The 72,089-nt window shown below is 41.1% G+C and overlaps 1 protein-coding gene across 1 annotated transcript; it reads right to left on the reverse strand.

Moving 5' to 3' along the window:
• Window positions 1-7,035: 7,035 nt before the first annotated feature.
• Window positions 7,036-36,246, reverse strand: LOC145397254 (ionotropic receptor 93a-like). The gene is made up of 9 exons (XM_080270451.1): window positions 36,023-36,246; window positions 34,432-34,554; window positions 32,005-32,176; window positions 31,313-31,389; window positions 27,291-27,450; window positions 23,824-24,089; window positions 19,993-20,130; window positions 17,158-17,347; window positions 7,036-7,338 (listed from the first exon to the last, which is right to left on the reverse strand). The coding sequence occupies exons 1-9, from the start codon at window positions 36,244-36,246 to the stop codon at window positions 7,036-7,038; spliced, it is 1,653 nt and encodes a 550-aa protein (XP_080126577.1).
• Between the last annotated feature and the right edge of the window lie 35,843 nt (window positions 36,247-72,089).

Here is a 72,089-nt window from a genome sequence, read left to right on the forward strand (position 1 = left end):
TTTGGAACCACCAGTTGCCAATATTTGCTGAGGCCATCGGGTGTCTCCCACTGATGTTCCAGCAGTCCATGGTTCAAACGAAGAAGGTCCCACTGACTCCAGTAGCTCTTGGTCGCAGGACTGAATCTGGAAACCTCTTCCCAAGATGGTCGCACTGTACTCTGCTGCAGCCATTCTGGCACTGGTTGTAAATCTGCGTCCTCCATCTGCATCCTCCTCAGGTCTTCCTCATCTGATGCTGGCCCTGTCACTGCAGTATGGCTGCATTTCTGGCTAAGATTTTCTTTTTTATTACACTGCCGGCACTTTGGGTTACAAGGCCGACTACTCAGGCTGTCTTCATTGCCATGCACCCGCCCAGGACGATACAGCACCTCATAGTTGTGCTGGTCCAGCTTCCCGAGCCAACGTGCCAGTTGTCCTTCCAGATTCTTTCGTGTCTTCAGCCACGCAAGTGCTGCATGGTCTGTCCTGATGATAAAGTAGGACCCATACAAGTAGGGATGGAAAAAATCAAGGCTCTTCATCACTGCCAAGAGCTCCTTACGGGTCACACAGTAGTTCCGCTCTGGTGGGCTAAGCTTCTTGCTGTAATACGTCACCACATACTCTTTTCGTCTTTTTTCTCTGACAGGACTCCACCAATACCATGGTAACTAGCATCACAAATCCAGGATGAATGGCTAACTCTGATCTGGGTATGGCAATTCTGTAGAGCTTGCCAACGCATGCTTGAGTTCATCGAAGGCCTTCTGAGTCACTGCAGTCCACGCAAACTTCTGCCCCCTCCTCAACAACATGTGTAGAGGTGCAGCTATCGTTGCAAAGTCTTTGACAAAGCGCCGGTAGTAGGTACACAAACCAAGGGAACTCCGTAGCTCCTTCACACAAGTTGGAGCCTGCCAGTTTTTCACAGCTGCCACCTTCTCTGGATCAGTACGGACACTGCTTTCGCCTACAATGTGTCCCAGGTACTTCACTTCCTTCTGAAACACGTAGCACTTCCTGTGGTTCGTGTTGATGTGCGCCGCTGATCCTGCTGAACACCTCTGAAATCCCGTCCAATTTCTGGTCAAAAGTCTATCCAAATACAGTTACATAATCAAGATAGATGAGAGCTGTCCGCCAGTGCAGGCCTTCCAGTACACGATCCATGAGATCCACAAAAGTAGCTGGGGCATTACGTAGGCCAAATGGCATCACTTCAAATTGCCATAAACCCCACCCATTGCACAAAGAAGTGCTACCGAAAAGATGTAGAGCCACAGTATTGTACTTTCCGAGCAATGAACTACGAAAAAAAAAAAAAAAAAAAAAAAGAAACGAAAATTTGGGCCAAGCTTAAGTGAATCATCTAAAGTAATGTCTCTCCTGATCAATATAAAGTTGGAGATAGCTGTACTAAATATAATATAAAATAAAAGATAAGCTCATAGCATTGGAATAAATACCGGTTGTTTGACCATTCCGTTTCTGAATTTATCGTCGAGGCGCTTTAATTCCGTTTATCATCATCCACTCACTTGATGTAGTGCTGCCTACTTCTTCCTTAGCCTTTATCATTCTTTTTCTGTGCCTGATCTCCTCTCTTCCTATTTCTCCCATCTCTCCTGTCACTTCTTATTGCTTTTCTTTCCTTTACAGGTGGCTTTACATTGAGTGACAAGCCAAATGGTTTCCTGTAAGCCAAGAAACCATTTACAACGCTGGGTGGTAACCATAAAACCAAACCATACGTGCTCCCTACGTGTCAACAAGTGGGTTGGTGGAGGGTTAGTGCCCCTCTCTGTAAAACAAATAACTCAAAGTCAAATGGCCACCCCTTACAGGATTATGGTGTCTGGCAATAGATAGATAGATAGATAGGAATGGCTTCTCATAATTTAAGGAATGTTGACGAATTTATCTACTTGACGGAGTTCAAAATATCGTTGGAAGATAGCAAGAATTAATAATAGGATAAAATAATCACTGTAAAATAGAGCACGAACAAATTGCATGACAAGATGATCCCGGGGAGGGTGTTAATACCTGAGGTTCAAATCCCCCATCACCGACTGCCATCTTGTTTCTAATCCCCTGAGCATCTACAGGAGGTCGAAGGATACGATACCGTCAGTTACGGATCGTCATTCACCGAGGGAAAAAGGACTGTCATGTTTTTCGTTGGCTCACCATTGATTGAGTGTCGGTAGATGTTAACTACGTTCACTGTAACTGGATTTGTTTGATGCAGTAGGCTATGGATACGTCACCCATAAATATCCTAAGACGGTTGATTTTATTTTATTACTGTTACTTGCAGACAATTTTATTCATTTAAGGAGAGATGTGGCACCATTTTTTTACGTGACAGCGTTCAGATTGACTCTATCAGATACGTTTATGTGAAGCTACAGCATGTGATGAAAGTTTTTTGTCGTATCAGATAGAGCCAGGATTCCGTGGGCTTCAATGATGAGTGAATGGAAGCGTGGCCCATTGGACTTGGCAAACTTGGGCTGTCTGGCAGTCGCTACTCCTCACCCTGCCCTAGGTTGGGAAAGGAGGTCCGGATGATGAGGATGAAGGGGAGATTTCAAACTGGACAGGTTAGATATAACTCTCAGTAACCCATTCGGCGCAATATACAGTATATATATATATATATATATATATATATATATATATATGTGTGTGTGTGTGTGTGTGTGTGTGTGTGTGTGTGTGTGTGTCTGGTAAATTAACCGTAAACGCTGTATTATATGTAATGATAATAACTAAGTTTAGCAGTGTGAAGTTTGCTGGTATACTGTACGTGGAAAATACAGTATGTGTAAATGGAGCTAAACTGATACTGAAGGAGGTCAGTTATCTTGTCCCAATCCATACTCTACTTGGCATTACTTCTATGTTTACTCCCTTGGCTCTTGCTGAGGTTGGAGCAATTTTATCTTTCATATCCGTGCTAAATGGCCACTTATTGAGACCTCATCAATTCCTAGAGATAACGAGGGTTCCGTTGGGAATTAGGAAGAGGACACATAAACTTACGATCGCCTCCTTCTTGTAATTAATATTTTTTCACTGGAAGAAGAAGGAAGTGTTTGCAGAATGTTCCCAAGTCTCGAATTAATCCTGAAAAAAAAAAAAATAAGTTGCGAGGGAAAAAAATGCCGTAGGTTGTAATTGTTTCTTCAGGATTGACACGGAGAGAAACAGAGTCATGCGATGTCTCTAGTTCTTCCTGGATAAAAAAATGAAAAGTATGACCGCATATTGACTGTAAATATGTTCGAGTATCCCACCGCGGGCTTTTTGGATGGGTGAAAACCTGGAACAACTGATCACTTCCACATGAACCCTGCTGGAAATTACACTAAAGAAAAGGAAAATATTTTATAGCCATCTCCCATTTTTAGGTCAATGATTATGAGAAGGGTGCATAAAACCACCCTTCTTTAGGATTATCCATACCCTGACCCCACATTAAATTTGAGCAGGGCAATGAAAGCCTAACCTGATTTATTAAAGGAGACGTAATACTAATAAAAAAATGAATAACAACCAGCCGTCACAGATTTTAAACTTACCTTGATCCCACTTTAATTTTGAAGAAAGAAATTCATATTTGAAAGACAAGACAGGAAGCAGGAAGCCAATACATTGGTAACGGAGTCTGATGAAGGATGTTAACATTGCTTCTGTGTGTCATTTACGAGAACTGTTCTTCGTTATTTGTGATGTCAGACAGGAGATTTAGAGAACAAAAGGTATTTGTACAGGTAAATCTAATTACAGAATAGCCCCAGAATAGCTGAATCGTGCGTAAGCTAAAAGGAGAATACTAATATATGTGCGAGTTCCCAATATTATATTAAATATATCCAGTGAAGAATATGGGTCGCCAACGTCTAAGGAATTTCCCCATCTAAGAAATTTTTCCAGCTAGCTGTTTAGTCTGCTAGAATATCACTAAACCCAACCACAAATCCCGGAGGTTAACACCCCATCCCTCCCCAGTGGGGGAGGACAGTAAAAGAAAATGGAGAAGTAGACTGGGAGCGACACATTCTGGCCAGGGCCTCTACAGAAAGTGCCTTTGCATGAAGCTTAAGTAAAGCAATGCATGGTTTCAGTCACTGCTAGTGGACCAAATGCTGCATGATGGGGTCCATGTGCGACCTGGTGATACCCCTTACAGTATATTTACACCCGTGGCAAGGTATGGAGGCTTTTTTTTATTGTGTGTGTGTGTGTGTGTGTGTGTGTGTGTGTGTGTGTGTGTGAGAGAGAGAGAGAGAGAGAGAGAGAGAGAGAGAGAGAGAGAGAGAGAGAGAGAGAACATTCTGAATTGAGTATTTTCGATTATTTTTTTTTTAAGAATCTTCAGGCAAAGGGTAAAATCGCAGATGAATTCGATTTCACCAGGACATGGTGGAAGGATTGAGGGTCAGCAAAGACTGAGGCTTAATTTTGATAACCAAGTCAAAGGTCAATATAACAAGGCTGGGTCAGCTCAGTTTTGATCCGTTCTTTACCAGTCTTGGCGAAATTGTTGAAAGTCGGACAAAGATGAAGTAACTTAATTTCTACAACAAGCAACGGAAGGTCAAGGCCGCTGGTCAAAGTAGAATATTTGGTGTTTGAGCGAACCACTCGGCGAACAATGGCTGAGTGCTCCATTTTTATACAGCAAACTGAGGAACTTACCAACGATGCACTTGAAGTAAAATGTCAAACATTTGGTCGGTAGCAAGAGAGGCGCTGATGGTGTGGGCAGTTATGTCCATTCCCCTCCTCTCCCCCCCACCCCTCGCACATGAACGTTGAGGCTGGGTGCACAGACATTGTTCTGTGTGTGTGTGTGTGTGTGTGTGTGTGTGTGTGTGTGTGTGTGTGTGTGTGTGTGTGTGTGTGTGTGTTTGAAATAGTGATTTTTCTGTAATGTGCGAGAGATGTGTACAAAGTTAGAGGCAAATGTTAATGAGAGTCGCATGGGCTACTTTGTTTGTGCTGAAACACTGAGAAGGTTCAGCAAAGGAAGGTTAGGAACTATATCCAACTTTTTGTGAATCAGGATCTTCAACTCTTCCTGTTACCAGCAAGTCATCCATAATTGGGATAACACCCTGATGAAATGATGCTACGGTCTCGTTTCTGTTACTTTATCCATGCTATGATCATCATTTAATGGAACAGTGGTGAAATGATACTCTGTTAGTTACAGCAAACGTAGAAACGTTGTGTACACACACACACACACACACACACACACACACACATATACATATATATATATATATATATATATATATATATATATATATATATATATATAAATATATATATATATATATATATATATATATATATATATATATATATATGTATATATATATATATATATATATATATATACATATATATATATATATATATATATATATATATATATATATATATAAGCCAGATAGCATTATGTCATCTCTCTTCCTGAGGCAAAGTGCAATAATGGTGGCCGTGGAGGTCACGTCCCTAGGTGAGATTGCGTGATCACTCGTGCATGCTCTCCTTCCCCCATCCCTACGTCCAAATCTAATGTGTAGTCGTATGGTTCCCTTTCACTCCTATGGTCTTATTTCTTCCCAGCGGCCTTGCTTCTATCATGCAGCCCGGTTTCTGCCCAATGTTCCTGTTTCTGTTGTACGGGTGTCAATAAGGCCTCTTTTGTTTCTTACAGCCCAATTTATGTTCTATTTCACTCATTCTGTCTTACAACCTTGAGTTTAGTTGATGGTTTTGTTTCTCTGCAAGGTCCCTGTTTCTGTTGTACGGTCATGTTCTTGTTTTGCGGCTCTGTGTCTATCCTTGGACCCCGTTCCTATCCGCCCTTCACCCTATACTAAACTGCTGCATAGAAAGATATCTACCTTTGAAACGTCCCGAATATATCTATAATATAGAGAATGGATTTTACTACTATGTTTCTCTTCACGCTGTTGTGAATTATCAATAATTAATCTTTCAACTTCCACTCTTGCATTAAGTTTGGGCAACCAAAGCTTTTTTTTTTTTTTTTTTTTTTTTAGGTAATTACTTTTTCTGTTTACAGTGTTATTGGAGGTGTGGTATGACTGCTATGGTAAGTATTTCTTACACTAACCTTTACGAAAGCTCGTTGCCGAGAACACCTTTCCCATTGATTCATACCATAAAACCAGTTAAGTGAAAGATAAGATTGTAATGCTTCAGGCAGGAGGTTGTAAGGCAACAGGATAATCTTTATCAGTTTATTGTCATGGTGCATCCTTTGCAGGGTATCAACTAAAGGATCACCAGGAAACTCTAATGCAAATCATATAATTATATCGCATCATCGTCCCTAATATCCTTTCTAATACTGTATTATTTTCCTATCCTGTTCTCGGTCTTTAAAAGGGAATAATTATTAAATACATGTGTTGTATACTTATATTTCTAGAAGAACAGAATTTGACTAAAGATGCTCTTTGCAAGGTCACGAATGAGATAAACACAATCTAACAGTGGTGTTGACGCGTCAAACACCCATATTTATCCCCGTCACATGGACGATAAGCAGGGTATACACATATTCTTGGCAGATTAAAAAAAATATGGCATGCAAACAGCTTCATTGAGAGGAGAAATAACCTTGTAAAACAACTTAAGTTTTCGTATACATAAAAAAAAAATATATATAGAACAAACTGCATTCCATGTAATGCTGAATTCCGTGTTGCAAGTAAACTTTAAAGAAATCGAATGATTTTTTATGAAAAAAAAAAATGCATCTCAGTGTGCTGTGTTGTTTAGACACAGTTATGTTTTGCAAACCCAGCAGAAATTTGTGGAAACTCAGTACTAGTAATTTCATGGCTGCTCTTACTGGATGATATTACATGATACTGCTAATTACTGGAAGATGAAAAGAAGAGATGACTGTTAGCCCAATATGACACAGTGTTTGACTGACGCTGCTCCTTCCAGAAACTTTGGGGTAGGAGGCAGGGTATCTCGCTCATAATAGGTAAGTCACAGCTCTGCAGCGGTAAGTAATAAGAAATGTGTCTCAGTCCACGGATTAAGTTGAGTCGGTCGCAGCATCAAACATTTCTCCACAATAAAGATCATTCCTCCCAGACTGAGACCCAACAGAAGTAAGAACAACGGCCCCTCAACATGTGTAAGCGTCAGACTCCTAAACTTTGTGCTTTGACTGTCCCTTTGTAGCTTTCCCTCCTGCTGATGATTTCTGAGCTCCTTTCGCTGTTTGATGCGGTGTTCTCGTGCAGCTGTTTCTAGCACTTCCTTATTCCATTGCTCGTACAAACCTGCCTGAGAGCAAAGCCAAATTTCAGTTAAATATGTTGTACCAAATTAAGCAGAGTATTCACTTAAATTAGTTTGATTAAATGATCCACCAATTCATTATTCAGTTGTCTATTAGCCCATCAGTAGCGCAGGGATCAGGGCCTAGACTAGTCAGTAATAAACACTGAAGGCAAGAGTGAACAGCTGCTAGTGCAAAAGTAGACATCCCAACCTTCTCTTAGAAGCAAACTCTTGTAGGGCCCATCCCTACTTCAAAATAACCCACTTAACTCCTGGCATCAATATCTGTCTATCTATCTAACTATATATGTATGTGTGTGTGTGTGTGTGTGTGTGTGTGTGTGTGTGTGTGTGAAAAACCGAATAGGTATGTCTGTAATATAGCGTGCCAAACAGGAACGGCTGATATTTCCAGTCAGAATTTATTTTGTCCGAAAAGCATTCTGGTGAAAATTTCAACCTCTTAAGTGCGATGAAGTATGAAATTGTATCATTACTGTCACGGGGTTTTTAAAATATCACGGGGTTTTTATAATATCACTGGGTTTTTAAAATAAATGCTAAATATTATTTAGTTGATAATAATATTCAATAATATTAAAGAGCAGGGACAATGATTGTCTTGCTAAATCAAGCAACGATTCTCTAAGAACGAGAATTTATAAACTTTCTCGACAGTACACAGCAGAGACTAATCACTCAATTGCTGTTCAATAGTACTGTAGCCTCTGGAGAAAGTTACTTCATCCCTGACAATAAATAACTAATACTAACAATGGTATCAGGTTCTTGCTGATGCTTAACTCCTAGAAGGCACAACGGATTTTAAGTTTTTAATACAAGACTGGTCTAAGTACCAGTTATGAAAGGCAAACGTTTATGCAAGCTAGGAGCTATATGGGAAATAAGCTTAACTGGAGAATGAAACAAGAATTTACATTACATTAAGCTCAAGAAAAAGAACTGTTAAATTTATTGATTACAAAAATTAATTTAACGTTACATTTCAAATCAAATTAATGAGATCGCACTCACTCACTCACACAAGAGCTAAATTCTTATGCCTAGGAAAAAAACACCTTAATTAAACTCTTAAGACTAGGAAAATACAAAAATGAAATACTGGTCGATGAATGCTGTGTATCACCCAATTCAAGGTGGGAGGACTGGGCAACTGTACTAGTGGAGCTTGGGTGCTAGCTGACCTCTCACACTTCTGGAGCACAGGACCTTTCTCCGTCACAACAAACACGCGACTCAGTAAGTCGTGGGAAAGAAAAGGGGAGCAATAGGCCGCATTTTTAACGGTCGAGTGAGCGAAACGCGCCCAAAACAAATTGCTCAGCGGAAGCGCTAATGTCTCACACAAAGACGATCACGTATGACAATGAAAAATTGATTTGACAAAGCTTCCGTCCGAATGAGCGGTTAACTGAACGATACACAGTGAGTTTTCCACTAATAGTTCGTGGCTTCTCACAAAAGGGAAATGTCGCGAATTTGATTCGTGACATTACGCCCCTACAAAATTAAATTTTTTCCTTATGGGAAAAAATTTGTGGATATATATATATATATATATATATATATATATATATATATATATATATATATGTACACATCCTAACTCAGTCACACAAGATTCACACTGTGGTGTGTGTGCTATCCTGCTACAGGAGAAAGTCGCAGTCGCCAGTGAGCGAAAAAACCTCGTATTTACGTTAATAGAAGCAAGCTTGAGGGAAAAACTCCGTGACAACGGTGAAAATCCTGTACTCAGGTCAAACTGAGTGAAAAGTCGCTACATTTACACTGACAACTAATTGTTGTGTAGTGTGATGTATGTAATACACGGTGTAGGTGTGACAGTTGTAGTGTAACTGTACCTACGTGTAAATGACATAGTAAATAATAATATGGCGACGACGAAGGCAGAGGAGAAGAGGCGGCAGCGTGTGGCAGACGATCAGCTGGCCCGCACAGCAAAACTGCTACGCCCATTGCTGTACCTGCAAAATCAATTGAGGTGGAGCATCAAAAGTGTCAATGAGACAAAATTTTATTATGTTACAATTACTCTCTCTGCCTAGCAGTCAGTGCTACGACGTACATTCGAGGTCGCCATTAATTATAGCACACGATTATGGTCGGCAAGTTGAGAATCCTTGTGCAAACTCGGGTCTTCCATAGCCTCGAACTGCACACGGGTCCTCAACCTGTGCCTTAACATACAGTACTTATATTAATATCGGGAAGCTAAGAATCCTTGTGCAAACTCGGGTCTTCCATAGCCTCAAGTCGCCTCTGCGGAGTTCTCACTTCCCCCTTAACCTACAGTACTTATATTAGTATCGGGGAGCTGAGAATCCTTGTGCAAACTCGGGTCTTCCATAGCCTCAAGTCGCCTCTGCGGAGTTCTCACTTCCCCCTTAACCTACAGAACTTATATTAGTATCGGGGAGCTGAGAATCCTTGTGCAAACTCGGGTCTTCCATAGCCTCGAGTCGCCTCTGCGGAGTTCCCTCTCGAACTTCCCCCTTAACCTACAGTACTTATATTAGTATCGGGGAGCTGAGAATCCTTGTGCAAACTCGGGTCTTCCATAGCCTCGAGTCGCCTCTGCGGAATTCTTTCTCGAACTTCCCCCTTAACCTACAGTACTTATATTAGTGTCGGGGAGCTGAGAATCCTTGTGCAAACTCGGGTCTTCCATAGCCTCGAGTCGCCTCTGTGGAGTTCTCTCTCGAACTTCCCCCTTAACCTACGGTACATAATATGTATGTACAGGCCCTGGACATACTGTGTCCTGTGGGGCCAATGGGCGAGACGTCAGGTCTGCACCCACTTCACCACTACCCTGTTTCTCAACTGACTCAGAGATTACAGGTGTGGTTACGAACGGCACAGGAAGGACATGTTCCTGATTAGTGGTGTTACTTTGACACGCACTACAGGAACAGACAAAACTATCTATGTCCTGTCCCATCCCTGGCCAGAAAAAGTCAGCTCGGATACGGCCCTGGGTCTTCCTTTTGCCCATGTGACCTCCTGAGGCTGAACAATGACCCCATTGTAACACTGCTAGGCGGTACTTGGCGGGAACGACAAACTGCAGTCGAACCTCGCCCTCGGGTGTTCGTGACTCACGGTAGAGCCGTCCTTGTTTACGAAGGAACTTGGCTCGACCTCCCCGTGAATACTTAATCACTTGACCCTTTTGTTTGTTCCGCACGGCAGCAAGTGTCGGGTCAGAATGTTGTTCTTGTACAACAAGTTGACTACACATCAGATCTTGCGGCAATTCAATGATCACTGGGGTGACACAATCTGGAGCCTCAGCCATGGCTCGTGTAACCGCAGCAGCCGAAGTCTGAGTACCGTCATCATTGGAGCAACTATCCTTGACTCCTTGAATATTGCCAATGATGAGGTCAAATAAAGGTTCTGGCATGACAACTGCAAGTGTCGTACCAGTATAAAATGGAGATGCCACCTGGATACATGCCTCAGGGAACAATCTCACTGATCCATCAATAAGGTTTGCATGGATCTGTCGACCTGTATACTGCTCAGGCCGAACTAGACTCTGCTTGACAGAGCAACCTGAGGAACCATTGTCTCTCAGGACCTTCACAGGAATGCCTCCCACAAACCCTGGCTGAACAAGGAAGGTACTGTCACCTGTGGGAGGGCCTGTGGAGGAAGCAGCTAGCCACTCACGAGGCTGCTGAATTGATGCGGCCAACATTGTGCCTTGAGGGTTATATTGGGAAGATGGAACATTGGCCATCTGTGGAGGGGGGTTCACTGTCACTGTGGGACCAGTGAACTGTGGGGGAGCACCCACACTGGTAGGGACGTGACCACCGTGCTGCTGCTGAGGAATGAAGGCTGCGTTTGCTTCCTGCCTCTTTTGAGCTGGTGGTGAAAAAGTTTGTCCGGACGGTCGGTTGCATGGCTGATACTGCTGCTGGTTAGGGTACTTGTTGTACCTCTTCCACTCAGGTTTCTGAGTGTTTTGCCCCTGGTCCTTCCACTGCGGTTTTGGACCTTGGCCATTACTCTGAGAATGGCCTTGTTGCTGGGGTTCAGTCTGAGACGGCTTCCCAGACTTGGCAGTATCTTTTCTGCTCCAGGTGTTTTGCTTACGAGTTTGATACCCGTATGCAGTAAAGAATGCGTCAGCCTTTTCTGCCATTCGGCTGGCATCTTTCACCTGGCAGATCTTAAGCTGTGCTATGAGCTCAGCAGGCCACGACCTCTCTAGCTGTGTACGCAGCATAAGGTCAATTATCCCCTCACGCGTGGAAGGAGTTTCATCTTTCTCCATCCATTCATTTAAGTAAGCAGTGAGACGATCGAGGAACTGAACAGCTGTCTCCTTGTCTTGGAGACGAGCTCGCATGAACTGAACTTTGGCGTCGTCTACTGTGAGACCATACGCCTTAATGAGTGCAGCTTTCATCATCTCATATGTGAGATTGTCTCCACGAATTCTGTGGAGAATATCGAGGGCAGGGCCCTCAAATAGGCTAAGAAACTGAAGCCGCTTAGCTGCCTCATCCAGTTGATACATGTCTGCCATGTCCTCAAAACGAGCTATGTACGGCTCGATTCGCTCGCTTTCCTTGTATGAAGGAAGCTTGATGCGTGGGGTCGCCAGGACATGTGCAGGGGGAACGCTCGTGGAGCTTGGACCAACTGCACCAGACGTGTCTGAAGCCAAGGAATCTCGCTTGAGCTTCAGCACTTCAAGTTCATGTTTTTCGCGTGCCTCACGTTCGGCACGTTCGTGTTCTCGTTCTCTGTCTCGTTGTTCACGCTCGTATTCGCGCTGTTCACGCTCGTATTCGCGCTGAATCTTATGCTCTTCACGGGCATCGTTCTCGCGCTGCTGCTCCTGATTATGCCGTGAGAGTATGTACTCTTTAATTTCAGTTGGGTCTATAAGACCCATTTCTTTGGCTTCCTGTAAAAATACAGTGGTAGCCATGGCGCTAATTTATTAAGCAAACCGAAACTGAGTACTGACTGCTTCGCAAACGAATACTAATAAACACAAGTAAAGAGTACAGACACAAGCTAGTGGTGACCAGTCTTATCTAGTTAACTGGCAAAGATTAGAGCAAAAATGCAAATGACTGGGAAGACTCAATAATTAACACAATGGGTACGGCGGCTACCCAGGAGCGAATAAAATCGTCTGGCGTTACCAAAAATAAAGTACTAAATAGAGTTAAGTACTCTATGAATTAATAAAGCAAAAATTCACTTGCTAAATTAACGGTAAACACCAATAAACTTGTGCCTATAAACTTTAATTATAAATACCTAAATATGAACGAGTGAGCACTATCTCGTGAATAGCTTTAGAGCTAGGAGTTAATATCCTGGAAAGAGGTCGCCAATTGTCACGGGGTTTTTAAATTATCACGGTAGTTTTTATAATATCACTGGGTTTTTAATATAAATGCTAAATATTATTTAATTGATAATAATATTCAATAATATTAAAGAGCAGGGACAATGATTGTCTTGCTAAATCAAGCAACGATTCTCTAAGAACGAGAATTTATAAACTTTCTCGACAGTACACAGCAGAGACTAATCACTCAATTGCTGTTCAATAGTACTGTAGCCTCTGGAGAAAGTTACTTCACCCCTGACAATAAATAACTAATACTAACAATGGTATCAGGTTCTTGCTGATGCTTAACTCCTAGAAGGCACAACGGATTTTAAGTTTTTAATACAAGACTGGTCTAAGTACCAGTTATGAAAGGCAAACGTTTATGCAAGCTAGGAGCTATATGGGAAATAAGCTTAACTGGAGAATGAAACAAGAGTTTACATTACATTAAGCTAAAGAAAAAGAACTGTTAAATTTATTGATTACAAAAATAAATTTAACGTTACATTTCAAATCAAATTAATGAGATCGCACTCACTCACTCACACAAGAGCTAAATTCTTATGCCTAGGAAAAAAACACCTTAATTAAACTCTTAAGACTAGGAAAATACAAAAATGAAATACTGGTCGATGAATGCTGTGTATCACCCAATTCAAGGTGGGAGGACTGGGCAACTGTACTAGTGGAGCTTGGGTGCTAGCTGACCTCTCACACTTCTGGAGCACAGGACCTTTCTCCGTCACAACAAACACGCGACTCAGTAAGTCGTGGGAAAGAAAAGGGGAGCAATAGGCCGCATTTTTAACGGTCGAGTGAGCAAAATGCGCCCAAAACAAATCGCTCAGCGGAAGCGCTAATGTCTCACACAAAGACGATCATGTATGACAATGAAAAATTGATTTGACAAAGCTTCCGTCCAAATGAGCGGTTAACTGAACGATACACAGTGAGTTTTCCACTAATAGTTCGTGGCTTCTCACAAAAGGGAAATGTTGCGAATTTGATTCGTGACAATTACCATGTACAGATGATTTATACAATAACATGGAGATAGTTGCAAAACTATCTATCTATCTATCTATCTATCTATCTATTGCCAGGCGCCTCAATCCCGTTTGGGGTGGCCACAAACAAATCGCTTCCAAGTCGCCCTCTCCCCCGCCATTTCACTGCCCTGCTCCCAACTCACACACCCCTTTCTCATATACCTCTGCACCCCATCCCTCCATCTCATCCTCGGCCTCCCCCTCCCTTTTCCCCCCTCCACCTCACTCACATACACTCTCTTCGTCAGTCTTTCACCCTCCATCCTCTCCACATGGCCAAACCACCTCAGTGTGTTCCTCATAACGCTTCATATCACATCCACATCCACACCACAACGCTCCTTTATATCCTCATTCGTCAGCCTGTCTCTCCATGTGACTCCACAGGCTCCTCTTAAATAACTTATTTCCACTGCTCTCACTCTTGACTTGTGTCCTTCCAACAATGTCCAATCTTCACTTCCATACGTTAGAGTTGGTATCACAATAATGTCATGTAGTAACTTTTTCACTTCCATGCTCACTTCCCTGTTTCTTATCACTGCTTTCAAAGAACCAGCAACCTTTCTTCCCTGCTGTACCCTTTCAAGCACTTCACCCTCCAAACCTCCATCCTTACTCATCACACTACCCAAGTACTTAAACGTACTCACATTTTCCAATTCCTCACCATCCAACCTCACTGTACATTCGCTGACTTCACCTCTCTCAAAGACCATCACTTTACTCTTCCCTACATTCACCATTAGATTCCGTTTCTTACACACTCTCCCAAACTCATCCACCAAGCCTTGCAGCTCCCCTTTGTCTTCACTCAACAACACAGTATCATCTGCAAACAATAGTACAGGGAGTTTCCAAACACTATCCTCTCTCACCAGGGCCACTCCAACATCCACTACCCTACCTTGTACCTCTTTTATTTCCCCATCCATGTACAGATTGAACAACCATGGAGACATGACACATCCCTGTTTCAACCCAACTTTCAATGAGAAAAATTCACTTAGTTCACCATCCACACGCACTGCAGCCTTCGCACCATCGTACATACTGTTCACAGCATTCAACAACTTCCCATCTACTCCATATATTCTTAACACTTTCCACAATCCTTGTCTATACACCCTGTCATATGCTTTCTCCAAATCCATGAAAGCCACATACAACTTCTTTCCCTTCTCTAGAAACTTTTCCACTAAAGATCTAAGAATGAATATCTGATCTACACAACCTCTTCCCTTCATAAAGCCTCCCTGTTCTTCTCCAACTAATTTATCTGTTCTTTCTCTAACTCTGTCAATAAGTATCCTACCATACACTTTTCCTATTATACTAGGAAGACAAATGCCCTTATGATTACCAAACACTTCTTTTTCTCCTTTTCCTTTGTAGAAGGGAATAATTATACCTGACTTCCAATCCTCCGGGACTCTACCTTCCTCCCAGGCCAATCTGCACATCTTCCACATCCATTCTACTACTATCTCTCCCCCATGCTTCAGCATTTCACCACACACTCCATCAATTCCTGGGGCTTTCGCCGATTCAACTTTCTTCATTACTTCCACAACTTCTATCCTACTGATTTCCTCCTGTCTTCTCACCTCCCTCCTTCTCCCAGCCATTCCCCGGCCACTTATGCTCACATTACTTCCATTCTCTATGTTCAACAATTCCTTAAAGTGTTCTCTCCATCTGCTCACTTTTTCTCCGTTCTCCACTAGTAATCTACCATTTTTATCTTTCACTCCCCTGCTAACTTCACTTCCACCCTGTCTTACTCTTTTCACCTCTTTACAGAACATTTTCTTACAGTCCCTCCACTTTACACTCAAATTCCTTCCAAATTCCTCATCCACTCTTTTCTTACTCTCTCTTACTAATCTTTTCACCTCTCTCTTCCTTTCTACATATAACTCTCTCTTCCGCCTCTCAACTTCTTCCACGCCCCTATTTCTCATCCATTCATTGTATGCTTTCTTTTTTTGTGCCACAGCCTGTCTCACCTCTTCATTCCACCACGCTGTTCCTTGGACCCCCCTCCGTCTTCTCTTCCTTCCACACACCACATCACATGCTGCACATATTTCTTCTGTAAATATCCTACACACACCTTCCACGTCTCCCATCTGCTCCAATTCATATTTGCCCAATCGTTCCTCCACTTCTCTCTTATACTCTGCCTTTTTCTCATCCTCTTGTAACCTTTCCACTCTCCTTGCAACTACTTCCTCTCGTCTTTCCCTTCTTCTATTCCTCCATCTTACTTGAATCCTAATTCTGGCCACCACCAAGTAGTGGTAAGAAAGTCCACTCCCCCAACCTCAATAAGCTCTTGTATCCATTTCACATCTTCACATCCTTTCATCCACACACACATAATCAATCATTGCCTTCCTTTCATTCAGTTCACCATCCACCCTTCTCATCACGCGCCATGTATACCTGTGGATCATTTTATGCCTGAAGCGGGTATTGGCTATCACCAATCCCCTCCCAGCACAAATGTCCACTAACGCACTCCCATTCTCATCTATCTCAGCAGGCACACCCCACTCACCAACTATTCCATCCACCTTCACATTCCCAACTTTACCATTCATATCACCGATCAAAAACACTCTCTCATTCCTTCCAAACTTTTCCATGCACACTTCTACATTTGTCCAGAACTCTTCTCTCACTCTTCTAGCACGATCTTACATTGGCGCATACACACACACAATCGCCCACATTTGTATTCCAACTTTCAACTTTACCCACACAATCCTTGACCTAACTGATCCATACTGTCTTATGCTCTTCTTCCATCTGTTACTCACAACTATACATATTCCTTCCTTTGTCCTCTCATTCTCACCTACTCCTGCACATATACCCCATCCATACTCCCATTCTCTCACACTTTCTCCTCTCCATTTTGTTTCAGTTATTCCACATACATCCACTTTCGCACCCTCAAGCACCTGGACAATCTCTTTCTCTTTCACCTCATCATTCGCTCCCCTTACATTCCAAGTTCCAATTACCATGTCCTTTGTCCGGTCCTTGGTCGTCATCGTTTGGTCAGTCCTTGTCCGAGGCTTCTTGTTTGTTTTTTTAGTTAGTTGTTTTCCGGGGAGGGGCACTAACCCTCCGCCAACCCTTTTAGTCGCGTTTTACGACAAGCAGGGATACTGGGGGAGTATTCTTGAAAACACCCCCTACCCCTCTTAACCTCTTGGCTCCAAAAAAAAAGAAAATAATCCATAAGAACTAATGTTTGATTGAACAAAAAACATAAAGATACCGTCATGTTTAGTGTTGATCTGATTGCAGCCCCTCAGGGTAATTGAATGTAGCGGGTAGTAAAGCACTTACTTGTAAAATATACCTCAAAGCGCCATCCAGTGCAGGCTTGTACGGTGCGTCGTGTGGAACAGGCCAGCCACCCAGGGTCTTATACATACTCTCCTTCCCGACGTACAGCGGGGACGTGCCATCTAAGCGAGCGAATTGGCTGGACATGATCAGATGCAGATTCTGCTTTGTCCCTAAGTGAGCGTGCTTTCTGTCATGATAATAAGGTAATCGTCAAGGCAATGGACACACACTGGGTTGCAGATCTGACATTTACTTATTGCACGTTGTGTGTGTGTGTGTGTGTGTGTGTGTGTGTGTGTGTGTGTGTGTGTGTGTGTGTGTGTATCTGATCCCATTATAGCCTATCTCTTGAACGGCTTGAGCTATCAACGTGAAACCTTCAGGGTATCAAGATATGGCCAAAATCTTGGCCGAGTTCGAAAACGGGCATTCGGGGTCAAGGTCAAGGTCACCAAAATGGCTGCCAAATGTCAACTAGTTTTTATCGCCCGCCTTTAGCACCATTATATCTCATGAACGGCTTGAGCTATCAACATGAAACCTTCAGGGTATCAGGATATGGCCAAAATCTTGGACTTGGCCAACAGCATATTCTGGCTGGCGATTAGCATTCGGCTCCCGAATGCTTTTCTTTCAGTCTTTTTGTTTTCAAGTTTTCCACACAAGAAGGAGGCCTACAAAAGATACCAACGCCTACGTACCATTGAATCTTCATTTTTTTTTTTTTTTTTAGTTTTCACCGCGTTAAGGTTTTCTTCGCCAAATTGAGAATAATTACATTCGTAGTTGACTCAGGTTCTTCCCGCTCCTTCTGGGACGTTGAAAGAAAAAAATATATATTTCCTTCTTCTTCCCCCCCCCTTTTTTTTTTTTCTCTGATAAGTTTTGTAGCTGTTTCTTCTACTGTAAAGCAGGAATTCGCCCAGACTTTCTCCTCCAAATCCATCTTAGATGATCCCTGTGCTATTCTCCCTCCCTGACTTCCTCATGCCTGACATTAAAATTTCTTCACGTGACGTACTTCTGACATCAAAGTCGTATGGGCCTGATGGGGTCCTTTCTATTGATCCCATGATATGTGCGGAGTCTCCAAGCAGTTTCATCTTTGTCTGTCGACTTGTACCATTCCTCCTTGTTGGAAGTTTGCTCTCATTCAGTCCATCCCAAAGGAGGGTTACAGTTCCCAGCTCTTTAACAAACGCCAATTTCCTGGAATACTCTCTCTTTCTAAACACACTTCTATCGATTTCAGCCGCCCACACCTTTGTCCGAGGTGCATGTGGTACGCTTCCAGAGAGTGTATGGGGTGTGTCTGTGTTGTAAGTGTGTGGGGAGTGTGTCTAAAGGCAAAGAAAACCTTTTGAGATGTGATGGGGTGATGGATATGGTCGAGGGTGTGACTTTCAAAATTCTTCTTTTACTTGTTTTATTTGACTAAGCATGTGATCTGGGGATAATTAAAGAAATTAGGATGTTAAACTATTGAATTATTTACTCTCTCTCTCTCTCTCTCTCTGGTAAACGAGTTACTAGATATGAACAGAATTCAAACGCTGTTCTTAATTCCGAGGATGGGAAGTGGGTTAAATGAGACAAGCAGAGCGCCTACACTTACTGCTGTTTATTTCTCTAAGGATGGAAACGGCAGAAAATCTAGCGCTTTAATAATTCAGCCTCAGGACATCTTTCCTATATAACATGTTTGCTATTATCACATGATTTTATTTAGCTTACGAGTACCTTATGGAAGTTTATGAAAGCTGTAGCTACTTCTACCATTGTAAAATCCTATCATCTTCTGAATAAAATGGTTGAAAATAGCAAGAAGAAAGTGCATACGTGATCTTGCTGATGTAAAACTCTTTGCATATAATCTCTCCTTAATTGGTACTAATGAATATTATCTGTCTTCTGTCTGCATATCTAGTATTTTTAGATGTGAAGGCATCTGTAGGGGCAGCCCGGTCAGCCAAGCTCTCCTTAAAGATTTTCATGCATAAGGTGGCCTCTAATGATCTCCATGTGGTGATTCGCTTTAGCTCCCTAAATATTTTCGTACGCAAGATAATTGACTATAGCAAACACCCATAGGCTACGGTGCTTCACTTCAGCAAAGCCCCATTCAGGCCTACATCCCAGGCATTTCTTTACTTACACTTTTGCCACGACATCAAATGGGTTATTATAGGAACACCATTTCTCGCTTGCCACAGTATTCTCAAGCTGTTCATTACAAATATGCATACTAACTCACCGAAGGTTTTACCTCCCTCATAACATTTAATGTACTTTTTATGTCCTTCTTGATCTCCATCTTTTCCTCCTTCGAATTACCTCACCCTCATACACACTCCTAGTCAGTCTCAGTAGCTAAACCCCCTCAGAGTATGTTTTTATATATCTTGACAATGTTAACCAATTTACTTTTTTGATGCAGCAGCATTTTTATGAGCAATCAGGCCAGTCAGTCAGACTTTAACGATTTTAACTCGCAAGGTGCTTCACTTAAGCAAAACCCTATTTAGTGGATCATTTTGTGCTCCCATAGGATTTTCACGTGCGGTCTTTCACTATCGCGAAGTGAAAGAGATGGAGATTCACTGTAGTTATCTAAAGATTTCCACACTCAGGCTGCTCCACTCTTGTGAAGCCTTATACATTACTTTACGTAACGAATCTGTGTGTGGTCACTCATGTATCTAGTACTACATCCTACTGCACTTAATTAAATTCAACTGATTCCATTCATAATTTCGCATGGTATTAACTCAGATACTATCCATTATTTTCTGGTGTAATAAGTGATGCACGTAATACTGAAATATAACTTACCGTGTCCTAACAGCAGCATTGAGTCCCTCCGTAATATCTCCACCCAAGTGCAACAGTCCTCCCACAGTCCGGTAGGCAGCTGACTCAGATGCAGAGAATAAGGCTTTCCAAGACATGCCCCGTTCTTCCATCGTAATGCTGTAGGGGAAATTATTGGCCCCTGTAACATGGAAGGCTCAAGTAAATGTGGGACAGACTCTATGTGCCGTTTAGCTGTAATGCTCATCTCCGCAAAGCAGGCCTTTGTGTGTATCCGGTTATTTACTCACAATCCAGAGATACAAGGCCACTGATCCATCCAGATTACTACTGATACCTCCTCCAAGTCTTGCCATTGGTAGTCATTTGTCCCACTACTCATACTGGGTGGCTGAACACTTCCACAAAGCATATTGCACATATACAGAAATTTCCACTACGATGTCATTTCCTTTGAATAACTACCAGCAAAGACAGTTAACGGAATCCACTACATGTCCTTTAGGCCAAAAGTTTGACGTCCTGAAGTGTGTCGAATGGCTGAAGACTACCACTGTGATATGTAATACAGATAATACAAGCATTGCTGGGCCTATTGGGCCGCTAAACCATTGATCCCAAGACACGCACTAACACCAAACTTGACATGGACCTGCCCAGAAATACCACGCATGCCCATGCGAAATTTCAGTTTATTCCACCCAGTGTTATGACATGTAGGGCATTCCCAGTGCCTGGCAAATTGGGCACACATGTGCCCCTGACTCGCACGCAACTGACTGTACGTAAGTATTATTTACGCCGTCATTGTCAGCTCGTCGTTCTGCGTCTTTTAAAATGTTTGGCACTTTGAAATCCAAGGGGATCAAAATGGGACAGACAAAATCACGCAAACGTTTATTCGCATATTAGTAAGAACTCAGATTCTGTGGAGTTCTTATTGATTATATATATATATATATATATATCATCATCATCATCATCATCATCATCATCATCATCAGCCATTACAAGTCCACTGCTGAACAAAGGCCTTCCCCAACCTTCTCCATGAATTCCTTGACTGAGCCAATATTTGCCACGTTTTCCCTGCAAATTTCTCTGTCTCATCCCTCCATCTCCTGTCTGGCCTTTTTCTACTACGTTTACAATCTCCTGGTGTCCAGCCAGTCAACCTCTTGCTCCATCGATTATCCCTTATTCTTGCTACATGGCCTGCCCACCTCCATTTCTAGACGGCTGGCATTACAAGATCGTTTGAGATAGATACTCGAAATTTTCAGCAGTGATGTATCATGGTTGCAGGCTTGTTTTGGCACAAATTAAAGATAATCCTAGGACTAACGCCGTCTACCTTATTTTTTTCAATTTTTGCTCTCCTGCGCAGCAGAAAACACCCAATCAATTCCTTTGCAAATATTCCAGTATGTAGTCCTTAGCATATACAAGTGCACCTGGGCATTGATACTGAGATCCAATAAATACTTTTTGAGATACTTAGGAAAATCAAAATGGCCGCACCATGCCTGAAAGTGCTAAAGAAGAAAATATTTAGCCAATCTTGACCAAACTCGGGAGAAATGCAGAGGGTCATGAGTGAAAATGATTTGTTTAGTATGAATGACCCTGACCTTGATTTCAAGGTCACAGGTCAGAATCCATAAAAAATTTGAGTCATACCAAAAGTCCATCAAAATTAGGCCTGCAATGATAACAATAATACTTTCAGAATACTAAGAGTGTCTGCTTTTTAAGATTTCATAACAGCTGTTACGACAAATCTATAGTTTTTGACGATTTTTGACGATTTTTGGATGCTAATTTTCTGCACTCAATATTGAAAATGAAAGATCAAAATGTATTGCCAACCACCCGTAATATCACCCTATTCTGTAAAGTGGAAATGTCCAATTTGACCTCCAAGGTAATTTTCAAGGTCATTTTGGCATTTTGTCTAGGTTTCATTGGAAAAAATTCCAGTGTATTATATCTCATGTTTTTTTTTTTATATTACAGATAAAACAGCACAATAAAATGTGCTGTCATATGTTCAGATTATTTATTCAAGTCGTATTTCAAAGACTGTACACCATACCTGATTTACAAGTGTGGATTATTTTGTAATCATTCTATTGTGCAATGTGGCATTATCATCTGGAATGTGGAATCCTTTGAATAATGCTTCAGCAATTTCAGAATTCTAGTTATTATTGTTTTTTTGGAGGGATTTTTAACAATCTTAATTATCCAATATTTTTAGTTCCACCTTCCTTACATCCCTAAAACCTGGCTGACGACACTGGTCATCAGATACGATGTGTCTGGGAACGCCCAGCTGACAGACGTAGCCGTTTTTCTTTTCATGCCATAGTTTGAAGTGACCCTAAAATTCCTTTGTCACCACGGCATCACGCGGCCATAGTGGAGGTGGGTGGATGGAATGGGCAGTCAACTGCGTGCCATGGAAGGGTGTTGAATGATTAGTTCTGGTTCCACTTCATTTGATTCGCACACTGCCGCCTCCCATTCATGCAAGGAAAGGGCTGAGTGAGTGTCAATGGGAGGGAAGTAGAGGTACCAGTGCTCTCCTGCCCAGGCCACCCTGTCCTGTGTGGGCAGCCCTACCTAGCCACGACCTCGAGCACTAATGGAAATGCAGCCTCGCCACTACTAAAGTGATCTCCTTTCTTCCCTTCGCTCTCCACAACGCTTTCACCTTGACACCTAAGGACACTAAGCTTGTAGTGGACCGATGAAGTAGTGGTAGTCTGGTCTTTTATAATGTTCTAGGTGGTGTAGTTGCTGAAATATGATGCTCTGAAAACTAGCAATTTCTGTAAATATCCTCAAATACAGTAAGCGCTACAGTAGATTCAAAGCTGGCAATTAGGGTTAAGATTTGAGAAGACTACACTGCCTTGAGCTTTGCCAAACCATTGTCTGTGTACACCTATCGACAAGTGTTGCAGTTCGTTTTCATTAGAATGTTAAAGAAAATTGTTTTGTTATATTGCACAAAAAGATATTTTCACCTTGGTTAGATTAATTCTGCTTTCTGATATTCTTGCATTCAATGGGTCGGCAACCACGTGTATGTTTTGGTAAGCATCTAAAATTGTCAATAATGTGCATGACTCAAAGTATTTTCATTGTGTATTCTCAATTTTTTTTTTAAATGATTTCTCAGAGGCAGTTATGGAAGACTGCGATTACTGTCTAAGTCTTGGATTGGAATGAGACGCGAATGGGAGAAATGATGAAATTATATGGACGGTGTGTGCTCAGTGTGGGATTAGCCTACACGTAGAGTTTAGAGAAATAAACAACAGTAAGTGTAGGTGTTGTGCTTATCTAATTTAACCCGATTCCATCCTCAGAATTACGAACAGCGTTTGAATTCTCTTTATTTCTTGTAACCCATTTAACATTCAGAGAGAGAGAGAGAGAGAGAGAGAACACTGTATAATGAAGACTAACTTTTGTTTTGCGTAATGTAATGTAGAAGATTTTAAAGTGTTAAAGAATAAAGGAGGAATTGACAGCCTGAGGTTAAAAAAATACAAGATTTCTTTTTTGTGCAGAAATTGGAAGAAAGATTTAGCACTTTGATTAGTCATCACCTTCAGATGAAACACGGAAATGAACCTCATCTTAGTGTATAATATGATAATCGACAATTTTCGCTGTTAAATTGTTACTTGTTTATATAGGAATATTCAGTGCAACTACAACAAGAAAGACATATTTTAGTAAGTACATAATTAGTTAATATCCATAAGTATGACAGAATTCTGTTCCAATAACATGTTTTTTACAAATACGCTTGCCTATGTACAGTGGATCAATCCTTACTTGTCGACGGCTTTCACGAGCTCCTCAATTGTCTCTGGTCTGGGTGGCAGTCTGGGAAGGGTGAGGGAGGCAATAAGGCTGCTGCGATATGCTGTTCCGATCACCACGCCAAAGAGCAGCCAGGTGCCGACTAGTGTGTGGTTTGAGTGGCTGGATGCGAGGCGGCCATAGAGTCCCTGGCCCAGCAGGCTGCCCACCGCCTCCAGCACCACCGACCCAGTGCTTAGCCGACCGTGACGTGACCTCCACATCTTGCTGCCTGTAATCTGTATACCAAGAGATCTCTCAGTGTGTGTATTATTCATATGGTAGATCAAGTTGCGTGAACAAAGCTCTGACTTTAAGATTAGAATTACGGCCACATTTAAATAGTTATTCACTTATTATGCCATAGTGACTGCCACATCCATATATATAAAAGAGAAAGCCTGTCTCTCAGTCTGTCTGTCTGTCATGTATAGAATTCAAGAGATAGGCATATAGAACTCATTAAACAGCTCTAACAGTTGTAACCTTTTATGACGAATTCGAATATTTACAGTTGCTTAAAGACATCCCTGGTGGCCATGATTAGAACTAACTGGAAATAATTAAGTGGACATGATGGACCCACGGTAGCCAATAAATGTATTTTTTTTTAAATGCTTCTACAACCATGTCATTAACAGCTACAATGAGTTGGATGGGTGGATGGATTGGTGGTGGGTTGTGGAAAACTGGTTCATGTAACTTGTAAGGAATAGGTTCATGGGAAATATATCCCTGAGGAAATGCGCACACAGAGGAACACAGGCTCACTGGGAAAATGGAATGCCGAGAGTCCTTGCCCACAGAGGGAGTTGCCATTCAGGGTCCCAGGCAATGACGGTATGCATGATGATAGGATTTTACCTGGGCATTGCTAGTAATAATTAAACAAGAAGGTGCACGCAAGAGCCCTGCACCTGCATCCCTTATTTGTTCGAAAGGCCGTACATTATACTTTTCCCTGTGACCTCGACCTATGTCCTGTGGTCTAAATCCAGTCAACACTGATATGTTGAACTTGCCCTGTGACCATGACATTTGGGCTGGTTAAAACTGAAAAAAAAAAAAAGGTACAACTTATTATATTGTTATGATCAAACACACACACACACACACACACACACACACACACACACACACACACACACACACACACACACACAACCACTTGCTTTTTGCATTTCGCCCAATGGTTACATCGATTTTCTAATGATTTTCTCTCCTTGGCTATCGTGGTCATGAAGCATGGCTATGTTGAGATTCTGTCCATAACGGGGTGTCCAGAAATGATCGGGCTGATCTGCTGGCTAAGGCACCATCGGCTCGCCCTCCTTCTGCTGTAAAATCCCATCCCCCTCTACATCGGCTGCCTGCTTGTAACTTTTACCCTTTTACTGTTGGACGGATTCAGCAGTGTTGTCAAGACTGCTGGGATGCAATGAGGGCTAACAAGGTGAGTGATTTGCCAGTGGGAGACGACTTTATGGCAGTTGTAAATTGGCCACACCCGGTTCTCTCGTGGATGAGGGCGCTCTCCCTCCTTTCTGTGATAACTGCTTGCTCCCCCTGACTGTTCGGCACTTGCTGGTGGAGTGCCCTAATCTTGGGGATTAAAGCCGTCAGTACTTCTCTGAGCACGAGGCGGGTATCTTCCGTAGGTGCTTAGGGAGGTGGCCTGTTGTATGGGAGGAGGAACCCTTAACTTTGTGGAGGCAGCTGGACTGCTTCGTAAGATTTAGTATTCAATGTTGTTTTTCCCGTTTTCAGTTTTTAGTGTTACATTTTGGTATTTCTCATTATATTAGTATGTTTCTGAATCTTTTTATTTTTTATTTTTACTTATGTTCATTATTTTTGTCTGCTATTATTTTTGTTGTTCCATGTTGTCCATATAGACCCTGGGTGTTATGCCTCCAGTTTTTATTTCGGTTAATGAGTCAGTCAATCTCGCATTTTGCTGGATATTGTTAGTTTTGGGAGTCATCGAGAATTTCAGTTTATACATCTTTGCAGCTGTGTAATGGTCAGGTTTGATTACCTACGCCAACGACCTTGGAGGAGGTTATGTAATGAACCCTGTTTGTCTGTTTGTTTGTTTGTCCACAAGATACCTCAAAAGGTTATTTGATGGACTGCAATGAAATTTTATGGACCTGTGGATCATGGCCCAGGGAAGAGGTCAATAAATTTTGGTGGTGATCTGAGTTCGAGTCCCGGTTCATGATTGGTTGTCTTTCACAATATATCTCAAAAAATTATCAATGGATTTCAATGATGTTTTGTGGATATGTGAGTCATAGGCCAAGGAGGAGTTGAATACAATTTAATTTTGGTGGTGATATGAATTGTCTGGTATCGGTGTTGGCGGAGGTATGTGCTCTTGGAGTGAACTTAACTTGTTTTATTTGCTAAATTAATTTCCTCTCTCCATTTTTCTCTTCTTTTCTATTCGGGGTTGATGTGATTCGGTGATTACTTAATGGTGGTTCTTCTTACTGTGTGTGATAGTGATGATGAGGATGATGGTGATCATGATGGTGCTGATGGTGGTGGGGACAAGAAGAAATACCGGTAATAATAATAAATAATAATAATAATAATAATAATAATAATAATAACAATATCAATAATAATAACTGATTATTATTATTATTATTATTATCATCATCATTATTATTATAACAACAACAACAATATTTACTAGTGAAATTTTCATGGCGTAAATGGTGTCGGGGAGTAGAGTGACCATTACCCTTAACATAACAGACCTTACACCATTGTCCCAAAATAAGTTTATGGGACAGATGTTAGTCACCAAATACTGGAACGTTTCAGATATGGAAACATCCGACGAGGGTACTGTATTTTTGAGTTACTGAAAAATATATGGCTGACTTACTTGAAATGTTATAGTCAGTTTTCGTCATGTATTCATTTCCCTCCCACGCACTGCCACACCAACGGCTACTTATATGATACTGCCAGTTGGTTTTCTAGTGCTCAGTTATTTATGGCCATTATTTATGTTACTAAGTAGGGTGGGGCTAACTGTACACGCTGCTCACGATCAGAAAGGCGTGTGGTATGGTAGATTGTGTACATGTATATATGGACGTATGTGGAAGCAATCCGATACTATTTCTTGCAGATGAAGGCGACCTCAGTGTGAAAAATGTATGTAGTTGTTTAAGTCACGGTCGACCAGGAGTACTTGGAGATGCTTGTGGTGTAGGTGTAGCTGATCCTGTGTTTAACAAAAACTAAATAAAAAAATGTCAAAAGTAAGAAACAAGCCATATGTGTACCTTAACAAGTAGAAAACAGACGACTTCAGTAGAGCCCAGGCCAACAACCTCCATCAGGCCTTTATACACGCCTAATTCCTGTATAACTAAAAACAGCTGCAATGTCTTATGTACCATACTGTCTTTCTTCCTTACCTTCACAAATAAGACGCAGACAACAAACGTAGAGGCCACAACAGCTGTCCATACACGACCACTGAGGGGGTAGTAGAAGTTCAGCCAATTGGGGGTTGTGTCTGGAGTGGCCATTGCAAAATGTAAGCCACCGTGTTCGAAGATAATTGTATAGTCCCATCTGGAATAAATAATAGAATGACCTGAAATTTCACGGAGCATCAAGATATTAGTCCTTGCTGTTAGTTTCTAATACAGGCTAATTAAGCCACATATTTAAATAAGTCAAACATTTTGATAGCTTCCTTCCGTTCTGGTACTTAATATACCTTGATAACTTTATTCAGCATATTAAGATAATAGTAATGATTATAGAGTCTTTGCTTCTCAAACGTACCTTTTTCTTTTCGAAGAAATCACCATGAATCGAAACGCGTTTGCACCCTTACGGTTATAAAAACATGACATTATTCTTTTCTAATAAGGATTCACATGAAGAAGTGGTAATAACTTAATGGCCAACGAGAGACTTCCGACCTTGCAGAGGTTAGGTATTGCAACAGTTGTGCTCTGTTAACTACTTTGCCTCGAGGAATGTATGCCGGGTAGGGAGAGGGGAAGTGCTACAGGGAACACATATACGTTTTTAGTTTTCACGCCACTCTTTGACTCTGGATAGTCCTAGTCTGGCAGAAGAGATTGCCTCATTCTTCCTATTAACTTTCGATGTATTGCCAACCATTCTATTTTCTGAAGTCACCCTCGAGTGCTCTGAGAGTCTACGTTTGTGGCATCTGATCTTGCTGCTTTGATTCTGTTTTCAGAATTATGTGAACGGTGTTATAATGAAGACATGAGAAAGATGTGAAGTATTATTTACTGACAGTTATGATAATACTGGTGGTATTTTTGTAATTTTCAGGGTAGCATTTCAAGATAAGAAAGAAAAAATCTTTATGTTGACACAAAGTATATGTAATGAAAAATCACACTTCACCTACCACCTGAAGTTTTTAGTGTTATTGCTTGTGCTGTTAAGATGATTATTACACTATTACTATACATTCAGAGTGGCTATGCCTCCTATTTTTATTTCAGAACTGACTTTTGTTGCTTTAGCTTCAAAACATACTCTGACACACAAAGAGGCTTCTTTTACGGTGTTTAGTGACTCTCAGAGCATCCTTTTGGTCATTGACTACTTCAGTTCAGCTCAACCCCTGGACTTTGCCGTTCTCGAGTGGCTTTTCCAGTTCCAGCAGTGAGGTAAAATAGTCCATCTTCATTGGGTTCCGACCCGTGCTATTGTAAAGGGCAATGACAGGACAGATACAGTACATTTGCGAAGACCCCCTGCCAACCACCTACTTCCTTATACCATCCTTGAAGCCTGTGATTCTTACTTATTGGGAAAGACAGAATGATACTATTGTCAATAATTAAGGAGAGATTTTTCCGAACGTGGTTGTGCCAAGGGATCTCCTCTCCATGCCTCAGCGATTAAAGGTAGTTGTTGCCTGGCTTCGGACTGGGCACTCACGGCTTGCTCAAGATATCCTAATTTGTGACAGGACTCGGCCTTACTGTGATGATTTCCTGGTTCCCCTTGCTGTCCGTCACCTAGTGATTGAGTGCCCTGGTCTGGGGGAACCTGCGTCAGAGGCTTCTATATAGGCATATCTAGGCAGATGGTGCATACTGTCTGTCTTCCATGCTTAGAGGAATAAGTCAATCCACTTATCAATATATACACATCTTGCTTCACACACAAATCACACGTATCATAATGAGAAGTGCTAAAGGTGCCATAAGTACCGGTCATATGCCAGTACAAGGTAGGGATAGGCATTTTCTTAATTAGTGTCATATTCTATATCACTTCATAAAGCAAATGAAGGCTACTGATAGACTCGGTGAAAGGGGGGGAGGGGGTGGACTAGAGCCAGAACTATGTGGCTCAAGATCGTCAACTCGGTGCACCATGCTTGGTTGTATTAGGGTCTACAACATACCAGTCTATCACTATCCGTATTTTCAAATGGATACTGATGAGCTGCCATTGGATTTTTGGCAAGATTAGCTCATGATTGTATCTCGATATTTTGAGACATACCCCACGGTTCCCTCGCAATTGCTTGGAGGGTTTAATCACTCACGGTGAAGTTGCATGTTCATGTATTCTTTTGTCCTATAAGTCTTCTTTTGGTTGCTCCACTGATTTTTCTTTCCATCACTGTATGTGAATACGTCACAGGGATAAAGTATCCCCTTCCACTTTATGTACTTGGAACATGCTGATTGCTGTTGTGATTCATATTGTTTTTATGCTCATGGTTTGTACATCTGGTGATGTTTGGGTACCAGACATAATCTATATTTCCTGATGTTTGTTCTGTTTTTGTATCGCAAGTATTGTCAGTCTTACAAATCCTCCAGCATGCTGTCACTCCCCCACTTAATATTTACAGGGTTTGTTGTCATTCCTGTAATTTTCTTTCAGTACTGTAGTATTATGGTTGGTATGCTCCTTTGGTTAACTGTTTTTCTGAATGCCTAATTTCTCCTAATTGGACGGCGTGGCCACTCACTGGAATTGTCTTTGTGTTCTTGCCCACTGGCGTATTAAAGAATTAAGTGGGCTGATTGCCGGATAAAATTGCAGCCGTTTTTCTGGTTCTACGACAGGACCCATTACCAGTTTAGGATCTTCAACAGTGATGACTGTATCGATAGGGCACTGTGGAAGGTTATAAGATTTCCAGTGTCCATAGGTACTAGGAGATTTCGAGTTATGTGTGGCTGTCTGGAGAGTAGGCGAGAAAAATGGTCTATCACCACATTACGCTTAAATCATGTTTGGCTTTTTCATTTCGGGGAACTCTATTCCATTATACTGGTGACTGTTAGGTCCACTTAACTATGACACACGTAGTGGCCGAATGTCTTGGACTTGGGGATCTTGAGTGTTGTTTGTTTTTCAGGGTTTTGGTTACGAAGTGGGTCTTACTGCATAATCGTCTGCACTGGGATGGAGGGGGGGGGAGTATAGGGGGATTGGAAGTACCCCATTATTCATGGAGGGACAGGTTTCATTCACAACCTTGAATAGGGTTTACTGTTTTTGTGTCAATCTATTTTCTTATATTTTATGGATTTCGTTGGTTGTTAGCCGTAATCTTGTATTTGTGTGTTTATTTATTTATTTTATTACACGTAAGCAAGCGGTAATCCCCAGGTTATCTAGTGTCTGTGTCTGTTTGTCTGCCTTGATGAAAAAAAGAAAAAATCAGTAGTTTTGATCCAGTTTAGCTGAACGTGGAGGAAAGACGGGACAAACCAAGAGGCGAAACAAGTTATTATGCAGAGCAGTAAATTAAAAGTCAGGGTCACAAGGCTGAGTCAAAGTCTGACTAAACAAAGTCAACTAAAACAATTTTTATCAGATTTTGAGCATAGCTAGCGGAATGGTTTATGGTAAGGCAGGAACGAAGGGAGCGAATATACACAACAATCGTCAGATATCAAGTAACAGGGCAAATAGCATCTTAATGAACGGGCGTCTTTTTGCTGTTTTAGGCCAGTTTTGACCATTTTTTAACATGAGCCACAAGAGTCGGGCAGTAAGCGGCTTGGTTGTTCAACCTGTGCTACTGATACGCAGTACTGTAGTCATAATGTATGTTATTAGTATAAGTCTTGGGAGAATTCGATTCTTAAACAGCATCGATTGGAGTGTTTACGTGGGTACATAAAAATTCAAACTTGATTGCCCGTCAAAGGTCTAGATCACAAGGCAAAATCAAATGTTTAGCCCAAACAGCAGCTGGTGGGCGCGGAGGGTGGGTTCTCTGAGTGCTTCTGGTGAGTTGCTGTTAAAACATTATATTTACATTAATGTCTTAAGCAGCTGATGGCTTTCAGTGTTGGTCTCCTATAGGAGGGTTTTTAATATTTGTAACTGAGAGAGAGAGAGAGAGAGAGAGAGAGAGAGAGAGAGAGAGAGAGAGAGAGAGAGACCTTTAAGGCTCTTGTGAACAACTTACCTTTCAAGTCTGTTTGGGAGAACAGTGTAAACCACAGGCGTCATTAAAGTCTGACGACTCTCCAATAAATCTTCCACCTGCAAAGCATCGAAAATATGTCAAAGTGTAGGAATATAGCGCCATCTATTACCTGCATAAGCTGTTTATACACAATTTCTTCCGTCATGATGTGAATTCGTTAATCATGCGATGTGACTCTACAACAAAATGAGTGAAATGTAGCAAAACTTTTATCGTGAACATTATCACATAAAATATGGTTAGTATTGTCATTGCTCTATTAAATGGAAGATTTGTACCAATTGTTTTCACTCTGCAATGAACAAAAAAGAAGCAGACATATTCAGACCCTGATAATGATATCCCCCCATATTTTGGCTGTCAGCAGTAGACTGTCTGGAGAAATAGAACTTGATGAAAATTTGAATCCTTGCTTAAGCCCAGCTGTGAGAGGGAAAAACTTCTGAAGATAATGAATGATGACAGCTGAGAAAAAATCACAGAGTATGAATGTGGACGGTAAAGCACCATGAAATAGATCTCAGAAAGTCATGAGGTTCTACTAAATGGTCTTAGGCTCAGGGTGTTGAACAGAGATAGTGCAAAGATCGTATAGCGTGAATAACCCCCATCAAGGGAACAGTGATGACACACAAGCATTTACCACACTTTTCAAAACAAAATCAACGAACCTCTGCCCAGCTCCGAGTTGAAAGATTTCGGAAATTGAAGTTGAGAATCGCACAAAGAGTAACGAGTAGGTTGTAGTTGGTGTTAGGGTAGATGGTGGTGCTGCCCTTCACTGCTGTCCTCCAGTACGGTTCCCAGGCCAGCACAGCAACGTTGATTGTGGCACCATGAAAGCTATTGAAAAGTTGTATTGCCTGTTTAAAATTAGATCATAAAAAACTAATTTCTTTGGGTACATCCACTCACTTGGTATAGTGCTGCCCACTTCCTCCTTCACCTGTATTATTCGTTTCCTGTGTCCGCCCTCCTACCTTCCTGTTTATCCCATCTTTCCTGCCGCTTTTTATTACTCTTCTTTTGAGGTGCTTTACATTGAATGACAAGTCTGATGGTTTCCTGTAAGCCAGGAAACCATTTACAACGCTGAGTGGTAACCATATAAACAACTCGTATGTGTTTCCCTACGTGTCAACAAATGGGTTGGCGGAGGGTTAGTGCCCCTCCCCGTAAAAGGACTAACTCAAAGTCAAGCGGCCACTCCTTATGGATTATGAGATTATGGCGTCTGGCTATAAACAGATAGAATAGACGATGCCATTTTCAGTGTATTCTTGCTACCAAAGTCTTTTGCATTAGGTTATCCTACAGTTTTCCATTGAGCAAAGTCAACTTTCATTATCACATGACATGGCGTTTCGTTAAAAGTGAATAAAATCGTTTGGTAGGAGCAACTATTCACATGGAAATGACATCAAAATAGAAAAAGGATTAATTATTCACTTAAAAATACCTGTTAACAAAGCTTGAGCTGTGCGTCTTGTCACTTGATGCATATTACAAGTCTGCTCTTGCATTCAATAAATGTAGGCATTATATGTTATGACACAACACTATATGTAACTATATAACTATAGGTAACAACATGTAAAACAGGTAGTTATGTCTGAAGTTCTCCAGGAAGAGACAACCACACATCCCCTAGCCTAGACTAATCAACAATGCCAAACACCTTTGATCATGTGCCAGAAGCATGTCCAACACACACACACACACACACACACACACACACACACACACACACACACACTTTAGCCAGAAGCCAGAGGGGAATATAAGTCCGATATCACATGTAGGAAGGTGTGAGAACCAGAGAGAGCACGAGAGAGAACCAGAGACGGCCAGGAGAGAAGGAGAGAGATTCCCAGAGAACAATAGGGAGTAGGAGAGTGAGAGTAAAGTAGGACCGCAGCTAGCACAAACTGCTACTAACCATACACAGGTCGTGCCAAGCTCTTAACATTTATTCAGGTAACTGTCTCACAATAAACTCCATCGACCCCAATCTGCCCACCCCACTTAAAATACGAACAGGATAATGCAACAGAGATGGCCTACATCGACGTCTCCTACAACGCCTCGCCATTACTTTCTGTATGTGCCACTCCCGTCGATGATACAACCAGATAACTTTCTCTATCTAATTACACCCCTCGGCTACATCTATTGACATAAATACTGTGTGCTGTGCTGCTACTCTCAGATCCCGATGTAGAAGTCATCTATGATTCATGCATACCCAGTGGATTCTTTGATTATACCAAGATTTGCAACGTTTGTGATCCTTTTAAATATTCTGAAGGCATTCGTTTATCGGCCACACACAAGAAGAACTGTATTTTTTTTATATATTTATATTGCCTCTGCACCCAAATTGATCGATATCAATCACTCTGAAGTGGAAGTACTTCTTTGCTTATAAAAACCACGACAAGCTGGGTCGAAGGGTAACAGCAGAGTATAGCCCAGCAGGTGTGACTTCTCAAAGTTCTCTCCAAAATCTCTCTCTCTCTCTCTCTCTCTCTCTCTCTTTCTCTCTCTCTCTCTCTCTCTCTCTCTCTCTCTCTCTCTCTCTCTCTCTCTCTCTCAGGTAAAATTAGATTTGGCGCCAAGGATGGGCAAGAAAGGAATTGGGATTGGTGTCAGTTGCTGGCTGTCTGCCTGGCAGTGACGTGTTTTTAACGAGCTAAGGTGATTTCCACGTGATTTTGATCAAGAACTTTTTTTCGTCACTGTGACCTTGGAGTTAACCTTAGCGTGTCAGCCACTAACGTGAGTGCACGCATTCAGTTGGAAAGGATTCATTTGATACCTCAATCATCAGAAATGGTTCATAATTACGGCCTGTCGAACCTGAACAACAAAGGAAACGATGATCAGTCGGATGCATAGTTGGGAGACTCGTATTCTGGACCAGTCGCCCAAGGCCGTTAGTATCGTCTCTGGGCAATGCCCGATAATTTAATTATAAGAGGCAAATGCCAACACCAAATAATCACTGAATACTCTTTCACTCTACTTTCTTCACGTCTGTTGAAAAATAAAAGTATCAGATATTGAAACAACCATATCACATGGTTAACTGGCCATACTTGAGGCATTTCTCCGGGAACAGTGTGAGAGGAGTGAGGTAGCGGAGGCCTCTGTCGGGGGTCCAGGATGCCACCTTCACCACCTTGGCACCGTCAGGGGTGTACGGCAGGCGAACCAACAAGCTGCACCTGTATTACATGTTTACAGCTAAAAATATGATACTGCCAGATTTTAAATATAAACCCCAGTATAATGTTCAATGTGACATTCATATGCATGCATGGATAACATTTATATAAAAAATACAATAATAATCAAAGGTTCTGTCGATTAGATATTAGTAATGGCAACTGTTAACTTATTAGTAAAATGTGGATGTAACACTTCATTAATGTGTATATACACACACATTGCAAAATACCATTTTATTTCAATTTTAGTAATACATATGTATTTAACAGCATTGGCAAAAATCCTTGGCTAAACCACACACCAATTTTAGTAATGCTGCAGTAAATTTTGTACAGCATTCTGTACATTAAACTACATCATAAACCTTGAAGAAAAAATCGTAACCTTTGAGAATTTGCTATCTTCATAATTTGTATTATTAATTAGCCCGCTGCAAATCAGTACTCCAGGTACATTCTCCACTCCAGAACACTGACTATTCACAGCCATTGCCATGGAGTTCTGGTGGTCAGAAATGTCCTGATTATCGGGATACCAACAACTATAAGAGCGAGTGTCACTCCTGTCAAAGCCTCAGTGAATTGCTAGTTAGTCCAATAACCCATGACAGGAACGTGACCTGCTACTTCTGGTAATTCATTTCTTCGTTCTCTCTCCTCTCTTAGCCACTGTCGGACATATATTCAGTTTTATCGTCAAGACTTTTTTTTCTTTTTCTTTCTTTAGAGACAAGTTTGAGCCTCCCATGTGTGCTAACCTCATGGTAAATGTTGACTTGAATTTCCTTCATAACAGCTACTGTTACTGTGTTTCTGGGCTCAGCCTAGGGGCTGAGGATGGAAGATGATAGATAACCTAATATCCCATAACAACTGTGTGGTGCTCCTGCTACGAATAACTTGGTGTGTTGTTAAAAATCCCGCTCATATGAGAGGTCACATACCACATGAGTTGACCCATATGGGGCAAGTCACCCAAGACAGGTTAAAGAAAACTTACATGCAAATAACTGTCAGCATATGAAACTGAAAGTCTATATTTAGTGTAAACAAATATAGAAAAACTTAATAAAATTTACCTCTTCATATGTCCTGTCCCCCACATCAAAGAAACCTCTCCTCAGTGGCAGCTTATAGGTAATTGTTGATACTTTTGAGTGATGTCAATTTTGCTAAGGTTGGCTGAAGAACATTTACGATTATATAGATTTTTTAAAATTTCTGCTAAACTGTAACAACATTCAGCTGATTGCGAATTTGTAACAACATTCAGCAGAAATAAACAATGGAGTTAAGAAGTTTATGGACTGTCATTTTGTTTTTAGCTCCAGAACTAAAAACTGCACCACTACACCCATCTTTTGAATAAACAGAAATAACATTTTGAAGTACATTGAAACAGCTGTGACACGCTCTTCAAAAACATCTGTTTGGTTAGTCTACTTTATTTCAACCTTACCCTTTATTTTGCGAGGGAGGATTGATATTCAGTGCCATGGTGTTCATCATGGAGAAGGTCCAGTGAGAGGTGAGTAAAGCTTTAACGTCCTCCATGGGCAGGCGGGTGACCATCAGAAGTTTTGATGACCACACCAAGAGGCGGTTCTTGAGGGAACTTTCAGCAAAAGCACTGAGAAAGACTGGGTCGACACTCACCACCACCACCATCACACACCAAGACATCCTTCGCATCTGTTTAGAGTAACTTGTTAAAAATGAGCTGAAATTCCCAAAATTCATGTCCTACTGTCTAGTGCTATGTATTATTCAAATGAAAGAGCAATACACACAAGTCAACACAGTGTTCCATTATGTGGGTACACTTCTTGTACTGTATCTTATTACTGCCTTCACTCAAGTAAATCATTCACTATACTGGACGTTAACCATAAAACAAGGATGGAATGCCTGGGGATTGAGGTGGTAGAGACATTCTAAAGCCCTGTCCACACTAGGGCTCATGTTGTGCGCTCTTTTGCGCGTCATGTTGGCCATCTCGGTTTTCGTGCCACGGAAGGTTTGTGCCACGCTCTTCTGGCAAATCTGACTGAGGGGCATTTCATGGTGCCAGCACCGGCCAGAATGTCTGCAGTACCTGCCTGACTTCCCTCTGAAGTTACATCGAGACAGCCACTGCTTGCACCGCATCTTTTTTCCTATTCTCTTTCTTTTTGGCACAGCATAGTACTACACTGCTCAACATAAAGAGTCTCTTGAACTGCAGCAGTGTTGGTATCCATCAACCTCCACTCGCAGCTCAACGGTAACTGGTGCCCACTGCCCATTGTACTAGTGTGGACATCACCGACCTCAGTAACAAGAGCTGGGCTGACATGGAACAGTGGCGTCTTCGTCGTGGGTCCACCCCCCAGAGGCTGTCGAAGTGGAGGAGGACAGCATGGGGGCCAAACCACCACAAACCCCGCCCCGGCCCCTCATGGGGCCTGAAAACCTGGGAGTGACTTCGTTCACCCGGGCGGTTACCACATTTCCCAACACAGCACACACAACAACACTTTTTTTCTAAACCGAGAAATGACTCTCCAGCAGTCATTTTTCGACGACTTCTTCTAGCCGATGATATCGAGAGCAATCCAGGACCCATCAACAAATACATGTCCAACATGCTCAAAACACATCATTTCGAGTCGGCAAAGGGTCCAAGTCAGTGCAGTTCCTGCAAAAACCGGACCCATTTCACCGGTACAACACTTGCATCCAGAAAACATTACACAAACACCTGGACCTGCTCCGTATGCTTCTTCCTCCCACCCTCTAACCCTCCCACCAGGTCCCCTCTTATTTCCTCCATACCTCCTCAGCCTAACCGCCGATCTTTCCCACACCATCCAATCCCCCAACCCCTCCCATTCCACCCCACTCTAGTCCACCACAACCGTAATCTCTGTCACAACCTTCTCCTACCCTTTCCCCTCCACCCACACCCCCACCTCCCCCCTGTGCTGCAGCAGCCAACACACATCGCACACACAACATTAACAGTCTTCATATAAACATAGATGGCATAAACACCAAAAAACAAGGACTCACACACTTTATCAAACAAAACATACACATTGCCATCTTACAAGAAACAAAACTATGCAGAACACAAAAAAACCTACATTTCATAACTTCACCACCATCAGACAAGACTGGGCCGACGGTGGTGGAAGTGGACTCATCATCCTGCTACACCAATTCAACCTTTCAGTTACTAGTGCCCACACAAAATAACTTTTCACCCCACACAGCACAACAACAGAAATACAATCAATTAAAATTCGCACTGGCAACAAATCACACATAACAATTGCCGATACATACATTCCCTTCCAATCATCCCCCACAGTACCACAGAATTACTCTCCACAAATACACCACATCACTAACATTCCCAACATCATCCTGGGTGGTGACTTCAACGCCAAGGCGCCGGCCTGGCATGTCAACAACCCTGACACAGAAAAGAGGGCTGGTACCACAATCCAAAACAGACAATCTTTTCATCCTCAACAATCTCCACCAACATACCCATATCCCACACCAAGCCCTTTTCCTCCCATCATCCCCATATATCACATTTTGCTCCCCAAACCTCGCGCTCGCAACATCCTGGAGAGTAGTCAAAACTCTTGGCTCTGACCACCTCCCAGTCATCATCATTACCAACCAAAATCACCCTAGCTGGCCACAGACACACATATACTAATTAAAAGAGAGCCAACTTGGAGGCCTTCACAATTGAAATCGAACAACCCTTTGAAACATTAAACATTACACCCATCACAAACATCAACATCGCTGTGCACACTGTTAATAAAATTATTAAAAACGCAGACAAAAAACACATTCCTAGAGGCAACAGAGACTCAATCCCAACTTCACACCAGAAATTCAAGGCCTCATCAGTCAACGGAACACACTACAACACTCTCCAACACCTCATACACAGTACACCATACAAAAGATACAAGCATTGAACACTCATATAAACATTAAAATATGAGAGCAGCAAACACTAAGTTGGAATAATTATCTACAAACGCTCGATCGCAAAACAAACACCGGCAAACTCTACAAAACACTAAACAGCATCACACTCTCCAACAGCAACACTACACAATCATACGCTGCCATCACAACAACAGACACCATACCTTCGTACAAACAACAAGCAAACACTCTCATCAATCACTTTTCACACGTCAGTCATCTAAACTCCCATCGCGACAGCCGACAGGTCATCCGATGCAAGAGACAGTTCCCCACAGACCCAGACTTCGTACCCTTCACTTTCAACCAGACGAAGCACATCATTAGCAACTTTAAGCACTCATCTGCCTGTGGCCCAGCCAACTTAAGCAACACACACCTTAAACATCTTGGATCACAAGGCAAACAAGCACTCACCAACGAATCAATCTACAGCTACTCACACAACATAATACCCAACATCTGGAAGCATGGTACTATCATCACTATCACAGCCAGGCCATCACACAGAACACTCCTAGTCACACTAGACATTAGCAAAGCTTTTGATGCCATCCCGTGCCATAACCTCACAGGCATAATATTCAACACAAACATGCACAATAACACAGAAAGATGGCTGACAAACTACTTAGCAGGCAGATGTGCACATGTTACATTTGCCGGTCAGTCAATGAACATCAGAAACTTCACAAATGGTGTCTCCCAAGGATCTGTTTTGTCCCCTACACTCATTAACCTATCCATGCACGACATACCCACACCCCACACACCATAGATACACATAGCTTCCTATGTAGACGACATAACACTTACATACACACATCAAAATGCAAACACAGCAGCACACATTCTCCAACCATACCTCAACACACAACACAATGGTTCATCACACACAGATTCAGTATAGCCCCAGCCCTATCTGCAGTGACCTTTCTCACAAACTGGACAGCAGAAAACAGTCACAACGCCTTACCATAAAGAACACCCCCTTACCCCTCCCCCCCACAAAACCCTTGGAGTAACATACAATACATCAATGTCATCTAAGCAACACATCACAAACATCAAAAGTAAACTGACACAAAGACTCAATGCCATAAGGTCACTTGCCCATACAACATTCGGACACAACAAAGAAACCACCACCACAGTCTATAAATAATATATGTGTTCAATGATGAACTATGCAAGCCCTGCTTGGGCTTCTAGCCTCCCTAAAACAAACTACAGTACCCTACAGACCATACAGAACAAGGCCCTAAAAATAATCACAGGCTGCACAGATACTACACCTACTGACCACCTACACCAAAGTCCTCAAAGTCAAGGATCATCGAAAATATGAGAGGCACACGAATTCTTGCTGCAGCCTCCACAAACCCACACCATCCACTACACTATATGGCAGCACATTCACACACACCATGGAACATCAAAACAACACCAAGCACAAGACAACATTCACAAATACCTTCATCTCTCCCCCCTCCTCTGCCTCAAACCAGCCTCCAGAAGCATATCCATGCTCAAATCACTCGCCGCTCCATTCAGTCACTCAGACAAAACACACAACTGAATGCACTGCCTCCTGATATCCACCCTTCTGAATCCCTCCCTCTCTCATGAGGACAGGGTCCACCTGGCCAGGCTTAAATGTGGGCATCAACCAGCCCTCTTGAGTTATCAGAAGAGGCTGGATTCCTCTGTTGCTGATGCCTGCTGAGGATATAACACGGCACCCTATACTATTAAGCACATTATGGAAGACTGCATTGCACACAATTGCCTGCGCCAACAGCACAACATATTATCCGTGAGAGCTCTGTGGGAAAGTCCAGTCTCGTCCATGGTCTTTCTTAGGGACTCGAGACTATTCGGCCAGACTGTCTTGGGAACATCTACTACTACAAGTACAAGAGCTGGGCAATATGACGCGCAACAGAGCGGGCTGCATGACCACTAGTGTGGACGGGGCTTACTACGATGTCTGGACTAAATAACCAAATATTGAGTAACTCGAGACTGGATGATGGATGAAAAAATGAGGTATGCTGATCAACAAAATACATATATGGTGGTCAAGTGGCATTTGAGTATTGATTTCATACTTGTAAAATAGTTCCACATACGGGACCGGGAAACATGCATTTGAGTGTCTAACTCTTCTTCTTACTCTCACCTAAGCTGATTCTTCGACAGGTCATAAAGACTCAGCCTTTCATACCATTGTACCAGTGATGAATGAGGCAACCATAGCATGTTACAGTTACAGCAAAGGTAATTTTGTATTTGCAGCCAAACAATTACAGTACATGTGAGTATATCTTATGGAAACTATTGTACGTGGGATAGCCAGTAAATCTAAAAAAGGTAATAAAAATCCTGTGCCTAACTATGGACATGTAAAACAGTATTTCAAATTGTTTCATTCAGCTCGAGTGGCATCTTCAGAGTTGACTGAAATGTTTAATATTAGCTAAATTAATTACAAATTCTGCCTTCGAACTGAAGGGATTAGCGTTTCCGCTTCCTTCAGCCAAATGGTCTTTCCTAATCTTTATAGAATCGACTTGGATTAGCCGGTAAGGTCTTGGATTAGCCAGTAAGGTCTCCACAAAAAATTTGCCAGTCTCAGTGACCCCAAGGTTCACCAAACAAGTAATGCGAGTAGAAATCAGTTTTGTTTTATAAGTCCACAATGAAAGAATGACAGACTAGTTCAATTAATAGGCTGGACTTTGCGGTTAACAGGGAGGATAGTGGATAATAAACTGGATAGAGGATAAAGGGCTGGATAGTGTGGGTATTTGGCTGCTTTGTATGGAATATACACTGGACTGTGGATAGTAAGCTGGGTACGGTAGATAATAGGGTGGATAATGGATAATATTTTGAACTGTTTGGATAATAGGCTACTCAGAAATGGAAGATAGTGTGGAAACTTCATTGGATACTGTCGATAATATGCTGCAGTGGATAATATGCTGTTGATGTGAGAGTAAGGCTGAAATGTTTTGATAATAGCTTGGAGAGTGTAAACAATATACTGGGTCATGTAGAGAAGTGTCAGGAAGGTGATGGTTAATAGATAATAACGTGCATGGTGTAGATAGTGGATGGGTTATATAGGGTAACTGGATGACTAGTGAGGCTAATAGGAGGCATCATCGATAATGGGCAGTATGAGTTATATTACGGGCTAAAAAATATGGATAATAGGCTTGTTAGTGTTTATAATGACTTGGATAGTGGGATGGATAATTGGATGGATAGTGTGAATTAGAGGCTGAGCAGTTTGCTTAACAGTCTGGGTATTTTAGATCAAGTGGAAGGTGTGAACAACCTATACAGTATGAAAATATAGTTGGATAGTATGGATATTAAGCTTGATAGTATGGGTAATCACCTGGGAATTAGATACTTACCTTTGTCATTCAGAACCCATACTGAAAGGTTGGTTAAAACTAGACTCTTTAGCGTAGTTACAGGTAGCTATTTACTGAACTCAGGTTATTTCGGACAATTTTACTCTGGCTACTGCCATGCGATTTAACTCACCACAAAGAAATCATCCGAGTTTTCAGGGGGAAGAAAGTATTTGAAATCATAATATTCACTCCTAAAATGTTACTTAAATATATAAATTGTTCCATAAATTCATTGTAATACACTGACATATTTCCCTATCTCACAGTGAGAATTAGAAGTATTGGTGAACTATTCAGGTGTAGTTTGTATTGGGAGATGGTGTGATGGCGCGAAAGCTATTTGGTTTTCGTGCTACCCAAGGGCAGAACGGCTGTACGTGATAAATGAATATTTCTGATGATATATTATATAGTACACTTACGAATAGCTTGTTTGAAATGCTCTTCAAGTTTTTATCAGTATATAAATAGGCTACACATAGTTAATACAACATAAGCTGGGCAAAATTTGTTACCATTAATCAGTAAGGCTTTTCGTCTCATTAACTCTCCTCCTCTTACTGACTCCCTTCAACCTCTGTCTCTTCGCCGCACTGTTGCGTCTTTATCTCTTTTCTATTGCTACTTTAATGGTCACTGCTCCTCTGAATTGTCTGCTTGCATTCCTCCACCTCTACGACGGGCGATTAGCACCCGTCTGGCAGCAAACTCTCATCCCTTTTCTGTCCAACTCTCTAATGCAAGAGTTAACTGTTACTCCCAGTCTTTCATTTATGCAACAGGTCAGCTCTGGAACTGTCTCCCTCTGTCTGTATTTCCTGCTGCCTATGATCTCCAGTCTTTCAAACGCAGTGTGTCCAGGCATCTCAAAATGATCGGATCTTGAATTTGGCTCTCTATTGTATTTTGTTTTTCTCTTGGAGGGAACTGTTACTGCGGGCTCATGGCCTTTGGTTCTTTCTTCCTCGCATAAAAAAAAAAAACAAGATACCTTGGGTCAATTAAGCTTTTTTTTTTTTTTTTTTTTTTTTCCATTAAACCCTACTTAGTTCTTCAGTATGCTGTATTTAGCTGTGGTATTGTGCATGGTTGCTAGAAAGCCTCATTATCACCTACACACACTCGTCTCCTTCGAGAATGAAGCATACAACTAACTGTTCCTCAGCTGAACAGTTCACCTGTTTTTTATAGGCATGCTGTCAAGTTTATTTCATTGTTTTTAAAATATCTATTGAACTGTATTTTTCCATACAAATAATATCTCTAGAGGAACGATATCAGTCTGGTAGCTTATGTGTCACTCACATCTATCACATTATCAATTACACCACGATTATTAGAAAAAAAATAAGGTTACACAAAGCAGACCCTAAAAATGACAGACATCTTATGTTCCAAATAATCATAGAATACATTAGTGCTCCAGAATGCTTGCTACGTAATGTGATACAACATGCCGCGTTGGTGAACTAGGCTGGACAATTATTCTTACGAAAAAACGACTACCAAGACACTGGATGCGAAGCCTCAGTAATGTAATATTCTTCAATATAATTTCGTCATGGTGTTTGCTGTTATCCTACATAAATATAAAAGAAAATGGATGGGTAGCATTCTTGGAATTCATTATAGCTAAGATCGACAGTTTCTTTGTTCATACTGAGCAAAAGGATTCACAAAGCAAATGGTTCGAGTCTGATCTGGGATGATGACCAGACAGTGAACCACCATCTAGCAGAGGTGTAAAGGAATTTGCGTTCCCCACCATGAATGTATCAGGTTATTCTCTTTGGACTCTGCCGGTCATGTTGGAATAACCATTAATATGACACAGAGAGACAAGACAGTAGACCACATTGCTGTCTGTAGTAAGATAGTCTGTGAGTCAAAAGGGTCTAATGTAAGTGCTTAAAAAGTAATTTATTATTCGTCTCTCAGAATACTACAGGTCGGTTTGTGTGGCTAACAAAGTTTTCCTTTGTTTCGTTATTTAATTATTATGCCAAAAATATCATTCTATTTTTTTTTTTGTACATTTCCTGGTAATGCAGACTAAAGTTGTTTGGACCAGAAGTGTGTTACGTTACAACTGTGTGTGCTTCTACAGACCCATTCTAAAGATACTTCGTTATAAAAGGATGTCACATAACAGGTATTAATTTCAAATGTATCCTTCTCCACCTATGACGGAGTATGTTCGGAGTGAGGTCGTTAATGAAAGGTCAGGGGTTTGCGAGGATAAAGCCTTCGTGTTAGTGCTGAAGTTCCTAGCAGGCAGAGTTCCGTGCTGTCAGCAGCCAGGCATCATCAGGCATTGTTTTACACACTTCGGCCCAGAGCCGGAATGCCAGGTATGGGCAAAATGAGCAACTGCCTACCAGGCCACGGCCTGTCACAGGCCATCCAGACTTCCAGAGCGGAATAAATATACGCTTTGGGCGCCCAAATAAGGGCCATCACCCATCAGGCCATCAAAAGAGGCCATTATAGGTCATGCCAAAATTTCACTGGAAATAACGGAAAAAAGAGAAATGTATGTTCTTGCAGGCCACCCGTCTGCGTCGCCTACTAGGCCACAGCAGGGTTAATCCAGCCCTGATTCTGCCCAGCGTAATTGCTGATCTTCTTCACTGCCAGAGACACCCCGTTCATCATGACATACTGAAGGTTAGCATACCTGGCGAGCCTGGCCAACCACCCAAGAGAGCTGGGCCTGCGTCTCGTTATCGTCCTGGCCATCCCCACCAACCTTGAACACACCAGCACCCCAGGCTGATCGCAGCTCATCCATCTACAGTGTAAAATATGTAATCCTGTTCACATACAAACCATATCTCTGCATTATCTACAACCTAACGTGATAAAATGGCCGTCCCAATACTCCACATATTGTCATATTCCTTTTCAGTAATTATTCCAAAGGCAGAGACTTCAGTGCTGTAAACTTGTCCAAATGGCATGTCGTTACTGTAAATGCACAAAGGTACAGAATATATATCTTTCACAGTTCAAGGGACCAGCAATTTGCCATCGTGTGTGTGTGTGTGTGTGTGTGTGTGTGTGTGTGTGTGTGTGTGTGTGTGTGTGTGTGTGTGTGTGTGTGTTGTAACAAAATATTTCAAGCGGTATCTATTCTATTTTAACCAAATCCCACATTAATGACTCAATACTAGCTGGTATGGATACCAAGTCAACAGTTCACTTAAAAGACTGAACTCTCCAAAATGGTTTGATAGCAACTGTGCCAGAGCAACAGCTCAAAATCTTTAGCATATAACTCTTGCTTAAAATAAAAAACATCTGAATCACTCTCTCAATTTAAAATTGCTAGAAACCATGCAAAAGCTGTAATAAATCTCGCTAAATCAAACTTTGTAATAAATCTCGCTAAATCAAACTTTCTTCAAAATCATGCATCAAAACTGCTTAACAACCTTAATGACAATAGAATATTCTGGTCAACTCTCAATTCTTTCAGTAATAACTTTAACAAGTCATCATCCATTCCCCCACTATAGTCTTCAGATGGCAACATTACAAATGACCCGCGTGGGAAAGCGAATATCTTTGCCAGTACATTTGCCGGAAATTCTACCACAGAACCAACGACGATGGGACGGGTGGTGGTTAGGCAAGAGTGAAGTTATAAGATTTTGAGAGTAATCTGTCGAAGGTGAAGATCATTGGACAAAGTCAAATATTTAGTCCTTAGACCAGTTGGTAGGTGGAGGTGTTCTCTCTCTTAGTGCCACAATACTATTTTTGGAATAGCCTTGGTAACACTTTACCATAATTTTCACTTACTTTCTGTCATTCATATTAACCTTGAATATGGTGGCATGTGATGTAGAGCCATCAGAGAGAAGGATGGCGTAGCACTTGTCTTGCAACAATGTCGAAGTTACTGAATCAGCCATCTGCGTCGAGTCAGCCATCACGTCCTCTAAATCTGCAAACAAAATTCACACAAAGAGCCTGCTTTGACGCACGTTTGGCTGATTATACTTATCTCTTTTTAGCAGGAATATAATAATCGACTTTTCCTAACTTTAAGAGGATTAAGAGTAAAACAATAATCCATTGACTCTGGTGAGCCCTGGATTGTTTTCAACTCTGGAAGGACTCTTCTTAGATGAGTGAAAGCAATATCTTATACCATATTTTCGACAGCTCTGTTAATCTGAAAAATATAATCATATAGAGATACCACAAGAAATATTAATAGAAGACGTCCATTACTGAAAAATTAATAAAAATGATATACAGTATTGTATTAAAGATGTTCAGTTTATATAAAAAAAAAGTGGTTTAAAGAAAGCTTGAAGGTATAAGTGTGTGTGTGTGTGTGTGTGTGTGTGTGTGTGTGTGTTGGGGGAGAGGGAGGCGTGTAATGCAATGATATACCTGAGGAAGGCCAAAGAGTTGAGGCTTCAGCACCAGAGCTAGACACCGCCACCACAACTAGCAGGAGGGCTCGCGTGGAGTCCTTTGTTTTCATCATATGATGACTGCTGTCTGTAAAACAGCTTCAGAATTACATTTTATAATGATGAAACAGTCTGGATTAAGTTGCTAGACCTGGAAAATGCTGAAGACATATGGAGAATATTCACTATTAAACAAAGAGCGCTCAAAGAGTGCAACATTCACGCCCATCAACTTGTCCAAAGGTCGAATATTTCTACTTTCCCCTGTTACCATATCGCTGAAATATTGTTTACGAAATCGAATTACTTCATTATTGCCTAACCCTCAATTTGTACAACAGCTTTGGTTCAAAGCAGTTTGAAGCTGTTTGAGATGACTTTGTCTGGTGATATTGCCATTTGACCTTTCCGCTTGATCTTGGTCTTTGACTGATTGTTTTCGAAATCGAACATCATTATCCATGTTTTAACAACAATGCATCCACAAAGTTCAGTCTACACTGCATAAAGGTTTTTATTTATTTATTTTTAAAAATAATCTTGCTGTAACCTTTACTTTTGAGTGACTTTTCACACACACACACACACTATATATATATATATATATATATATATATATATATATATATATATATATATATATGCCGACCACCTCGATGTTCCGTGAGTTATCTATCTATCTATTGCCAGACGCCTTAATCCCGTACGGGTTGGCCACAAACAAATCGCCTTCACGTCGCCGTGTCCCCCGCCATTTCACTGCCCTACTCCCAACTCACCCCCCCCCCCTCTCTCATATACCTTTCCACTCCATCCCTCCATCTGATCCTCGGCCTCCCCTTCCCTCTCCCCCCCTCCACCTCACTCACATACACTCTTCTCGTCAGTCTCTTACCCTCCATTCTCTCCACATGGCCAAACCACCTCAGTGTGTTGCTCCAAACGCTTCATATCACATCCACATCCACACCACAACGCTCCTTTATATCCTCATGTGTCAGTCTGTCTCTCCATGTGACTCCACAGGCTCCTCTTAAATAACTCATTTCCACTGCTCTCACTCTTGACTTGTGTCCTTCCAACAACTTCCAAGCTTCACTTCCATACGTTAGAGTTGGTATCACAATACTGTCATGTAGTAACTTTTTCACTTCCATGCTTCTTATCACTGCTTTCAAGGAATCAGTAACCTTTCTTCCTTGTTGTACCCTTTGAAGCACTTCACCCTCCAAACCTCCATCCTTACTCATCCCACTCCCCAAGCACTTAAACGTACTCACATTTTCCAATTCCTCACCATCCAACCTCACTGTACATTCACTAACTTCACCTCTCTCAAAGACCATCATTTTACTCTTCCCTACAATCACCTTTAGATTCCGTTTCATACACACTCTCCCAAACTCATCCACCAAACCTTGCAGCTCCCCTTCGTATTCACTTAACAACATTGTTATCATCTGCAAACAACAGTACAGGGAGTTTCCAAACACTACCCTCTCTCACCAGGGCCACTCCAACATCCACCGCCCTGTCTTGTATCTCTTTATTACCTCATCCATGTACAGATTGAACAACCATGGAGACATGACACATCCATGTTTCAACCCAACCTTCAAAGAGAAAAAGTCACTCAGTTCACCATCCACACGCACTGCAGCCTTAGCACCATCATACATACTCTTCACAGCATTCAACAACTTCCCATTTACTCCATATTTCTTAATACTTTCTACAATCCTTGTCTATCCACCCTGTCATATGCTTTCTCCAAATCCATGAAAGCTGCATACAACTTCTTTCCCTTCTCTAGAACCTTTTTCCACTAAAGATCTAAGAATGAATATCTGAGCTACACAACATCTTCCCATTCCTAACGCCTCCCTGTTCTTCTCCAACTAATTCCTCTTTTATTTCCCTAACTCTTTCAATAAGTATCCTACCATACACTTTTCCTATTACACTAAGACAAATAATGCCCTTATGATTACCACACACTTCTTTTCCCTCCTTTCCTTTGTACAAGGGAATAATTATACCTGACTTCCAATCCTCCGGGACTCTACCTTCCTCCCAGGCCAATCTGCACATCTTCCACATCCATTCTAAGAATCTACTATCTCTCCCCCATGCTTCAGCATTTCACCACACAATCTATCAATTCCTGGGGCTTTCCCCAATTTGACTTTCTTCATTGCCTCGACAACTTCTGTCCTACTGATATCTTCCTGTCTTTTTACCTCCCTCCTTCTCCCAGCCATTCCCCAGCCACTTATACTCGCATTACTTCCATTCTCTATGTTCAACAATTCCTTAAAGTGTTCTCTCCATCTGCTCACTTTTTCTCCCTTCTCCACCATTAATCTACCATTTTTATCTTTCACTTTCCTACTAACTTCACTGCCACCCTGTCTTACTCCCTACACCTCTTTCCAGAGCATTTTCTTACAGTCCCTCCACTTTACAATCAAATTCCTTCCAAATTCCTCATCCACTCTCTTCTTACTCTCTCTTACTAATCTTTTCACCTCTCTCTTCCTTTCTACATATAACTCTCTCTTCCGCCTCTCAACTTCTTCCACGCCCCTAGTTCTCATCCATTCATTGTATGCTTTCTTCTTTTGTGCCACGGCCTGTCTCACCTCTTCATGCCACCATGCTGTTCCTTGCACCCCCTTTCGTCTTCTCTTCACCCGACACACCACATCACATGCTGCACATATTCCTTCTGTGAATATCTTGTACACACCTTCCACGTCCCCCGTCTGCTCCACTTCATATTTACTCAATCGTTCCTCCACTTCTCTTTTATAGTCTGCCATTTTCTCATCCTCTTGTAACTTTTACACTCTCCTTACATCTACCTCTTGCTCCCTTCCTTCCCTTCTTCTATTTCGCCATTTTACTTGGACCTTGATTCTGACCACCACCAAGTGGTGGTCAGAAAGTCCACTCCCCCAGCCTCTATATACTCTTGTAATGGATATCCATTACACATCTTCGCATCCTTTCATCCACACAAACATAATCAATCATTGCCTTCCATTCATTCAGTTCACCACCAACTCTTCTCATCACTCGCCATGTATACCTGTGGATCATTTTGTGGCTGAAGAGGGTATTGGCTATCACCAACCCCCTCCTGGCACAAATGTCCACTGACGCACTGCCATTCTCATCTATCTCAGCAGGCACACCCCACTTACCAACTATTCCATCTACCTTCACATTCCCTACTTTACCATTCATATCACCAATCAAAAACACTCTCTCATTCCTTCCAAACTTTTCCATGCACATTTCCACATTTGTCCAGAACGCTTCTCTCACTCTGCTTGCACGATCTTGCATTGGCGCATACACGCACACAATCGCCCACATTTGTAATCCAACTTTCAATCTTACCCACACAATCCTTGAGCCAACTGATCCATACTCTCATATGTTCTTCTTCCATCTTTTACTCACAACAATACACACTCCTTTTTTTGCCCTCTCATTCTCACCTACTCCTGCACAAATACCCCATCCATACTCCTATTCTCTCACACTCTCACCTCACCATTTAGTTTCAGTTACTCCACATACATCCACTTTCGCACCCTGAAGCACCTGGACAATCTCTCTCTCTTTCACCTCATCATTCGCACCCCTTACATTCCACACCGCGATCTGTACCATGTCCTTTGTCTGGTCCTAGGTCGTCATCTTTTGGTCAGTCCTTGTCCGAGGCTTCTTGTTCGTCTTTTTAATTAGCTGTTTTCCGGGGAGGGGCACTAACCCTTCACCGTAAGTTATGCATCAAGTTTATTCTGGATCAGAAAAAAAAAATGATATAATAATGCTATTCACACACATATGCAAATCTGAATATGGCCTTACCCTGTGACCTTGACTTTTAATCGATAATTATCTAAACTGACTCCCTTTCTTACAATCTGGGTCAGATTAGATCAAAACTGTTTGAACTGACCTTCCTGTGACGTTGGCTTTTGACCTTTCTCTTTGACAATCACTAACTGTTCCCATAATCGATCCTTTTAGTCTTTCCTTATCATTAACCCATCCATAATGTTTGGCCTAAATGGGATGAACACCGTTGTAGTTGAATTTGCCCTGTTACCTTCATCATTGGCCTACTATTATAAAAAAGCAACGGGTTACTGCCTGCCTAACCCCCAACCACGATTAAAGTTTGGCTAACGTTGGATCATAACTGTGTGAGCTATTTTTTTAAATAACAGAACAGAGGAAGGAAAAACAAATGAATAAAAAAAAACAATCTATACACCAGATAACAGACGTCCTTCATTCATAAAATATCTGTAACAGTTGGACTTGAACAGCTGCAGGTTGAAGTTTGGGGCGAAACTACTCCAGGGAAGCGAGTTCCAGAGAGTATCAGTTCGGGGAATAAAAGTATTCTGATAGGCAGAAGTTCTGCAATATGGCTCTGTGGCATTCCAGTCATGAGCGCTACTAGATGCCTGTGTAGCACGAGGGAAGGCATGGAGAGGTGGCACAATGGACACAACTTCGTCTGAGCATTTGCCATAAAAATAGCTGTGAAATAATGCAAGGGAGGCAACATTCTTTCATACTTGTAGGGGAAGTAGTTTATTTTTTATAATAGCAGGGTTATCAATAATTCCAACAGCTTTGTTCTTAATTTGTCTGTTTTTTTGGTGCAACTTCTCCACATCCATTCCACAAGGGTGGGCAATATTCAAGCTTAGAGTGCACATGACTCTTGTAAACTATCGCTAACTGCTCGTCAGTGATGAAGTTACGGACTCTGTACAATAATCCAAGATTCTCTGAGGCGGTTTTAGCAAGTGATTTAACATGAGAGGTCCAGCTGAGGACACTGTTAAATGAGACACCGAGAATTTCAATACTTTTGGAGACGGGAATATTAGTAGCACTGAAGGTAATATACGAATCTGGCAATATCTGTCTAGTAGTATAGTGTATATATTTGGTTTTACTAGCATTAAATGAGACAGGGTTATTTTGTCTCCATTCATTGATTGTAGATAAGTCTTGATTTATGGAGATGGTTGTACTGAGTTGAGAGATAGAAACATTAGACTTTGTAAATGGGTGTTTGAGTGTGAATGAACTATGAAGTGTTGAGTCATCTGCATATGAATGGATGAGATTGTGGGTGACAGATAAGAGATCATTAATATGAACCAGGAACAGGGCTGGCGCCAGAACTGATCCCTGTGGCACGCTGGCATTAACTGGATGGAAATTAGAATATACATCATCTGCTTTTACTCCTTTTTTTTTTTTTTTTTCTGTTGCTGTGATATGAGGAATGCAGAGGAACAAAAGACATTAGTCCATAGCAAGGGAGTTTGAACAGCAGGGAATGGTGTCACATTCTGTTGAAAGCTTTAGAAAAATCAAGGGCTACTGCATGAGTTTCTCCAAGCTGGTCAATTGATTGATGGATGGTATGAGTCAAGAGCTAGAGTATGTCAATGGTGGATCTTTCCTGGCGAAAACCATATTGTCTATCACTAATAAAGTTGTTGGATTCATAACTATGTGCTTATTAATTAAAATTTCATATACTTTACCAGGAGATGATGTGACAGTTATTGGTTTGTAATTAGAGAGGTCAGAGGAGCTTCCTTTCTTTGGAACTGGGTGGATATTGGCTTCTTTCCATGAATTAGGGAATGAAGAGGTACGTATGCATAGTATGAATAATTCTGCTTGAGCAGAGGCAAGGTCTGGGTAGCACTATTTCAGAACATTTGGAGGAATTCCATCTGGGCCTGGAGCTCTGTTGGTTGGTAAACACTCCAGGATGAATTTTACGTATCTTGTCTGTATTTTAAGTGGAATAATTTCGGGAGAGTCAAGTTCTAGTACTTGGACGTTCTGGCTGACTTCCCCTATGGTAGAATTTCTGGCAAATATACTGGCAAAGATATTCGCTTTCCCACGCGGGTCATTTGTAATGTTGCCATCTGAAGATTTTAGTGGGGGAATGGATGATGACTTGTTAAAGTTATTATTGAAAAAATTAAGAGCTGACCAGATTATTCTATTGTCATTAAGGTTGTTAAGTAGTTTTGGTACTTGATTTTGAAGAAAGTTTGATTTAGCGAGATTTATTACAGCTTTTGCATGGTTTCTAGCAATTTTAAACTGATAGAGTGATTCAGATGTTTTTGATTTTAAGTAAGAGTTATATGCTAATGGCTTTTGGGCTGTTGCTGTGGCACAGTTGCTATCAAACCATTTTGGAGAGTTTGATCTTTATTGAACCGTTGACTTGGTATAAATAAATCCATACCAGCTAGTATTAAGTCGCAAATGTGGGAATGGGTAAAATTGACCTCATTAGAGAAGAAAGACTGCCACGGAATGTCAGCAAGATAATTTCTAAATCCATCCCAATTTGCCCTATCAAAGCGCCATTGGGTCACCCTGACAGGTTCAGAACCGGAAGGTTTGGGGAGGCTAACTAATGAGGCTTTGATGAGATTGTGGTCAGAGGATCCAAGTGGTGGCAGTACTTCTCTCCTGTACTGATCTGGATTATTTGTCAGGAATAGATGCAAGAGATAGGCACTGAGGTCAGGATTATCTTGTATTCTGGTTGGCTGCTTTACCAACTGTGTGAGATTAAACAATTCTGCAAACAGCTCTCATTCTAGACCAGCATCGTCAGTCCAGGCAGAATGCAATAACCATTCAACAATATGTACAATAATATCACCCAAAATGGAAATTTCGGTTCTAAGGGCAATGTTAACCCATCACGTCCTGAGCTATTTCGCACCTCTGACACCCCCCAATCCTGAGCTATTTTGGATTTTTTTTTTTTTTTTGGCTAAAACCTCCGCTTTTGGTGAGAAACATTGAAAATTCATAGAGAGATCGCTCACCTGAGGTTTAAAATACTCGATACTGGTGTCAGTACCTCCTTACCTTACTGGGTTTTCTATCAGGCTGGCTCCAAAGAAAACGAGTTCTATGGGAGGGTAACTATTCCACACCACTCATAAACGGTATTTATTTATTTATTTGGTACGAATTTATATGTAGTATGAGAGTATATTGGTTTTCAAACAGTAATATAGGCATTATAAGCATTGTTTCACTCACTAACTCATCAACATACCTGACCTTTTTTGGCGACATTACCTGATCATCATTTCTGACTGTTTCTTCCTCTAATGCTATGTAAACTTTGTCCTCCATGTTGTCATCGACTGGGGAATCACTCTGGCCCTGAATGTCTTTATTGGCAAAGTTACTGGTAACAGGTGAATTGCCGAGACAATGGCGTGCAGGGGGGGGGAGATTATGCGGTGTAAGGCATTGTCCCTGCCTGGCATCTTGCAGAGGAATAGAGGAAGGTGTTCCGAGTATACGTACGAAAAATCACGCATGAAAATTGAAAATTGTGCAAATTCGGGACATACCAGTACGTCGACGGGACTAGCTGTGACAAAATGTTGCGACGTACCCATACGTCGATGGGATGCCTCGGGTTAAGGTTACTCAACTGTGATGATATGGAGTTAAATACACTGGATTCCAAAGAAGCATTGTGGGAGTGATAGACAACACAGATATATTTGGTAATTTTTAGGCAGTTTAGTTTATAGAGTGAGTAATCAAAATTAGTTGAAGTTTAAAACACACACACACACACACACACACACACACACGGGTCTAACTTTAATCTTGACCTCTGACCTTGGCCTTTGACTGATTTACCTCAAAACTGAATAACTATATTGTAGTGTTACTTTCATTTCTCTTCCAAGTTTGGTCTAAAATGGATAGAAATTGAACTAGTTGATTTTATAGATTAACATTTGACCCTGTCCTTGGACCTTGAGCTCTGACCTATTGTATAAGAACACAACAGTGTTTCTCGTTGCCTTTAAGTCAACAATTCCACCGAGTTGAAATCAAAATTGTGTAAAACTGTATTATTTTGTTCACACATACACCTGCACACCCACCCACCCACAGAGAGAGAGAGAGAGAGAGAGAGAGAGAGAGAGAGAGAGAGAGAGAGAGAGGTGAAAATATAACAGAACATCCAGAGCGGGCATAATTAATTTCCACTGAGTATATATAATAACATACCAAGAATTACAGGAAAAATAAATGCAATATATCCCAGTACTGATTACCAAACATTATTTACAAATTCTGTCAGAAAAGAAATGCACACAAATCTATAGCCTGGCAAGAAAAAAACATTGTCAATACCACATATTTTAAACTAGAGTGGGTATGCATGAAAATTAAAAAAAAGAAAAAGAAAAAAAAACAGCTGATGTAAAAGTTTCGTTTAGTGATAGGGCAACCCCCACTCTCAAATATTATTATTGCTATTTAGGAGTAAAAAAGAAAAAATTAAGGATTCCATAAGTCATTTATTATGCTCCAATGGCGATCCGGTTCTTGAAACACAGCAGTTGCACTAATACTAAATAAATCTCCTTACAATGTTTTCACAACAGCAAACAATGCAAACATACCAAGCCCTCAGTCAGCCTTCTTTGGACTAGCAATCAATCAAGTGACATGACAAGATGTGATAAAATATATATCTTTTTTTAATTCAAATAAGAAGGATAAAAAGGGTACAAGCCCACAAACTGTTCTCCCCCAAGAAAAAAAAAAAAAACATGATAGAGAGCCAAATTCAAGATCCGTTCATTTCGAGATGCCTGGACACACTGGGTCTAAAAGACTGGAGGTCATAGTCAGTAGCAAATTCAGACAGAGGAAAACAGTTCCATAGTTGGCCTGTTGCATACGTGAAGGACTGGGATTAATAATTAACTCTTGCATTAGAGAGCTGGACAAAATAGAAATGAAAGTTTGCTGCTAGTCGACTGCTATGCACACGCAGCGCTCGTGGATGCAAGCAGACTGTTCAGAGGAGCAGTGACCAATGAAGCAGCAGTACAAACAAGGTACAGATGCAATATTGCGCCGAAGAGACAGAGGTTGAGGGGAGCCAGTAGGAGGAGGAGAGTTATTGAGACGAAAAGCCTTTGACTCAACCTTGTTGAGAAGAGGTGTATGGAGGTTGCCTCCCCACACCTGATAGTTGTACCCTACACACGGGCGAATAAAACCCGTGTTTAAAGTCGACAACTGTGCTGGGGTGAAGAAGGCTCGGAGTCGGATTAGCATACTAATAAATCGACTAGTTCATATCTATTGCCTCTTGCAGTGCTCTGAGAGTGCCATAATTAATGAGCTTTTGTGCAACTAACACTTCCAGATAATATTAAGTGACTGTAAATTCTCTAGTCTCTGGAAAATCACTTATATATATATATATATATATATATATATATATATATATATATATATATATATATATATATATATATACCTTTCATTTATATCACATTTATAATACGTCAGCAAACTGAAGCAATTTCGAAGATAGCGAAATACATCGTCAACATAATAATTAATTTCATTCTTCCAAGTACTTTACCTTCCAAATAACGTGCTTCAATAGATTGCGATTTTATACACCTATGAATACAGTTTGCATAAATACCTTCAGTACAAATGGTCCTCCCTAAAACTGACTGGCAGGAGGTAAAACACTGTATATAGTAAGTGAATGTGCTGAAGAAGTATATGTTCTCCAGGAAATTACTGGCCAAGCCTTTATTACAGCATAATGTATTGTTAGCCCATTGTTCAGAAGCTGTCTTTTATACTGTGTTGTTAAATATCACAGATGACTTTCTTCAGTTTAGCAGAGCCCCATTGTGAATGAAGGGTTACAAGGGCTGTATTTTTCCTTTCCAGTTCGAAAAGCCTGTCTCAATATAAATGTACTTGTCTGGAGGGAACGATGATTGAATTATAGATACGTCTTCTTGTTAGAGGTAGTACTTAAACTGCCACTGAGAAATGCATTGCCTGCATATCCGGGCAACACTCTAGGAGAAAATGTCAGAGACGTAGTTATTAACAGGAGGAGTGTTAAGGGCAAAACTATAATACTGCGGTTCATAAGATGGGACAACGGGGGATCTCTGATCTGAGGCGAAAACTGTGGCCCCAGAGGTGTTGGTGTTCGTCCAATAACATGATTGATTCTGCCACGTTCTGGTCCAAGGTCTGGTCTCCAATATCCCCCCCTTCTTCCAGTGACGGACCCAGCGGTAGACAGTAGAAGCACTTGTTCCAGACTCCTGTGCTATGTCTCGCACCGACACACCTTCCAACCACATCCTCACGATTTGCAGGCGATCAGTTGTCACTGGTCGGCCTTTAGCCCTACGTTCGTACATCGTTCTTGTCCTGTCCAGAAAAGGTGATCGTAAGATAAATTGTCATGATCGACACGCAAATGGAATCGTAATGTTAATTGCTGAACTTAGATGTTATTTTCACTCCATTTTCCTTTGGAAGATGCTGTTGACTTTACGGAAGACAGAAGAGTTAAGTATAATTTTATTTTACCGCCCTTATTAGGAAAAGATGCTGGACAGGGACGCCTTCCACTAGTAACACTTATATAACCGATTGTACAGTCAGCCAAAGAAGTGACGACGGAGTATCCAGAAGTTTTCGGTCAGCGATAGCTCACATACTCTTGCTTATATCTCTACGAGGTGAAACCTAATACGTAAAATTGTTACAAAAAACAATAAATCAATGCTAAAGTACCTGTATATTTCAAAACTGTAGGAAACAGTTCGTTAGTTACCATAATAGGAAATCCTAAACGGAACTAATTGAAATTTCACAACTATCGCTCAGGGACAGTCAGGAATAATTTGTGGAGTTCAAGTCTAGTATGGTAACACGCAATAATTTTATAGTAACGTAAGACTGAACAAAAGGGAGCTTCAGGTAACAATTAAAATTAATAATTATTATTTATAAAATTATTTCCGTTACAATACTAGGGAATAATTTAGTCATTTATTTCCATTTCCAATGTCTGCATGGACGACGACAGAAAGCAGGAAGGCGGCGCAAGCCAGTCAGCTATTTTAAATGTTTCGATGAACACGCACGAAAGGAGATAACATTTACTCAAAGATATGAAGTTATTACACTGCCTTTGGCCAGTTTTCCATCAAGAAAAATCTCTGGATTATTTAATATATGCCAGAGGGCTATCGGTGAAAGAAGTATAAAAAAAAGAACCTCGAAATTTGCCTAGAGTCGGAGCTCCTTGGAGAATGCTAACTTCTGTCATAGTCTGATATCCTCAGTGCATAATCGATTAGCAAGAGTAATAAAATGCAGAGGTTCATAAACAAATCATTGAGTTCAAAACTTCCAAATCTGCATTTTCTGTTCAGCAGGACATTACAGTTTATTTAAAAAGACAGATATTAAGGTTAAAAGATGGAGTAAAGAGTGCGTGCTTTTGCATTGCAAGAGTTTATGAACTCATGTTTTGGTCCTGTTTTTTTTTTTTTTTTGTGTCCGACTCTGGGCATAGGCTTCACAGCCTGCTTTCAAGGCCCAGTAGTCCTCCTATGTACCGCACACCTCTACATGTCACCATTTATTGCCTGTTGTAAGAGAAAAAGGCAAAATCTGTCATACCTCCTTACAGGTAAAAATAATTTTGCATCAGTTGGGAATAAAGTTGCTAATTATAATTATTACTGGCGAGAGAAAGACGGAATAAAAGGCAGTACGGTCTTGCTGCTGCCTCAGGTAGGGCATCATTACGAATAATAATTTCATTGTTATGGCATCCTTATTGTTGTTGTATCATCACCGTAGCATTTAAAAATAAGGCAGTGTATTGCAGTCACAAGAATTTTCCTTAACTGGTCTTCAAAACTAGAGCATCTGTATTTGAAAACATGGGAAACAATAAACTCTGCCATCACTTCGTGGGGCGACTGTACTCACGCTTCACATCGCATGCCCAAGGTGGTGAATCACAGAGGAAAGGCAACATCAACGTGTAGTTCAGGGAGTTCATGTTCAAAGGGTCCTGAGCCCACATCAACGGCAAGAATAACAACTACTAATACTGCTGTCAATACACTCTTCTAAAATGAGCAGAACTGTACGGAAGTAAAACGAAGTCGTCAGGATGAAGGGGTCTATAGGAAGCTGTGTATCTATCTCTACATTCAAGCACCTTAATGCCGAAGGGGAGAGCGACGGGCAAATCTCTTTCATTTCGTGTTGCCCTGGACCATCAGGCTGTCCAGCCTCCTACTCGCAGCACCTGCCTTTGGTCTCCCTCTCCTTCTACCCCTCTCCTTCTCCATCTCACAGACACTCTACCAGTCAGTTTCTCACTCTTTATTCTCTCTTATACATTCCAGGACACCACATAACAAATTTTACCTTCTCGCTCACCAGATTTGTGTTCTTCCAGGCAATTCCAGACTTAATACTGGAGTGTGGATAACAAAGGCAACAACTTCTTTCCATCCGTGCTCTCCTCCTTATTCCTTTCATTGTCTTCCACGTATTGTACGGCTTTCCCACCTCCCCTGAAGCTTGCAGTCCCCTTCCCCTCCCCACTGTTGCTGTACCATTAGTCTCTCTCTCTCTCTCTCTCTCTCTCTCTCTCTCTCTCTCTCTCTCTCTCTCTCTCTCTCTCTCTCTCCACGTTTTCGTCGTATTAGCCATCCTCACCTACCTGCACCCTTCCAACCCCACTATCCACTTTCTTCCACTACAACCACAAAACAGCCCTCCTGACTCCTCACACAAAAAGGTGTGTGAAAGCCCTCACATTATGATTTTCCTGAACCTTTAAACTCACTGTTCACACTATGGATTACACGCATTTGAAAAGCCATAACATTACTTTTCCATAAATCCACTTGGACATTTAATTTCTTACCAACATTTCGAAGCTGATTCACTAAGCCTTGCATCTCCCACATATATACATTTAAAAGACCATCAGCAAAAAGCAGTATCAGCAAATTCCACAACCTACCCCGTCTGGCACGGAACACTTTTAAATCGAATTCCCTGCTTTGTATGGATTTACACTTCATTGCTATCTACTTCGATCCATCCATAAAAGGTATGCCCGGTAAAAGAAAAACAAAACAGCATTTCAGTTAGAAAAAAAAAAAAAGAATAGGTTCCAAGTTCTAAGTTATGCTGAGTGTGACATTGATGAGTGTTGTGTACAAAATAGTTCAGGGAATCAGCCGACGTAGTAGGGAAAGCCAAGACAACGAAATGAAACAAGGATTCCAAAACGACCCTCTAGCTCGTGAAAAAAGTGAAGGAGGTAATGTAAAAACAAAGAAAGATGAAATAGAAAAAATAGAACTACTTACGTAAGCTTATGAGCAAGAGAGAGAAAGTAGAAAAACGAAAGAAAAACATAGATCAACACAAAGAAACCATCGAAAAAGCAAAACGCTTGAAACAGTTTCGAAGCAAAATGGCACTGAGAATGCAACCTGAAAAAGAAAAATGGTGGTCATTAAGTGGAGAGAGAAGATGCTGAAGATAGATGAAGAATTTTTCAAAGAACTATATGCATCAAAGACAATAGTACCAAGAAGTAGCTTTTCAGCTGATACAAATGAAATACCAGATGTAACACTTGAAATAAAATTTTCTCTTAACAGTATGAAAAGAAAAAAGTTCCCTGGAGGAGACAGAGTAGTAGATTTACTGTCGGATGGAGGAGCAGAAGTTTAAAACCGGCTGACTCACTTATTTACCCAGTGTAAAAACAAGATTATCCCCAAACATGGCATAATACAAGAGCTATTTTTCTTAACAATAAAGGTGACTTAACCCTACTCAAGTGCACCTGGGTCTGACAGACCCGGTCGATGATTTCGATGGTATAGATCAGTAACTGATAGATGCCTGGGATCCCTATGCTTCTCAATAGCTTCCTAACTTAATGTGCCCATGCAGGGTGTAGGGGGTTACTTTCGCGTCTGTGTTTTTGCAATATATCACCCAGACTTACATGTCGGGTCTGTGAGACCCAGGTGTACCTAAGGAGAGGGGGTATTTTTTCTCTTTTAGTTTGCTGGTTGTTTTTAAGCTGTGTGGGATCCACTATGCTCATCATGAAGGACCTCCCTTCCTCAAGCTGTGACACAAGTGTTAGGCTCATAGTGTTCTTTGTTTTCTTGTATGGCTACTACAAAAAATAAGTAAATAAATAAATAAAATAACTTTTTTTTTTTTTCTTAATATGGAGAGTTAAGTGAATCAAACCTTATTTGCATAATTTTGTAACTGAAAAGACCTAACACATTACAGGATATTCAGGAATTCATTTTACGAAACATGTATGACTACAGCATTTTTATTATGCTGAGTCTGACAGACCCAAGTGTACCTGAGTTGTATGCGAAACTGTAGTCAATGAACGAAACGACAGGATATAATAAAGCACTGTGCTTGGGTTTTCTTGATTACAAAAAGTCTTTCGACTTAGTGGAGCACATGGCAGTTATAAATTCTCTGCAGGAAATGAATTGAACAAGAACTTCGTAAAGCCATTAGAAAACATATACAGTGAGGAAAATGCTACAATTAAGTTACATTAAGACAGTTAAATATCAAGAAATGTGTCCGGCAGAGGGATACAGTTTCATTTATTTACAGAGTGGCTTGAAAGCATTTCCGAAAGATAATACTGGAGAACAAATTATTGAACATAGAGAGAGATATCTTAAACCAATTACGATAGTAAATTACAAGACATTACAAAAAATGTTAATTGATCTAAAAAGAGGAAGTCTCAAATCAGAGCTAGATATAAAACAAAGCAAAATTAATGTTTAATCCAAATACACAAAAGAACGTAATCTAAATGAGTGATGAAATTCTTGAAGAGGTTGAAGAACACAATTACCTGGGGCAAATACTAAAATTAACGAAAGACCATGAAAACAAACTAAATGGCGGCATTACAACTGGATAGAAACCTTTCGGTAAACGTAGAGACATCGTGAAAAGCAGTGTGCCAATATGTATGAAATAAAATATATAACCAATGTCTGTTGGCAGATATGACATATGGTTGTATGACCCGGAAACTGACAAAATCAGTACAAAAGAAGAAGCGGTGACAAGGCACAGCAAACCCGTCCCCGGCAGTCATTTTAGAGCTGACGTATAAACACAACAGGATTTCTGTTCAAAGATGTCACATATCAAATCTGAAGTTAGTCGGTTGAAAATTGGCGATTTTATGCCCATTTAAATTCTTTGGCCCTACCCACCTGACTTTGACCACCCCTACCGCTAACCGGGGAGTGAACCCCCCTAGTGCAGTGGGGCATGAAATAGGATGCAGATGTGAAAGATGCACCTTTAGGGTTTGGCTGTATGTCGATAAGACGAATTTGAAAGGAGTTATGGCGATAAAACGGTTTTTACCTGTCCCCGTTTTTTACACGTTTTGGCCCTACAGCCTGGGTCTTGGCCCAATTTGGCCCAAAATTTAATCAGGTGATCAGAAGGACATAGCCCATCACCCTGTAATTTTAGTCAAACTTGCACCAGTAATTTTCGCGTAAAGTTGTTAACAGACACACAGACAGACACACAGACAGACAGAGAGACAGAGAGACAGACCAACAAACAATCAGACAAACCGAGTGAAAACATTACCCATCCCCGAGCCCTGCCTGGGAGGGTACGGGTAATAAACTAATCTGTTCTCAAAGAGCAATGAAAAGTTTAGTCCAGGGAATATCTTTAAGAGACAGCAGGAGATCGAAAGGGGAAAGAGAACACACTAAAGTCAAAAACGTTATAGACAAAAGAATAGAAAGGTGGGTGGGCAGGTCATGCAGCAAAAATTAGGGACATCCGACAGAGGAAGTGGCTGAGTGACTGGAATCCAAGAGACTGCGAGTGCGGCAGAAAAAAGCCAGGCCGGAGCTGGAGAGATGAGAAGTGTGCACGCAAGACATGGCAGAGATTGGTTTAGTCAGGAAATAGGTTGTAGGTGGTGGCGACCATCATCCACTCACTTGATACAGTGTCGCCTTCTTCCTTCACCTTTATCATTCTTTTTCTGCTCATACCATCCTCTCTTCCCATTTCTCTCATCTTTCCTGTCGCATTTCTTTAATCTTCTGTAATATTCAGGTGGCTTTAAACTGAGTTGCAAGCATAATGGTGTTGTAAGTCAGGAAACCATTTACAAAACTGGGTGGTAACCATATACGAGTAACCAACCCATACACATTCCTTACTTGTCAACAAGAGGGTTGGCGGAAGGTTAATGCCCGTTCCCGTAAAACAACTAACTCAAAGGCAAACGGCCACCTCTTACGGGGTTATGGCCCCCGGCTACAGACAGAAAAAATTTGTGGAGAAAGTTAGGGGAGGATTTTCCTTAGCAGTGGAAAAAAAAAAAAAAAAAAAAAAAAAAAAATATATATATATATATATATATATATATATATATATATATATATATATATATATATATATATATATATATATATATATGTAGGTGGTAGGTGGGGCGCTCATCATCCACTCACTCGATGTAGTGCTGCTCTCGGGTGTCTACCCTTTCCTCTCCTCCCTCCTTTCCTTCCTTCCCCATCTTTCTTTCTGTACTTCATTATATCCTCGTCCTTCTGCCGACGGGGGTCTTTACACTCCATCTTTAGTGTTTCTTTCCTTCATTCTATCCTGTTTCTTCTGCCTGTGGGTGACTCTACACTGAGTGACAAGCCAAATGGTTTCCTGTGCACCAGGAAACCATTTACTACGCTCGGTGTTAACCATATAACCAAATTTTGGCGCCTGGTGATTTAGTGGGTAATTGCTGCTCTCCAGTCGGATTGAGCCGGTGAAGGTTTATATCCAAGAGATGGTTGGGGTTATTGCTCACGTAATGCCACTCAGGGATGAGTGAGGCTGGTCACTCGCATCTTAAGTGTCACGACCAATTTGCCTAGCCCCGGGCTCTTACGCTCCTCAAGGGACAACGTAGAATTGGATGATGGATGGATATATATATATATATATATATATATATATATATATATATATATATTATGTGTGGTTGTGTGTGTGTGTGTTAGAGAGAGAGAGAGAGAGAGAGAGAGAGAGAGAGAGAGAGAGAGAGAGAGATTGTTTGAGCAGCCTTATCGTCAAATGGTTATTATACCCCATATAAGTAAAAACTACATAAAACACATCGTTACTAGTGAATGCACTCGAACAACCAATCAGCTGCAAGTTTTCAAAACCTCAAGGCTCTAATCTTCTCAAACGAGGTCAAATAGACATTATCTGTGTCCCATGTGTCAGCATATCGCCTGGTGCTTTTCCCCTTAACTTACGTCAGTGTCCCACATCCTTCTTTCCTACCGATTAGTCCTCCTTTCTTGCCTTTCTTCTTCTCCCAGTGAAGCTGCAACCACAAGTACAAGCATTGCTTTCGTTGTAGATACGTGTATTCAGATCTTCATTAAGAGTCTCTCTTCTGATTGCTTTCCTTTCTACACTAGCGTTCAAACTTTGGCTTCGTCCCTGTGTGCAGCCTCACCTAAACTGTATGTGATAGGAAGCAGTAGGAAGATAGCAGGATTGTAGTAGGAAAGCGTGGAAAGGCATGAAGAGATAGAGGATATTCTAAGAGATTATGGGAATAAGCGAGGTATGGAATATATGGCAGTAAAGCACTTCTTGAAGGGTAGAGATGGATCGATATACTCATACTGTAATAGGTATGCAGTCGCAAGTCTCATATATTGCAGACTTATATTTTACCATCGATGGAATTCTGTATGTTCCACATGCAGTATGATTCATGGTATGTCGATTATCTTGCCTGCAAAATTTTTGAAAGCTTGAATGAAGAGGATATGAATGTGTAGCCTATTTCACCTGTAGCATTCTTTAAAGTCCTGTAGTTTTGTAGAAAATGATGGAGTTAATGCATTCTTCTTCTCGTGCTGTTTCGCTTTCTCTCGATTTTTTACGTATGTGGCTCTGCATGGGTTTAACAGATCGTTCCTTTGAGTCCGGCAGGCTGTTTGTTATAAAGCTTTTCACGTCACCACCAGGTCTTAGTACCCACCGTCCATCCTGAATACGCACTAAAGCTGTTTCATTAATAACTGGTGCTTTGGCATTACAGGGGACATTATTGTGTTACTGGCCCTCGTGAAAGAGCAGTAAAGTTTGTGTCACGGAATTTAGACTGTTCTTTGCCGCACCCTTAGCAAAATTTCTCATCGTTTCAGGCAATAGACGATCACTAACAACTTGGCTTCATGCGTTGGCTGCAAACTTTGTTTATAAACAAATACAGTAGTGGTTAAAGCTAAAAGCATCCCACTCACAACAAGAAGTTTTGACTGGTTACTGTCAGATTCTCTCTCTCTCCCCCTCTCTCTTGTTTAAGTTATAATATTTGACGTGTCCATCCTCCAATTTCTTCATTTCTTGTACTGCATTTAAGTTTATGCTGTTCCAGTGATATTAATTCCATTTCCTTATTTCTACCATCACATAGTCCCATTCTTGTCCATATCAAAGTTATATTACACAAGAAATATGCATTCATCACTCTAATATTATTTTCTGAAAGTAAACAATCATTTTGCGTTTCACTTTCGGTTTATTCAGTCCAAAATGCCCAGCGGTCGTCACAAGGGCAGTCCCGTGTATAACCTGACATTGCATTATTATTTCCCGACACAGACGCATTCAGAGTTTTGTTTCTCCATTGTTTAGGATCTTCAGAACACCTATCAGACTAACCTTCATCAAATACCTTCTGAGCACGGAATTAGATAATCATATTTACGGCAGAATTCACCTTAATTATGTGGTAACCAATTATTTAAGGACGCCAGGAGCTGAGACAATAAATAGATCTCAGTCCTGGTTTAAAATATTGGCAATATACTGAGAAACGTAGTTGTGGAGAGATTAGTTAGGGAAAAGAACAAGAAAAGATGGAAAATAAAAAGTCTGGAAATTGCTTTTATCTCAGAGTGGAAAACTATTTTCGAAAGTGATACAAGATATGCCTATAATGGTGAAAATGGGAAGACTGAAAATAACAGAATATTTTGGAGCAGATGGAAAGATTATCGAGAAGAAAAACGCTCGAATTATCAAGTTGAGAGTAAGACACTGATATCTCTTTTTCTTATTGCTGATGCACAAAACCGGAATGACCTGCGTGAGAATGCGACAGTGTTTGAAAGGAACTAAGACGTGAAAAATACTGAAGAATGCAAAGGTAACTAGTAACGTTGTGGTATACCGAGAATTGATAAGGTATATGGCACTGGAGGACCCAGGGATGTTTTTGAGGTGTTGCCCATATCATTTACTATATTGTGAAGGTTCGACATCGCCTTGATCTAAGTTAACATTTGTCAGCAAGAGTGGTTTGTGTGGAGAAATATCTATCTATTGCCAGACGCTTTAATCTATCTATCTATCTATTGCCTCCATTAGACGTGGGGGAAATACACATAACAATACATAAGAAGTGCAGTCTACTGATGTATAGTACTGGATATTACCTTTGTGTAATAGTCCAGGGGTGTTGTCCAGGCTACATGAACACCACCCCTCGATTCGCCCATGAGAGCAATGACACACACACACACACACACACACACACACACACACACACACACACACACACACACACACACACAATGAGATATGAGAGTTAAAAAAAAAGTGGATGATTATTGGTTTAGTGTAGCAGTTCTCAAACTATTTAGTGTGTGGCCCTATTTGGAATATTTCAAGACTTCGCAACCCACAGGGTAAAAAAATAAAACTAAGAGAGAGAGAGAGAGAGAGAGAGAGAGAGAGAGAGAGAGAGAGAGAGAGAGAGAGAGAGAGAGAGAGAGAGAGAGAGAGAGTAACCGGTATATAGCCTATCGTAGTTATTATGAATATACTAATCGTGTAATAAGGATAATTAAGATTTCAATTACGTAAATAAAATGCATTGAAACCATTAGGCCAATTCTATGTCCCTGCGACCCATCAAAATTCCTCTCGCGACCCAGTATTTGAGAATCACTGGTTTGGTGGGGTGAAAAAACTCTGAGTATATCTTTGTACGACATGTAGGTGATCGAATTAAATATTAAATTATTTTTGTGGAAAAGGACTGTGGAATTTTACAAGCAAAGTATACGAAAAAACTAATAGGGACGTTATGATGTTATGGAATAGTATATTGTGAACGCATAGTGCTGGGAGTGAGAGAATAATTTAATAAGTGAAAAGCATGTGCAGGCTACTAATGAATAACCTAGACATGCATAAAACCAAGTTAAGCATTACTGGTTTCACATAAAACTATAAATCGGTCTTTCACTGTGCTAAATATGTAGTAAAATATCGTAATGCTCTTTTTAAACATGGACCAGATAGGTTATAAATACGCTATAATAGTATATTTTGCGTAAATACTTTGTGTTTTGAAATATTTTAAATAATAACTGTAATATGGTTATAGGAAATGAATATAGGCTGTCCTCAGCTACTAAACGGAATTCCATGCGGTACGTCACAGGCCGCATTGGTCACCGCTTGTCTAATACAGGCATTTATTAGTTAAGAATACATTTTTCAATAAGTGCTAGAACTGGAGCCTTACCTTGTCAGTGGTTCCCGCCAACAAAAACTCCACTCACTTTGCACGCTTACCCTCTGCTGCAGTAGACGCTCACCTTTATGTCTTTATATACCGGTGGCCATCACGCGCACCGAAGTAAGGCAAGTATTTATTTTCTTTTCTCCTACGTGCGTAACTCACTCTGACATTTCTCTTCGGAAGACTCCCCCCCCCCTCTCGCTCTCTCTCTCTCTCTCTCTCTCTCTCTCTCTCTCATTTTCTTTCAGAAGCGATCAGTTTTTATTTCGGTTTATGTACAATGCGAATGAATGTGTTTGAATGGATGAGTAAATGGAGAGTGAGTCGTCCTGTCTCGGCTACCTCCCTTTCCTTGGGGGAAGCAGCCTAGGTATATAGAGATATTATGTACTAAGGATACCGTATGTTCTATGGACAGAAGCATTTCTATATGACATTACAACAGTTCCTCCGTCATTAGAAAGCACTTTTACTTTTGAAATAAAAACGCTTTTTTTTGTCCTCCGTAATAATAAAAAATATTGGCATAATATATATTATGTAACTGATCCATCCATGATTCAGTCTTTTATTCCCCCATCAGCACCGTACAAACATCCGGCTGGTCGTGACACTGCAGGAGGGGCAATATGGGAATAATGAATTCAAACCAAAATTGAATTTTACCCCATCATTACAGTGATATAATTCCTGACGTTTGGTTGCAGGTAATTCTTACTTGTAACATTGCATATCATATGTTAAACAGCTTCCATGCAAACATAATTTTGGCATGCCAGCAGTGCTTTGTGAACACCATGTATTTCTTATATCACTGTTGATTCTACCAGACGATATTGATCTTAGAACACCCCGGTAATGAAGAGGTTAATGAAAGCTAGATCCATATCATCCATTCCTTTTATAGGTTGAAAAAAATCTTGTCTGGAGGTGGCGAGAACAACATAAAAGTTATCGTATTGAAAGGGTAAAACCAGTTCGCTATAGTCTGGGGAGTTTTGAGCTGGAAAAAATATCCCTACACTACAGAATATCCATTGATGATTAAGATAGTCTTGTGGTATCGTGATGAAGTTTGTCCCTCAAATACGGTGATGAATTTCCTATTTCATTCTTTGTCTCTGAGCGAATTGATTTAACGATACTGTACTGAAAGATAAAGGGATAGGCGAAGCTACATCTGTAATTATCCTTTTCATTAGTATTGTATTTTTTTCCAAACTGAGTACAATCATTCACAGGCAGCAAGGATGAATATATGGAAAGGTTTAGGAGTAAGGTGGCGAGATCATGATAAACTTCTCCATAATAAAGACCATTCCTCCTAAACTAAGACCCAGGAGAAGCAGCAACAATGGGCCCAGGACGTGAGTAAGCGTCAGAGGTCTAAGTTCTGTGCTCTGACTGTCCTCTTCCGTCTTTCCCTCATTCTGAAGATTCTTTATCTCTTCTCGCAGTTTGATGCGGTGTTCTCGAGCAGCGGCTGCCATTTCTTCCTTTTTCCATTGATCGTATAAACCAGCCTGAAACAAAACCAGATATCAGTTAAATCTCTTCACTGAGGTAAGCAGTAAATTTTTGTTGTTGCTGCTGACGAACCACAGTCTGTCTGACCGAGAAGAACCATTAACCACAGTCAAGCAATCACCTCAGCAGGGCCGACTCGTGCAGTAAATCGAGGTTCCTTTATAGTCGTCAGCGCCTCACGATAGAGAAGAGCAGAGAAAAATGTTGAGGTTTGGTTCATGAAGCAGTTAACAGAGGCAACCATAGTAGATTCCACTCTATGCATCTCTCCATTTTTTTAATTGTTACCATTCACTTCTGCAAATGGTTTTCTCTATTATATTCAGTTGTTTCATTCATTAAAATTTGGCAGATCCAATACTTCCATCCATCGTGTTCTCTATTTATCCATCAGTAGTGTATGGGCCAAGACGGTAGCGAATGCAGATCAGTTATTTACAGCTGAGGGAACAGGGCTTTCGCAAGGAAACTGATTTTTGCGACCAAACAAACTATCTCTTATATAAACGCTTACAAATATATATATATATATATATATATATATATATATATATATATATATATATATATATATATATAGATTTATATATATATATCATATAGCCTATATACATATACGTATATGTGTGTGTGTGTGTGTGTGTGTGTGTGTGTGTAAATAATTGTTAAAACGTAAGACTGAAAAAAAAAAAAGCATAAGAAACAAAGATATTTTGTTCTGGGAGGAGATGCAGAGTTTTCTTCCCATTAGTAAATTCCACCAGGGAGGAACTTTTGTGAGTACAGTGTGGAAAATAATTACTGTAATGGGTATGGAATCTAATTCTCCTCCCATCCCAGATGCTCTCGTTTATATGTTTTGTTTGATCTGCTCATCTTTACATTAATTTTGGAATAAACGTTTGTGCTTTTTTTGCTTATGGTCTGTGTATGGAGGGTAGTTACTTATGGTATTCGCCTCGTGTTTACTGAAACTTTGCCAGACTTAGTGGAGGGATCAAAAGTTAGCAAAGTGGAGACTTTTTTTTTTTTTTTTTTTTTTAACAATAGTACAAAGGCCAGGGTCAAAGATGAACCTGGGAAGGTCACATTAAATAGTGTTCATTGAATTTACACAAAACATGGGGGAAGGGTTGTGAGTAACACACGAAGGAAGCTTTCTTTAATTTCTTCAGCACAATTAGTTTGTCGTAGAAGGATCATAACAAACGCCTGGTTCAACAAAAAGGTACAGATGTCATCACGTTAAAGAGGTTTAGCGTACTGTAATTAATAAGCCTTACTGAGCTAAGGAAGTAGCATGGCAAACTTGATTTACCTACTTGTAAAACATGCGTCAGGATTCTGTCTAGATCACCCTTGTATGGTGCGTCGTGTGGGATGGCCCAGCCGTACAGGGCTTTATACATCATTTCCTTGCCTAGGTACAGCGGGGAGGTGCCGTCCAAACGAGAGAACTGCTTGGACACGGTCAGAAGCAGGTTCACCTCACCCCCTAGGTGAGCTTGCTTTCTGTCACGAAATTTAAGTTGTAATCTCTCTCTCTCTCTCTCTCTCTCTCTTTTTTTTTTTTCTCTCTCTCTAGTATAATGAATTGTAGATTGATTGATTGATTAATACGGTTTACATCAATAGTGAATGGGAAAATATGGAGGATTATTCAATAAGTTGAATCATTAGTGTTACTAGATCTTCAGACCCGGCTAGTGTAAGATCCAAGATCCATTACCCTCTGGTGTAGTTAGATCTATCTGTCTATCTATCTATTGCCAGACGCCTCAATCCCGTTCTGGGTGGCCACAAAAAAATCGCCTCCACGTCCCCCTGTCCCCCGCCATGTCGCTGCCCCGCTCCCAACTCACACCCCCCTCTCTCATATACCTCTCCACCCCATCCCTCCATCTCATCCTCGGCCTCCCCCTCCCTCTTCCCCCCTCCACCTCACTCACATACACTCTCTTCGTCAATCTTTCACCCTCCATCCTCTCCACATGGCCAAACCACCTCAGTGTATTCCTCCTAACGCTTCCTATCACATCCACATCCACACCACAACGCTCCTTTATATCCTCATTTGTCAGCCTGTCTCTCCATGTGACTCCACAGGCTCCTCTTAAATAACTCATTTCAATTGCTCTCACTCTTGACTTGTGTCCTTCCAGCAACGTCCAAGCTTCACTTCCATACGTTAGAGTTGGTATCACAATACTGTCATGTAGCAACTTTTTCACTTCCATGCTCACTTCCCTGCTTTTTATCACAGCTTTCAAGGAACCAGCAACCTTTCTTCCCTGCTGTACTCTTTCAAGCACTTCACCCTCCAAACCTCCATCCTTACTCATCACACTACCCAAGTACTTAAACGTACTCACATTTTCCAATTCCTCACCATCCAACCTCGCTGTACATTCATTGACTTTACCTCTCTCAAAGACCATCACTTTACTCTTCCCTGCATTCACCTTTAGATTCCGTTTCTTACACACTCTCTCAAACTCATCCACCAAGCCTTGCAGCTCTCCTTCGTCTTCATTCAACAACACAGTATCATCTGCAAACAACAGTACAGGGAGATTCCAAACACTACCCTTTTTCACCAGGGGCACTCCAACATCCACTACCCTACCTTGTACCTCTTTTATTACCCCATCCATGTACAGATTGAACAACCATGGAGACATGACACATCCCTGTTTCAACCCAACCTTCAAAGAGAAAAATTCACTCAGTTCACCATCCACACGCACTGCAGCCTTAGCACCATCATACATACTCTTCACAGCATTCAACAACTTCCCATCTACTCCATATATTCTTAATACTTTTCACAATCCTTGTCTATCCACCCTGTCATATGCTTTCTCCAAATCCATGAAAGCCGCATACAACTTCTTTCCCTTCTCTAGAAACTTTTCCACTAAAGATCTAAGAATGAATATCTAATCTACACAACCTCTTCCCTTCCTAAAGCCTCCCTGTTCTTCTCCAACTAATTCCTCTGTTCTTTTTCTCACTCTGTCAATAAGTATCCTACCATACACTTTTCCTATTATACTAAGAAGACAGATGCCCCTATGATTACCACACACTTCTTTTTCCCCTTTTCCTTTGTACAAGGGAATAATTATACTTGACTTCCAATCCTCCAGGACTCTACCTTCCTCCCAGGCCAGTCTGCACATTTTCCACATCCATTCTACTACTATCTCTCCCCCATACTTCAGCATTTCACCACACATTCCATCAATTCCTAGGGCTTTCCCTAATTAAACTTTTTTCATTGCTTCCACAACTTCTATCCTACTGATTTCTTCCTGTCTTCTAACCTCCCTCCTTCTCCCAGCCATTCTCCAGCCACTTATACTCGCATTACTTCCATCCTGTATGTTCAACAATTCCTTAAAGTGTTCTCTCCATCTGCTCACTTTTTCTCCCTTCTCCACTAGTAATCTACCATTTTTATCTTTCACTCCCCTGCTAACTTTACTTCCACCCTGTCTTACTCTTTTCACCTCTTTCCAGAACATTTTCTTACAGTCCCTCCAC

This window comes from Coenobita brevimanus, chromosome 40 (assembly GCF_032717465.1).
Source record: "Coenobita brevimanus isolate Jiangsu-jjx chromosome 40, ASM3271746v2, whole genome shotgun sequence".
Lineage (NCBI taxonomy): Eukaryota > Metazoa > Arthropoda > Malacostraca > Decapoda > Coenobitidae > Coenobita > Coenobita brevimanus.

Bases quoted from the DNA above. Each gene is read 5' to 3' on its own strand.
- LOC145397254 (XM_080270451.1), bottom strand. From the start codon at position 36,246: ATGTCTTGGTGTGTGATGGTGGTGGTGGTGAGTGTCGACCCAGTCTTT. The intron at 34,555-36,022 runs GTAAGGTTGAAA...ATACAGGTGCAG, and splicing joins CCTCCCTCGCAAAATAAAGG to CTTGTTGGTTCGCCTGCCGT. The intron at 31,390-32,004 runs GTTCGTTGATTT...GATGCTTTGCAG, and splicing joins CAACTCGGAGCTGGGCAGAG to GTGGAAGATTTATTGGAGAG.